Genomic DNA, 56,699 nt, shown 5'->3' with positions numbered 1-56,699 from the left:
TAATTCTAGCTATGCAGGAGGCTGAGATTTAAGGAACTGGGTTTGAAACCAACTTGGTCAGAAAAGACTGTTAAGTTGGTTTTTTTTGGGGGGGGGTCCGGTAGTGGGGACTGAACTCTGGGTCTGGGCGCTGTCCCTCAGCTCTTCAGCTCAAGGTTAGCGCGCTACCACTTGAACCACAGCACCACTTCCGGCTTTTTTCTTTTTGCTTATGTGGTGCTGAGGAATCGAACCCAGGGCCTCATGCATGCTTCAGGATCAGCACACACAAAAAGAATTGGCTACATTATTGCCATTCAGAGGTCAGTGCACTGAGAGAGGTGGAGGTCAGGGTATCATTTAATGCTAGACACTTTCATGTACATTCATCAAGTACTATTTTGGACCCTTAAAAGTAGAGTTAGAGCAATTGAATGACAGGGTGAAGGAGGAACAGGCTAGGAGTCCACAGGATAATGTATACTCTTCCTCCCAAAACATTCATCAGACAATACATGCTGTGTCTTCTGTTTTCCCAGACATGACTGTCTGCATTTCTCCAAGCTGATAATGGAAGAACAAGCTCAGGTAGATGAAACAGATATCTCTTCTTTCTTCTGCTGTTTCTTATTTAAAAATCATGTTACCTTAATTTCTCCATAATGGGATAGAACAATGAAGAAAGAACTTTTTGCCCTTATCATGTCCATGTTTTAGATGAGAGAGAAACCCTCAACCTATACCACATTGTAAATAGGCAAAATGTAGGACATTGTGGAGACAAGAGGCTCCTATTCTTGTTTTTCAAAATCAGCTTTGGCTGTTTTGCTCATGCTGTCCTCCAAGTCCTGGGATCAAGCAGTTTTCCTGCCTCAGTCTCCTAAGGAGCAGGGACTACAGCACAGGTCATCTCTTCTAGAAAGGCTTCTTTGAGAACGGAATATAAGAAACTTTTCCAAGCCTCAGTTTGCATCCTCATCTGTAAATCAATTATCACAATCCTACATCCCCTCTAATCCTTTCCTTTTTACAGGATGAGATGTTCTCCCTCCCAGTTGTGTTCTAAGAGAAACCACGACCTATGCATCTTGTGTTAGTCACAGGCCATTGTGGATGGGATGCATTCTAGGCCCTGGACTTTGTATACCCTGGAGACACGAGGAAGGAAATAGAAGAGTCAGGACTTGTGTCATTTCTGTCCTTTCCTCTACATCCTCACATCTACTGAAGATGCTCTGGACTATGGCAAATTCTAACTGTAGTTTATGAAAAACTAAAGGCAGTCTTCACAGGTCACTGTGTATAAATTGATGGCAGAATCAGAGATCACCCTCAGGTGGATGCCACACTGCTTTGTAACACTTTAAAAATTCAATATGGATGTGTTATGCTTGCTTCTCGGTCTACAAGATATGACTCAATTGTTCAGATTCTTTCTCCTTTAATAAGCATGCCAGGAATCATAACCAGGATGAATAGTGTCAAAGAGAAAAAATAAACAGACATGTTTCATTCTGTGTATCTATTTAAAACAATCCTTCAAATCAAATATGGGCTTATTTACTACCCTAAGAAAAGATTCTCACCAACTATAATGACACATGTCTGTAGTCTCAGCCAGTTTATTGGAAGAGATAGGAAAACTGTTTGACCCAAAATTTGAGATTGGTCTTGGTAATAAAGAGACTAGTGTGCAACATTGAGGAGAGACAGAGAGACAGAGAGAAAGAGAGACAGAGAGACAGAGACAGAGAGAAAATGTGATATGAAGAAAACTTCCATTAGTAAATTTCAAGTATGTTTTGCTATGCTTGCTCACTGAGGCTAATTGGATGTATGAACAGGAAATTGATGTAGATGAATTATCTCCATTCATGTTTTGTGTCCATCCAAAGAACATGCAACCTCTAGCTCTCATAGTCCTTCCTTCACACTTGTATGAATGTACTGATGTAACCTCTCTAGAGAAATGATCAGCACGTATGTGCTCTCAGCCCCTAGGGACCTCACCATGAGTTAGGAGAGACTGTCAGGTAAAAAAGAGAGTGCAACCAATTGAGGATGACTCTCACAGTAGTAGTAAGTTTATGATGTCCTGAAAAAATCATGTCATGATGTTGTAGATATTGTTAGTCCTTTTTTTTGGTATTACCAAATACCTCAAATTGGGTGCTTAAAAAGAAATGATGCTTATTTAGTTTACAGTTATGGAGATTCAAACTCCTAGACTAGAGGAGAGTTTGTTGGTTTGGACAGTGGGGAGGGCATTGTGGTGATGAGTGCCACAGATTGAGAGAAAGAAGCAGAGGGAAAGATCACTGGAGAACAACAAGAACTCACCGACCAGAGAGGGGCTTCTATTGCTATATTCATAACAACTGGCTCTCAGTGGACTAACTGTAGTCCTGTGAGAACTACAGAAAATCCCCTTCAAATGTGAACCCCCTCAATGACCTAATTGCCTTCATGATGCCCTGCCTCTAAAAATTCCATCACCTCTAAATATCATCACACTTGAGACAAACTTTAAGGATCTGAATCCTTAGGAATCTTTCAAAGGAAGGGACACACCACTGGGGACATAATAATAGGAATCTGTAAGGTGAAAGCAGAACTAGAATATCTTTGCTGGTCCTGGGGCTTGAACTCAAGGCCTGGATACTATCCTTGAGCATCTTTTGCTTAGTGGTAGTGATCTACCACTTGAACCACAGCTTCATTTCTGACTTTGAACCACAGTTCTTAGATCTCAGCCTGTTGAGTAACCAGGATTACAGGTGTAAGCCACCAGTGTCTGATCAGAATTAAAAATTTTCAAATTAGAAATTTTCAAAGATAAATTCCATGAGGTCCTGTGAGCTGGACCGAGTGTGATGGGCATGAGGAACTGACTTCTGCCCTTGACCCGAACTCAACATCATGCTTTATTGAAATTTTCACTGATTTCTGTGAGACTTCTTAAGACATTGACACCATCCAAGTCTCTTCTAACCCCAAATGCTCATTACAACAATTGAAATATTATTATTCATTAGCATCTATGTGTGCATGAAGGAACATGGTTTGTGAGTCAAACTCAGTGATAGACCATTTACATACCTAGCATGAAAGATATTCTGGATCAACCTCCAACACTGAACACAGAGGAAAAAAACCACCATAAACTCATAGCACCCTCCGAACTGCTCAGACAATAAAAAATTAAATTATAGATATTTCCTACCCATAATAAGAAATTAAGTAGAATAGGTTACCAATTCAATTAAAAATGGTAGTGCTGGGGAGGGGGAGTTATAGGGAACTCTGGAGCTGGAGGTGAGCTGTGAGACCAGGAAAGGGTTAAGAGGTTGAAACGCTACCCTCTCAGTACTCAGAAAGGACAAAATAGATAAGATAAATGTTTAAGTTACAACTAACTGGACCCAATGGTGTCTGAGTCACAGTTGGTTGGCCCCTATGACACAAGAAACAATAGAATTAGATGAATGTTTGTGTATGGTCACCACTTCTCATTGCTCCCTAGCTATAGGGAGTTAGTTATTACTATGTACACAAATTATGTCTTATATTAATGATTGTAACTGTTGTAATTATCCAAGAATCCACATTTTGGTAGATGGAATTTTGGAGTCTTTATTACATAGTTAGCAGGCTGAATGCAGCCAGTTTTTACAAAAGCCTTCAGTTCCTAAATACACATAACAAGTTTAGGAAACAAGCCAGAGAGAAAAGGAAGAACAAAAACCATACCAACACACCAATTAAGCTCCAATGGAGAGCTGAATTGTGATGCCATGATGACTAAGGATGAGCCAGAAGACAGGACACAGGACAGAATCATAGAGACACATGGCTTGGCATCTGGCACCTATGCTGTTCTGTGCCTAAATAGGGTCAGGCCAGGGAGCCAGGTGACAGGACACTCCCAGTCCCAGGCACTGGACTGACAGGTTCAGTAACCTATCAGCCAAGTGCCCGCCCCTGTCCCCAAGGATCCAGGCATTCACCTGAAAAGGAGAGGGGCACCACCCTCCCCCACACCATGAAGACAAGATGCCAGACCTTAAATGGACATACTCAGGTATCAGCAGAACTTTTCCATCTAGGGAAGATAGGCTTTAACCTTTCATATAGGTTATACTTAGATGCTACTCAGAGGCTGGTGATCCAAGCCATTTAGGGAATTAATTAAGGCAGAATCAGAGCATTCTCTATATACAAAGCTTTCCTAAGTCTATGGCATCTGCATTTCACTAAAGTAGAGCCCTCCCAGCTCGCCTTGAATAAACTCGCTTATGGGAGCTCGAGGTTCAGAAGCCAGTGAGCACTGGATCCCGTAGTTCCCAACTCTTCAATCCTGTCTCCTTTCTCATTTCTTTGGCTCCAGTATCTCTTTGTGCTGTCCCTGGTTGCAGTTAGCAACAGGGGGAAACTACCTAATACTGTGAATATGTGTTTGTATACCTGTGTATCAACTCTTTAAAAGTGAATAAATCAGCCACCTGCTGGTGGTTAATGCCTGTGATTCTAGCTACTCAGGAAGCTGAGATATGAGGATTGTGGTTCTAAGCCACCTGGGCTAGGAATGTCCATGAAATTCTCATCTTCAATTAACCACCAAAATGTCAGAAGTGGAGCTGTAGCTAAAGTAATAGAGCACAGGGATAGTGCCCAGGACTATCACAAAAAAAGTGAATAATTCAAATGCATCAAATCTATTACATTTATATGGTTAAACATATAGTAACATATATGCAAAAATGCATGCCCTTGGACATGCATATTGACACTCATGAATAAATAATACAAATTAAATATTATACACATTTTCTTACAGATTTATTCATAGAAATGGCCCAGCTTCTTCTCCTCTTCATCTCTTACACATTTCCACTCCATTGAAGCCTCTCCCACTCCCTGGCTCTGGCATTATGATCATAGTCTCTAATCATCCATTCTGATGACACCTTCATTGTCCTCTGGTCTGATTCCCCTGTCAACAATGGGAAGACAGGGAATACTATGTGTGTGAGGCGCAGTACACTGAGGGTTCTCTGTAGCTACATACAGGGAAATACTTAATGAGTGTCTCTTCAAATGTAGTTTGGACTGGAATTTTGGTTTTTAAGATATTTCTGTTAAGTAAGAAATATGTCACAATTTCACAAATTCATCATTGAGCTAAGTGGCTTCTCTGTGAAATTGGACAGTAGCATTTCAAAACAAAAGTTTCTTCATTTTGTATGCTGTTCTATTCATAAAGTAAGAGCTATGGTCAAAAATATATTTGTCTAATCTGTATGATTCTAGTTTTTAAAATCACCTCCTTAGTTTAAAACTATCAACATAATAACTATAGTTCTCATTTTCTGATATTCATAGTTTGGTACAAATACCCTGACCATGGCCAATCTCAAGCTAAAGTGTGAGTTCCATGAATAGCATCTGAAGAGAGATAAACACTAGTGTACCCATCCCATAATATTTCTTTTTTTAATTTTTATTGTGAGAATACTGTACAGAGGAGTTAAGTTACATGGGCAAGATAACCAGTACATTTCTTTTTTTTTAATTGTGAAAATACTTTACAGAAGGGTTACAATTACATGGGCAAGATAATGAGTACATTTCTTATCAAGCCCCATAATATTTCTACAAGACAGATACAAACAGAAAAAGAATGTATAATGAAATAATTAGGAAGCAATTCATTCGAGGGATTTTCTAATCATTTTAAGTGCAAGTTATTTTATTGAAAATTCATATAATTGAAAAGTTAATTATAAGTTCTAGTGAATTGTCATGAGTGGACTACAGCACATCTTCACATCCATTTTCTATATAGCCATGTAGCCCTGACTGAGAAGTGAGCAGGTTTATCACAAACAAGACCATATACCATTCCTCATGCTGGTTCCCAATAGTAAAATTAGCATCCAAGCTCTCTAACACTACCTTTCCTTTAAACATCAAGTCCATTGCACAAAATTACAGTGTTTAATTTTTTGATTCAGTCTCTTACCATCTTCTTTGGGTATATTTTTCCAGTGCAGCAATCCTGGTCCACTTAGTATTCTGCTCTTCTCTGAAGGTTGAATCTGTTTCTTTGCAGTGGAGTTCTTTTACTTCATTGTAGAAAATGTTGAGGAAGACTATGATAACTTTTAAGAAAGAGGTAGAGAAACTATAAATGGAGATTAGATAGATAGATAGATAGATAGATGGATAAGCAGGAAGGCAGTCAGACAGATAGATTGAAGGAGGAATCTAAGTAATTTCTTACAGCCATCCTGGTCCTTCTTGCTGGGTATAGGGAATTCTCCACCTAGAGCTGAAAATCTTAGAGGTGAGAGAGGTGATTCATTGAATACAGATGCCCAGCTCAACATGACCTAGGAGGGCTCTGCCCATGCAATTGTAACCCCTCTGTACAGTATGTTCACAAATAAAATAAAATAAAATTAAAAAAATTTTGGCAAGGTGGCACTTGCCTGTCATTCCAACTACACTTAAACACAATTCAGACTTTTGTCACAAAAATAACCAGAACAGAAAGGGCATGGAGGAATGGCTCAAGCTGTATAATGTGTACGTAGCAAGCATGAAGCCCAAAGATAAAGCCCCAGTATTCCTTCAAAAAATAAATACACAAATATTTGTAATTTTCAAAATGGTTTTTGTTAATGATAGCTTCTCAAAAGTACTGGCCTAGCATTACCATTATTGACTTGGTAAAACAGGCTAATGAAGATAGGTTTTTTTCTGTGTAGATGGTATTAAGAAATCTTTAGTAATAACTTATGTATGAGACTAAGGCATTCAACAAATTGCTTCTATGGAAGAGGTCTTCCTTACTGCATTTCTTTTTTTCCCATTAAAAGCCAGATCTTTATTCATCACAAAGCTTTTGAATAGACCTTTCAAATATACAAAACACTGGCCATAACTCTGCTTACAGACTATCATCTTCCATTATCACCGTGCTGTAAGCTAAAATAGTAGCCATTGTGGACTAAGGTGGGGTTCTGATAACATGTCTTGCCTGCTAAGAGTGGACAGTACAGGCAGATGTTACAGTGGCCCTCTGAGATGAGCAGGCAGACCTGAGACAAGTGTGCTCAAATGGTAATACTTGAACCAAGATATAAAATGGATCAGCCAAAGGCCTTACTGCATTTCTAAACTTCCTGGGGCTCTCTACCAATCACAGTTGCTAATGCAGACATCAAAGAATAGAATTATTTCTTGCAGGTCAGATGAAATAGAGAAGAGCCTAGAAACATTTTAAGAATTCACCTGTTCAATAAATCTTTCAGGATGACACAATCCTAGTCTATGTCCTAAATTTGGCCCATGGTGAAACTGAAAAGTATATAGTCCCAGATGAGCTCTGTGGGAAGTTCTGTAGCTGTGCCATACTGCAGGCAGGTAGCATCTAATTGGAAACCTAAATCCCACATATGGCTGTGTGTGAGAAACAGAGTTTTCTATATTTAAAAAATCTGTGATTACATGCAAGGACTCTGGACCTGAGTCTACTATGAGCTCTATTTGCAACAGATGAGACAGAATTCCTCTGGGAAGGTATGGCCTTACAGAATAAAAAGGTAATCTGAAAGATACGTGCTTGAAAATCAGAGACAAGGTATCGTTTACATGAGATGTAAGACTTAGAGGCCACACATATTTTCCTTTTCCTTGGGCTCTATATTTGATGTCTTTTTACCCAGGTCCAACCAAGTCCTTAGCCTTGGGAATGCAAAGATATAATAACAGGGATGAGTAGGAAGCGGGAAAAAAGAAAGCCATGAGTACAGGACAGAGAAGGTTCCCTGGTGCCACAGGCTGGGGTAAGAGGGACTGGATCTGTGCATCCTGGAATAGGAAGAGAAGAGTTTCTAGTCCTGGGCAGTTCCTTCTTCAGGCCTTCAGGTGAAGCTGTCCCTGACCAGAAAGCCTCAACTTTAGACCCTCTGCCTTCAGGCAGGGTCCCTGCACTCTCCCTCTGGTGAGACAAAACATTGCCCTGAATGTGTGACTTAGCAATGTGGTGCTGGTGGCTTGTAGGGAGGACAGACATACTTATTGAGACCTACTGAGCTACTGGGAACAACAAACACCACAACTCCCAGCCCTGTCACATGGGAAATGAATCCAGTCATACCTATGGTGCCTACTTAGTCTATTATACAGCACACTTGGCATCTTAGATGCCTAGAAGCATCTCAGGGCACCTAGCAGTCTCCTGTTCATGGCCTGGTCCACCAGACCTGGAGGGTGCTCCTACATACCCGATCATTGCGACCTAGACACATTGCCAGGCTGCCTTCTCTGCAGCAATGCATCAGGATCTGGCTCTGATCCCCATGTCCAAGTCTTCCAGGAATGCCCTGTTTGCCTCCCACAGCCCATCTGTGCTAATATCAAATCCTAATCTTTGGAACCTCTCTCCTAGAGAAGACCTAGATCTTACAAGTCTGGCCACGAAACAAGCCCCAAATTTCCGCAGCAGTACATTTGGTTCTCAAAGTAAAGGCTGCCTCATTCCCACCCAGGCAGGACCAAATCTCTGCAACCAGGCCTCTTTCCAGGCCCTGATCTCCAGAGCAGTGCATCTGAGTCCCACCATGATATTTGACACTGTATTACACCTGCAGGTCCTGATTAGAGCAACTGGGTTACAATGCCAGGCCATGTTTTCTCATTGGTGCCTCTACATCCCAATGTGATGTCTGTGAATATGTCACTACAACAGGCCCAGGTTTCCAAAACTGGTCCACTGTGCAAGACCCTGTCCTGTGGAGCAGAACATGTGTGTCTCACAATAAAGTCCAGAATTATGCTATCCTGACAGACAGGAATTGCCAAAATTGGGCCACTTTGCAAGAACCTGTTCTCTGCACCAGGGCACCAAGACCCATATCTGATCTCAATAGACCCTTGTCAGCAATACTACCAAAGCATGTCAGGACCCAATATCTAGGTTCTTCCATCTGAGTTGTGCTGGGTCTTGGCAACCTGGACATACTACTAGGCTCCATTTTCTATGCATTTGTGTTTGGTGTTGATCTCTCTGGCCACATCACCTGTGATACCTAAGATTCCTGAAACAGGACCACTCAATGAGACTTCAATCTGCAGAGCAGTGCATCCAAGTATAAGCATGATGTCAAACACTGTATTATATCTGCAGGTTCTGATCTATGCAACTGGGCCACATTACCAGGACATGTTCTCTGCAGCCATACATCTTGTTCCCATCCTGATGTTTATTACCAGGCCATATGTGAAGGCCTAGATCTCCAACTGGGCCACTTTGCTAGGCCCTAATCTGAGGAGCAGTGCATCTTGATCTCATCCAGACCATGCCATATTAGCAGGCCCTGATCTCCCAAACTGAGCCACTTTGTCAAGTCTTGTTCTCTGCATCAGTGCATGAAGTTCCACCTTTGATCTCAGTGGCTACACCACCCAGCCAGGCTCTGACGAGCCACACTACTACACCAGGGCAAGTCATAAATTTTCAGTAGCATGGAAAGTTGGCCAGTCAGCTACTCTACCAGGCTTTGTTCACCACAGCAATGTCTCTGTATTCATCCCTAATTTCCGTGGCCACATAGCCCTTGCAGATCAGGATCTTGGCAGCAGGGCCACTCAATAATGCCACATTCTCCCCAGCAACATAAATAGGGGATGGTACTCATTTTCATGGATATGCCACCCAGGAAAGCACTGCTAACCGCATCCAGGCCAAAACATCGGGTTTCCATCATTTGGCAACATCTCAGGAGTTGGCTTGGATTTCTGTAGGCCAACAACCATTCCACACCAAGGTCTCCCATGCCATTCATCTATAACAGGTGCTATCTCTATGCCTTAATGACTATTACTTGCCTTGTTTTCCACAACAGTGAGTCTACATCTCACCTTCCTTGTTAGCAGTATCTGGCAGAACCTCTACCAGGTCCTTCTCTGGTGAACCTGTACCACCTGACAGATGCTCTACTTTGTAGGCAGGACAATTCACCATGTCCTGCCAAAGGCAGCGAGGCAATCAGAGAAGGTGCTATGCTCCATATCCAGGTAAACCACCAGGCCATGCCACCCCATATGTAGGTCAAACCACAAGAACCTGCTCTTTGCAGTCATGTAAAACTACTAGGTCTGTTTCTCCACAACCCAAATCTAAACCACTATACATTGAAGACTCTCAACCCCCAATATAGCTAAGTTAACCAGTAAGTTTTCCCTTTGGAAGCTAGGGAAGACCATCAGGTCATGCCATGTGAGCTTGCTAGCCATGCGAAAATAACAGACCATCCCCTCCCCAGCCAGGGAAAATTACCAGGCCTTACTCTATACAGTCAGGAAAAAAAAACATCAAGACCATCCTTCACAGCTGGGGTGAAACATCAGGCCCCACTCTATGCAGCCAGCTCAAGAACAAGGCCCTGTGACTTTATCTGTGCAATGGGACTGGGCCCAACTTACACAGAAGGGGAAACTATCATGCCTTCTCATCCACAGCCAATCTAAACAATCAGCACCTATACTCCATAACCAGGTCAAATCAGCAGTCCCCATGCCAGGGCAGATTCTGCCCTCCAAAGCAGTGCCATTTTACCACACAGCTCTCCACAGCTGTTTTATATCACCAGGTCCTGCCATTTGTAGTTCTGTCTCTACCCCAAGCCCCATCCTCAGGCACCATGCCACTCAGAAAATATCAGTCCTCTGCTGCCTCCTTTCTTTCTGCATTTGAGCCATTTGCCCATAGGATTCCTTTTTTCATGGATTTTTCTCACAAGGGCTTGTCTTCTAGAGAAGCTCACTTTTTTGTGTGAAAATACAATATAGAGGGGTTACAATTACATGGGCAAGATAATGAGTACATTTCTTATCAAGCATTGTTGCCTCCTCTTGTTTCCCCTTCCCATCCCTTCCTATCTTCCACCCCCTAGAGAAGCTCATTTTATCCTGAGGTTCTACACCCGGCCACAAACACAATCTTGCCATTCATAAGAGCTCTTCCTCATCCTCCTCTTGATATTAATTCTGTCCCAGAGCAAGTTTCTCAGCCTTTCTTAGTTCTTTTGTCCTCCACCCCCTTCCTCTCCCTATTAGATATTCTCACTATGTCCCTCTTCCCCCTCTCATGGCTTTTGTGGCCTGGATGTAGTCTCCACTCCTAGCCCTGTAAACCTTAGGTGGACTTTGCTTCCTGACCATCATGTCCTAAATACAGCCTCATGAGAGAACAAATATAGAAGCACACCTTGCTCTCTTTCACCACCTGAGCTGAGGCCTCCTCAGGAGTGACTATCCTCTACGAGCCCCAAAAGGAACCCAAACCTAAAACCTATTCCCTGTATTAAATATTCTGCCTGCTACATAGTTACCTGTAGGTTATCAAAAGTTCTCTGTTAGGAAACTCTCCTGAGCCTCTTCATCCTATATCATCTAGCCTTCTCCCACTGTTGATCTTTGATTCCTGTTGCCTTCTCCCTGGAATTATTTTGCTTTGCCCCTGAGTTTAGATTTCTCTTTTCCAGGTTGTTTCTTATGCATGGATTGCTTAACCAATAAAACGTGTATGTTGGTTTTCTTTGTGCTCACATAGAATAGTTTTTTATTGTTGCTAAGTGATTGAGAATTGGGACTGGTAAGTGCTAAGCACAAACTATTAACACTCGGCTACAACCTAACACCTAGAGTACTTCTCATTGGGATGAAAATGGGTAATTTCTTGCCATGCTTACAGGATTAAAAGAAGATAGCAGTAATCAGGCATGATGATAAAGACCTGTAAGAGCACTCAGGAGGCTGAAGCAGCAGAATTGTACATTTGAGAACAGTCTCAGTTATATAGTGGGACACTGTCTTAAAACAAACAAAAAAAACGATAAAATACAAAAGAAGTGGAGTCAGAGAATATTTTGCCAGCCATTAAATGTCTCTGCAATGGATTTCTGTCCAGAAAATTTGTACTTAGGCATACTGTATGCCTTCTTATCATAAGTAATGTGTAACATAGATGAGAGAATTTACAAGATTTAACACAAAGTTGGTGAAGTAAAGGAGAGCAGAATGGAGATATCCAGGATCAGAGAAGAAGCAGGGTATATTCAAGCATGTCTGGGGCTTCTGAGAGGAAGGCCCAGAATCAGGAAAGGAGGAAAAGAAATGGAAGTGGCATGGGAGTAAAGGCTTGTTTCTATAGGCAGAAAATCTGTGTGCTGAATGTAGGAGCTCTAGAAGATGGGGTTATTGATTGACACGGCAATGATCATACATTAACTGGAAACCATTAATACAAAATCCCACTGTAAAACAATATTATGACCTACTCTAGGAGGAGGGATATTAGGCTGTGTGTTGGGACTTGTATTTGGCTTGTATATATGTGATTGGCCAGAACTACATGGTCATAAACCATTCTATGGACATACTTCATTTTAGGTTCCTGAACCAACTGGGGATATACTATACTTCTTTTGCATGCTGTCTTCTCAATTTCCCTTCAACTACAAGCTGGCAGTGTTTCTGCTTGAAGTTTCTAAGAACCAGGTGATACTCTCTGTGGTTTTCTCTGGCATTGGCTGTGTTACACATTAGCCCTGTTACTGGAAAGGTATGCAGATAAATATCTTACTATGTGACCAAAATTTTCACAGCTGAACCTTGATACTTTTTCACTTGTTATAGATTACTCTATCCAGATGCAAAGTATAATGAAAGGGATAAAGAATTTTATTACAGGGCTGGGAAGGTAGCTCAGTGGTAGAGCGCTTGCCTTGCATGCCTGAGGCCCTGGGTTCGATTCCTCAGCACCACATAAGCAAAAAGAAAAAAGCCGGAAGTGGCGCTGTGGCTCAAGTGGTAGAGTGCTAGCCTTGAGCTGAACAGCTGAGGGACAGCGCCCAGGCCCAGAGTTCAGGCCCCATGACCGGACCCAAAAAAAAAAAAAGAATTTTATTACAGCAATCAGTTGTCTTTTACACCACACAGATATAAATAGATGCATACATATAGTATATATATTATATATATATACATATGTATACATACCACATTTTTTGTCTATCCATGTGTTGTTGGACATCTTGGCTTATTCCATCATTTGTCTATTGTGAACAGTGCTGCAATAAATATAGATATGCTGGTGTCTTCATGGTATGTTGATATAATCTCCATTGGGTATATTCTCAATGGTGATATGGTAAGGTCATAAAAAGGTGTATTAAGAAGGTATGTTTTTAGTCTTTATAGTAGTTCTTTACTGATATGCATAATGGAGGCACTAGTTTGTATTCCTATCACCAACAGTTTGTGAGGGTTTCTTCCCTGAACATCTCTCTCCATTCTCACCAGCATTTGTTGGTTTTTGCTTTCTTGCTGGCTGCCTTTCATGTTGGGGTAAGACTGTCCACATTACCAGTACCTGTTCTCTATAGTAGTACATCAAGATCCACTTCTGATCTCAATGGCCACACCACCCAGGCAGACCCTGATCAGCAACTCTGCCACAACATAGAGGGTCCTGAATTCTAGCTTCTTATCATCCTAATAGCACCAGATCTTGGCAAACTCACCACTCTGCCAGGCTTTGTTATCCACAGCAGTGCATCTGTGTCTGGCCCTGATTTCCTGTTCCATATCACCTGTGCAGGCCAAGATTCCTCAGTAGGAACACTCAACAACGTTGTGGTCTACAGCGGTATATATCAGGGTTCCAACTTGATGTCTGCCTTTATTTTACACTGTCACCACAACTGAGGCACATTGCCTGGCCCCATTCTCCACAGTAGTATATCTATGCCTCACTCTGATGTTCTGGGCCAAGACACCCTGTCAGGCCCAGCTCTTCCCAACTGGCCTTAATCTCTGGAGTAGTACATCTATATCCTACCCTGATGTGCAAGGTCATGCCACCCCAGCAGGCCAGGATCTCCAAAACTAGTCCACTTTGTCAAGCTCCATTTTCTACAGCAGGTCTACCTCTTATCTAAATAGCCACTTTACTCAGAGAGGCCTTGATGAGAAACATTGCCACACTAGGTCACATTTTGATCTTCAGGTTCTTGCCAGTCCTGTAGCACCAGATCTTGATAACCTTTCCTTTCAACCAGGACAGGTACTCAACGACAGTGCATCCATGTCTGCCAATTACTTATGTAGCCATATCACTTATACAAGACTATATCCCCACAGCATTCAACAAGGAAGATTTATATGCAGTGGTACATATGAAGATATCTTTGGCCAGGTTACCCTTACACTCCTTGATATTCCCAACTTTGCAATTTTGCCAAACCTCATTCTCTGGAGCAGTGCATCTGGTTCTTTCCTGGCTCTCCTGGGCCATACCACCCTGTCAGGCTAGGATCTCCCAAACTTGGCCCATTGTCTATAGCTTGATAACTGAAGCAGTTTGTCAAGGTTCACCTGTGACCAGAGGTAGAACTTGACCACTGCAAAGTGGTAATTTGGCCACCGAAATTGGCCAGACATGATGCACTGTTGTGGATAACAGAACCTGAAAGAATGACTGAATTGGCATGATCTGAAGCTACTAGGTACCATGAACCTGGAGGCCAGGGCTTGCCATGATGTGGCAGTATTGCTGATCAAGTTCTATCTGGTTGGTGTGACACTGAGATCAGAGGTTCAACTTGATGATACACCGCAGCAGAGAACAGAACCTGACAATGTGGCTTATCTAAACCATTTTAAATGACACGCATTAGGAAAACAAAAAAACAAATGTTGGTAAATTTGTGGGTGTGGGTATGTAGAAGACATAAATCCCTCATACACTCTTGGAATATAACCAATGTGCCCACTATGAAAATCAGTATGGAGATTCCACAAAACACTATAAATACCCTTCCTTATGACCCTGCCATACCACCATTGGGTATGTACTCAAAGGAAATTATATCAACATACCAAGAAAATACCTGACTGTCTGTGTATATTGTAGCAATGTTCACAATAGCCAAATGATAGAATTGGTCAAGATGCCCAACAACACATGAATGGATAAAGGTGCGGCATATATACATATGTATACATATACATCTATACATACACACAAATACATATATATGTATACACACACTTACACACAAATACTTGCATATACATATTCAGATATGTGTATGCATATATACATATACATCTTAATATATTCAAAGTGCTAATATTCTGGGCAGAAATCTATTTCAGAGGCATTAAATTAGTGCATATTATGTTACTTCACTTAAAAAATGTCAGTTACCATGGCCCCCTACAATCTCTTATTCATTTTTGTATTATACCACATTTTTAAAATTTTACTCTTTTCTTAATACATTCTCTTTTTTTGCCCTGATATATGCTGTGATGTCTATATCAGGGTCTGCTTGGGTGGTACAACTAGTGAGATCAGAGGTGTATCTTGATATACTGCTGAACAGGGTCTGATGAGTGACTCAGTTTTGAAGATCTGGGCCTGCAGTGGTGGCAAGGGCTAAGGATTGGTATGTGACCTAGATGAACTTCTCCAGAGAATGGGATAAGACAAACTGGCTCAGATTGGAGTTCCAGGCCTTCCAAGGTACCCTTGCCCAAGATACCAAGGTGGGACCCAGATGCACTGTTGCTTAGAATGGGGCCAGGTAATGTGACTCAGGTGCAGAAATTTTGGCCTTCATGTGTAGTAAAGCAACACACATCATGTTTGGACCCAGATGCACTACTCTACAGAACTGGGCCCCATTGAGTGGCCCTACTGCAGGGATCTTGGCTTGCACAGGTGATATGTCCATAGCAATCAGGTGCCAAACAGTGATGCACTGCTATGGTGAACTTAGTTTTGTACAGCTTGCCATGTTCCAGTGCTTCTAGATTGGCAAGAATCTGGACATGAGAACTTGCTATGGTGAACCAGTGGTTCAGATTATGGCTTGCCTAATGGGATCAATTTTATCAGAAGAGGACATTAATACCGTGTTGTGGGAAACTAGCCAGGAAAAGTATTCCATTTTTGGAGATAAGGGCCAGCCTAGATGGCTTGGACCCCAGCATCAATATGGGACTAAGATGCACTGTCAAAGAGAACAGGGCAAATATTGGTACCCAGTTAGAGAGATCTGATCCTCAGGTGTAGTACAGTGTGGAACATCATATTGAGACACAGATGCACTGCTCCAGAGAACCAGGTCTGGAAAATTTGCCCATCTACAGAGATCCAGGCCCAAGTGAACTGGCTCCAATCATTAGTGTGCTGCCCAGTAAACAGCTGTGGAGAAAGTTTCCTGACAAATGGCCCAACTGCAGTTATCTGGGCCTGAAGATGGAGTGCAAGACTGAACATCAGTTTGAGACTCAGATTAACTGCTCTAAACTAAAGGAGAAAGAGAGAGTGAATGAGAGAGACAGAGAGAGACAGAGAGAGCCAGGAACAGAGATAGATAGAGACAGAGAAGGAGGCAAGACTGTGGGAGAGAAACAGACAGAGAGACATAGAGATAGACGCTGTTTTCCAGCTGAGATATTATTATTCAGCCTCCATATGAGGGTCTTCATTTTCTGCTTCAGGTTGAAGCCTTCAAAGTAAAAGGCATCAACTTCAGTTCATCACTATAGAAATTTTTAAACACAGATATAGGCCAGTGACAAGTTCCTCATGATAAGGTCCAAGTTGCAATTTAGGTCCAGGAAACTCAGAAATAACAACCATGAGATTATAAACTCCTTCTGAAAAAATGCAGAGAGAATGGATACTTGAGGAAATGTTGACAGATAACATTTATAGAAAGGTGACAATGGGATATTAGTCTGGAAACTGATATTGTAAAAGGGTCTCTCGTATCTCTCTTGAAGCAGGGCCATTTCCAAGATCTGTCAAAATACAGTGCCAAGAGGAAGTGGATCTGTGGTTTAAGTGGTGGAGCGTTAGCCTTGAGCACAAAGAGACTCAGGGACAGTGCCCAGGCCCTGAGATGAAGCCCTATGACTGGCAAAACAAAAACAAAAAAGTTCATAAAAATACAGTGCCAAGAGGTCCATAATCAGCACTTAGTTTTATGCTTTACTGTGGTGAAATTATTCACAAGTATTTTAAGCAATGCGTCCTCACCTGTACTGGGCCCTAGGGTTGATGTGTCCTATCTTGTGTAGTGAAAAAATACTGACAGCATAAAAATAGGCATTGATCATTTCACAGCTAAGGAAGAAAATCCTTAAACATTAACCAAATGAGATACATTAAAGGATGATTATGACAGAATTTTTAAAATGGTTCCAAACCTTTACCCAGTTTTCGCCTCCTTCATATATGTCCTTTTGGCTTCTCTCACAAATGGTGGAGCTTATTCTTGAAGAGGTGCTACTCATGTGGCCAATGGATTTGCAAAGTGCTTATACATCTGAGATTGCCCACTGCTGTTTACCTTGACACTTCCCATGGCTCCCATGTGAAGTATCCTGGCCTAGTCTGTTAAAGGAAAAGATATACATGACTGAATTTTCCAAAAGGGCCAAGTAACTTCAGGAAGAATCTTCGGACTAGTCAACCACCTACAAACAATCTATGAGCTTATCTATGAATGAGCACACTGAGACCAACACAGACTCAAAGAACTATGAGCTAAATTCATCAGTATGTATTAAGGTGCTAAGGTTTAGAGTGAATCTATTAACATAGAAATAGTTTATTGATATAATCCCACTGTAGCTACAACCTGCACATCACCTCATTGATCATCCACACCGCAAGTATCATTATGCCAAAATATCATGGTCTCCATACTGTGCACTGGGTGAACAACCTTATCTTGGCTTAATCTATCCCTCCACCATGAATCTCTTTTAGTGATCATCGTAGGATGAATAATGGCTCCTCTACCTGGCACTTGTCCAGAGAATTTGGGCCACATTTCACTTTCAGAATTACTGCTATCTTCCTTGTCCCACACAGTTTATTGAATTTTAGTTAATAGACACACAATAAGGATTGGTGATAGGACCAACTGCAGTTTGCAAAATGACTACAGAGAGAACTCATTTTCCCTAAGCAAAACAAAATATAAAACACCAAAAAACAAAGAAACAAAAAACAAACAAGCCACAGTTTTCTCGCTTCTCTCATTCTGAAAGGTTCCAAGTATGAGAATAATATATAGAAAAGAGGAAAGTACTTCAAAAGTCCTTGAAAAGCATATCTATGGGAGAAAATAACGAACATGAGACACAGAAAGGAAGAAATTTTCTGAAAAAAAATGGAGGATTTGCAGATGGGAGGAAAATAGACTATGTGAGGACAAACAGTATCAAAACATTACATCTGTAAATAGAGATGGCAAACCTGAATTCGCTTGAAAGCTGATGTATAATAGAGGTTGGGCAATTGGGACAAGTTAGAGTAGGTGAGGATGTCTGATTAAAGTATGCTGTGTAAATGTATAGAATACTGTGATGAATACCATGATATGATGAAGTCCCTAGGAACAAGTGATAGACACTTTAACAAAAATAAACTTTAGGAAGTTCAAGATGTTGTGTCTTCAGTATGGGCATTAGTGAAGGAATGGAGGGATGGAGATGGGGAAAGAAGGAGAATAAAGTCAAAATCCTACATGTATATGTGTGAAAATGGAACAGTGTACATTATTGAGATTTGTTTGGGAGCAGTATAGGAGGAGAGCGACAGAAGGGCTGATTCTGATCAAGGTACATCTTATTCATATATGGACAAGTGACAAATGAAATCACTGTACACCTATTTGAACACATTAAAAATAATTTTAGGGGCTGGGAAGGTGGCTCAGTGGTAGAGGGCTTGCCTTGTATGCATGAGGCTCTGGGTTTGATTCCTCAACACCACACAAGCAGAAAAAATAAAGCCGGAAGTGGCTCTGTGGCTCAAGTGGTAGAGCGGTAGCCTTGAGCTGAAGAGCTGAGGGACAGCGTCCAGGCCCAGAGGTCAGGCCCTTGACTGGACCAAAAAAAAACAATAATAATTTTAAACAGGTCAACAGTGTTGGCTGTTTATAGTCCTAGCTACTCAAGAGGTTAAGGTCTGAGCATTATGGTTCATTGCAGCCCCAGCAGCTTAACATGTAATATTTAAGAAATTAAAATTGTCAGTTGTATATGTCCTAAGAATAAATACTCAAAAACATATATTCATATGAATCTTTTATTATATGCTCATATAAAGTATGTTTTATTACAGAATTTGTTATATAATTGTTAAGAAATACACAAATGTACATAGATTGAAAAACCCAAGATCAAAGTTTGGTGTATACTGTCCAGGTCTTCTTTGATTACACTACAAATAGCAACATCAATATTTGATTTAAAATTTCATATTAATTTATTCACATCTTTTCATAATAGATTTTTGTTCTATAGAATTATATATGATATGAAATATATTAAGCCACGGAGATCAGTTAACCAATTCAATATTATTTCCTATTTAGGACCTTCTCCATTTTTCTCTTTAAACATTATTAGACAATCTCTGACTATAACCTTTGCACAGGAGGATTAAGTCAAAGGAAACACACATTTTTTAGGCTTTCCACACACAGAATATATGAAAAAGTAGGATCCAGCAAAGTGATACAATTCACACTGCAACCAGAACAAAAGGAAATAAGATAGGAAAAAATCTAGCTATTTTTCATATGTAAACTTAAACATTACATGTTTATCCAGCTGTTTAATTAATTTCACTTTAGTAAGAACACTGAAAAGGAAAACGAAGCAGGGTGCAGGGCTCTGTGGTGCTGTGAGGTCAGATAAGGAGGAGGAACAGAAGAGGGTACCACCTTTCCCTCCAGGACAGATGGCTGCCCTCACAAACCTTGTGACATTCTGCTAGTTCAAGGCTGGGATGAAATACTTGACAGAGTAGATTTCAAAAAGGAATTCAAAATAAGAAATTCTGTTCCTCACCATATCTGCAGAAAAGAAAAATTCACTAATTTAAAGACCCATTGTAACACACATATATGAATCCCACCCATCAGAACAGAATTGTCACCCTGGAACCATCCTGTAATAAGTATTTTGCTTGGTCACTGAATAATTCACATGAACAGAGAACTACCAACTACCAGAGGAAAGAATGTGAGAAAAGGACTGAAGCAGCCAAAGCCCTATAGAAAACCTAGAAAACAAGCTCCCTGGAAAAACGCATTTCCTCATATCTATTCTTTGCCAGTGCAAGATGGAAGTGTACAGAGAAGAGTGCAGTGCACCTGAGACCTTGCATATAGGCACATGCCCATCTAACACTGCCCAAGTCCTGACATCATGGCCCTTCCCTGGTCTCTCCTCTCTGTTCCCTTCCATGATTATATATATACATATATATGTGTAAATATATTGTACAGAGTGGTTAGAGTTACATGAGTAAAGTAATGAGTACATTTCCTTTTGAACATTGTTACCCCCTCCTTTGTTTTTCCCCTACCATCCCTTCCTTCCCCACCTCCCCACCTCCTCCCTCCCTCCCCGAAATTGTTGAGTTTGTTTTTAACGTAATGTCTTGTACATCTCATTGTTACAATGGGTCAGCCTGTATCCTTACTTCAGTATTTTGTTATTTCCCTTCCCCTCCCCAAATTAGAAAAATGTATATACAAGATGAGGGTACCAGAATTACATACAGTGAAAAAAGGGGTTATACCAATAGGGAAGAACATACAAAAGAAACAAAAGAGAACACATAGTACATTATAAATACATTTAAAAACAATAGTAACAAAGATAAACCATCTTGTGTCTCTGTCTTAAGGTTCATTTTCCTTAGCACCATCTTATATGGTCATATGTGAATAGCTTTTGACCTTTTCTACTCGTCTGGTAAGGAGATCCTAGATGTATACTAGTTATTACAAATAAGGGAAACCATGGGACCTATGTTTCTTTGGGTCTGGCTTACTTCACTTAGTATATTTTTTTCAAGTCTTTCTCTTTGTCTCTCTCTTATAGAAAGGCTGGTAGTTCAGAAAGCCAACAAGATTCTCCTTTTACTCCATGGTGTACTAAAGTACTGAGGTGCAATTTCAGACCATTCTCCTCAGCTTGGCTCACTGATGAGTACAAAATTAGCTGCAGAGCCACCCCACAGAGAGAGGACATCAAAATACTTGGTCAGTTTCCTTCTGGTTGCATGGGCTTTGGAGAAAGAGACTAAAAGCACCTTGAAAAGCTCCTGACAAGATGCTTTGCTCAAGGGTAGTCTGTAGATGACAAGGCCAGGGCATGACCTCATATTAGTGAGCAAGTCAGACTTGAGTTACAAGCTTTATGAATCAGAATCCAAATAGGAGATTTAGGTAGTAAGCTCAGGCCAGATGTGAATAAAAATAAATAAGACCACAAAAGCAGAATCTCAGACCTAAGCAAAATTTTGAATCTGAGTGTGCAGAATCTGACAAATGTAGGGAGCATGGATGGTCTAGCTCTCCTCTTCACAGTGTCTCTGAAGGCAGAGCTAAATCCCCATAGTGAAGTGAGGCAGCTCCCTGACAACCAGGGGTAGTGGCAAGTGCCTCTCAATTACTTATCAAGCACCCCAAGTTTGTGCTCTGTTGCAATGTCTAAGCACTTCTGAATCCAGAAAACTTTGCAAGACTGCTCAAGAAAGATGTGGTACTCAAATCATCTTATTTTGCATTTACAAGTCTCAATGCAATATTTGACTATTGGAAACGTCTCTGATATATACAAAAGAATACAGTGAAGCAAACTTACTGAATGTAGCCTTTGTAGGATTATCTTGCACTCCTCCAAGGAAATGGAGTAGCTGATAGACATTTATGTGCATCTCAGCCTTCTCTTCTGGTTGTCTGTCTTCAGAAGCATTTTCAGGAACTGAGTAATATAAGTGATTTTAAGCAATTCTCTTTATATAACAAGAAGCCCAGAGAGACAACACACATTTATCTAAATAACTAATTGACCTCACTTTTTCCTTTATAACCCTGGTTCCTGGGGTTGTAAATGAGTTTGTAAATGTCATCAGTCATTAAATACATATTTGTTATATTCTAGGTAATTACAATTGTGTGGTGTTTCCAATGGATCTTTCACTTAAAATAGACCTCAAATTCATCTACTGGGACTTGAAAAAGGCCTCAATTTCATCTATAGAACAAAGAAAATTGTACTTGGTAATCCCTATGGCTTTATATGCTAACATATACATAGCTAAGACAAGACTTCTCATACATAACTAGAATGGAAAAAGAAATTGGCCTTTCAACGTCTGGTAAAGAAACAGAATAGCCGGGCACCGGTGGCTCACACCTGTAATCCTAGCTACACAGGAGGCTGAGATCTCAGGATTACGGTTCAAAGCCAGCCCAGGCAGGAAAGTCCATGAGACTCTCATCTCCAATAAACTACTAGTAAACTGGAAGTGACGCTGTGACTCAAGTGGTAGAGCGCTCGCCTTGAACTGAAGAGCACAAGGACAGCGCCCAAGCCCAGAGTTCAAGCTCTACAACCGACAAAAATAAAGAAAGAAAGAAACAGAATAAAGTCTCACTTTCTGTTCATTAAAACTATCAAAATGAGCTGGGCACTGGTGGCTCATGCCTGTATTTCTAGCTTTCAGGAGGCTGCAATCTTTGAACTTCAAAGCCAGCCCAGGCATAAAATCCCCTGTGAGACTCTTTTCTCCAACCACCAGAAACCAGAAGAGGTACTGTGACTCAAAGTAGTAGAGAACCGGCCCTGAACATGAAATCTTAGGGACAGTGCCCTGGCCCTGAATTCAAGACCATGACTGACAAAAACATAATAATTAAATAAAAATAAACCATAAGAAATACTTACCTAAACGAGGATTTCCAAGATCTTGAAAATAAGTGGTAACACTTACTAATTCATTTTCCATCTTCAGGTTCAATTCTCCATTTTGGTTTGCTTCAATAATCTAGAAATTAAGTATTATAAAAGGGTCTTAAAATAAAAAAGAAACACAAAATAGAAAAATATATGGATCAGTCTCCTCAAGCCAATTGAAAAGGTACTCCTGTCAGACCTACAACCCTCAGAAGCCACCAAGATAGAGCTGTGTCAAGAAGAAAGGGAAGATAACACATGGAAACTCGCAACTCAGAAATCTCTCAAATCCAACACAGGCAGAGAGAATGTTCCCAGTGCAAAACTCAGCAGAAAAATGTGAACCACAGGAGTGGAAGGCTTCTTCCTTGGAGACTGTGAGACAGATGAGTGCTCTGTAGGCATGGGCAGAGTGATCAGAGCTCCCTTATACCATGAGGCACTGCTTAGGCACAGAGCCAAGAAAGGGTGCCCAGTGAGCAGGCCAGATACACTTGGAGTTCAGGGAAGGATGGTTACAAAAAGGGAAAAGAAATAATGATTCTTCAAAAGTGCCAGTTAGGTGACTCCAAAAGATTCTGAGTGCCTTTATAATTGGTGTATTCACAGTGTAAAGAAATTATGAAGCTAAAAATTTATCTTGGTCCATTACCAAATCGACAATGAAACCACCTTCTAATAGTTCTTAAAAATGTCAATAATGAGAAGTGGCGCTGTGGCTCAAGCGGTAGAGCGTTAGCCTTGAGCTGAAGAACTGAGGGACAGCGCCAAGGCTCAGAGTTCAAGCCCCACCACCGACAAAAAAAAAAGTCAGTAATGGACTGTGACTGAATCATATCAAAAAGTACTCTGGAAAAAAGTAAACACAATAACAGTACCAACAACACACTCTGAAATCTTTGAACATTCTATACACAAACGTAGAGTATTATTTCTAGAAGACCACCAAACTATCTGTGACAGTTATACATTTAACACAAAGTCAGTTATTTAAAAGTGTACTTTTGTGTTGGAAAATTATATTTCCAGGTTCAGAAATACCTCAGGTGCTCTCTGGATGGAGCAGCTTCAGTGTTTTCCCCTCCCAGTTCCAGTGGGCACAGTACAGTTGGGGAGGAAAGTGAGCCACCATGTCTCCCTCACTTCTCCCCAATAAGTATCCTCTCTTCATCCCTGGATCTTTGGCATCCTCTGGGAGCTATTCAGAGCAGGACCTGGGGCTGAGCCCCACACCTTTGGTATAGCACAAACACCTTCACCTACAGAGAAGCTGCCTCCATGTAAAAACAACCCATGCAAGCTAGACCTCAGTCAATGCTCTTTCCTTTTCTTCATAACATACAAGGTAATTGCTGACATGTTTCATTTTTTCTACAACATTCTTCAGAGTCTTCAAGATGGGCAAGTAAATGCTAACCTATAATATAAAGACAAGAAATCACCAGTATTAAAAAGTATTAATATATTCTAGAAATGACATTGCAAAATCTGTATTCTAAATTTCTGGATTACAATTTTTTGAATAAAGTTCTTTTTAATATATGAAAAGTACTTTTGTAATTTTAATAGCTCACTAATGATCAAGCATAATTTAAAAAATTGTCTTTGTGGTGATCTATGCAATCCCAAACCAAAGGCATCCTTTTGATTTAATATGGGCTACAGCATTTCAGATGTGATGCTCACACACAAATCTAGGAGAAATGAGTCCAAGTACTAACCAGAAAGTCTTCTTCTGAGAAGATTTATAGATAGAACCTTTATTCACACTCAGTTCAAAAATACAGTGAGCAATTATTGCAATTAACCTGGGGATATATTACTAAAACTGCTTTATAAATTGCTGGCTTTTGAGCCAGCCACTGATGTCTCATAATGCTAATCCTAAATATCTAGAAGGCTCAGGTCTGAGAATTTCAGTTCTAAGTCACACAAGGGAAATGGCTATGTAGATGTCTTCTTCTACTGAAAGTCAAATAAATGTTTTATTCGCTGCATAATTTTCATTTCCTCTTAAACAAATTGTGAGCAAAGCCAGAAGACCTTTTAGCATGATATTCATTTCAGTAGCCTTGTTTTCCCTAAGCAAGACATGTAACCCTAAGTTGGTCATCATAATGATATTCCTGACATAGAGTCCAATGAATCCCAAATTGCTTCCTAGGCCTAGCTTATTAAGAAAGGTGTTTCATCTTGTATGGGTCAGGATCATGAAATTTCTATTCTATATAACAGTGTTTAAAGATAATCTACATAAATAACAAAAGACAAATAGTCAATTTTCTTTTCCTAGAGTATCCTTTAAATATAAATATTTTATTATCAGAAACTATTTTCAATAAAATATTCTGCAAGACTACAGATAAAGGATTCATATCTTCTATTCAATGACATTAAACAACAAGACTGCAAGTATCACTTACATCCAAGTTTGGAACTATGGGTTCCTGTAGTTTGTTCCATAAATGTGTTGGAATAACCTCTATGGGGAAGTAATATGTCATTATGCAACTCCTGTTTGACTCACATAACTGCAAAGAAAAGATTTTGCTATTGTCAATATTGTAACAAAACCAAAACCAATGAACTGAGGGCAAAACCATTGAAATACCAAGTCTAATTGTAATGTTCTCAATTTACTTATTCAGAATCTACCCAACACATATTGATGTTTTCCTGTTTCCCTCTGGGACCAAAGGAGCTGAAAAATGTAGTGACTAAGAAAAAAAACTCCTGGACGTCCCAGTGGAATGAAAGAAATAGTAATAAACAGATGAAATTGTATGAGACACTCATTAGAGCCTTGAATAAAACACAGTAGGCTGAGGGAGGAAGTAGCTGCTACTGCATGAGAATAGGGATGAACTATGCAAATACATGACACAGGAACTAGAGATGCAGAGAGTTATGGGAAAATGGGGATTGGCTAAGCGTGGGAATGGCATACAAATCTGTGAGATGGAAAAGCAAATATACTATACTGAAGAAAACCCAGATACCAGGTTTGTGAAATTGATCTTTAGCATGATGGTTTCTAAACTACTGAAAGGATAAACTATGCTTATTTGTTTCTATGATTTGTTTCTAGGCTCACAGACCAACATACATTATACTTTACAGAGCAAAAGATTCTACCACCAGACAGGCGCTAGTGGCTCATGCCTGTAATTCTAGCTACTCAGGAGGCTGAGATCTGAGGATCGTGGTTCAAAGCCAGTCCAAACAGGAAAGTCGTGAGACTCTTATCTCCAATAAACCACTAGAAAACTGGAAGTGGCACTGTGGCTCAAGCAGTAGAGCACTGGCCTTGAGCTGAAGAGCTGAGGGACAGCCCAAGCCCAGAGTTCAAGCCCCATGACCAACCAAAAAAAAAAAAAAAAAGATTCTACCACCTTGCTTCTCCTTAAAAAATTAAATTTTTTTCTAAGAACTTTCTTCATGTAAAGAATTCAGAAAAGGGGCTGGGAAGGTGGCTCAGTGGTAGAGTGCATGCCTTGCATGCATGAGGCCCTGGGTTCGATTCCTCAGCACCACATAAGCAAAAAGAAAAAGCCGGAAGTGGCACTGTGGCTCAAGTGGTAGAGCGCTAGCCTTGAGCTGAAGAGCTGAGGGACAGCGCCCAGGCCCAGAGTTCAGGCCCCATGACCTGACCCAAAAAAATAAAAAGAATTTAGGAAAAATAACGAGGAGTCCTTTTTCACAAATATCTTAAGGCCACATGAAATACTTATGAATTAAATACATTGACTATGTAAGCAACAATTATAAAGGTTACAGAGGCTTTAAAGAGAGGGTTTGGGAATTTGTTAGTTTGGGAACTGAGTGAAAATGGATCTCATAAACACTGAAAAGGTGTTCATTTTGGATTTGGTTCTATTTTAGATTGGGCCATACACAGAAGGCTTTAATCATCATGTTAATAAATATGAACTTCCTCAGGACAGGTATTAATATGTTTCTTCTGTATCCTCAGATTTTGTGGATTAGTATACATTTATGTATTTAACATCCATACACATTTTTACATAAATAGTGAGTTAATATGGATGTTGACTTGGCACTTTTATTATTTAACTATATACAGATTTTAAAAAATTAATTCTAGAATGAGCTTCATTAAAAATTTATATCCACATCTAATAACTCAGAATATACACTTACAAAGATTCTAGATCATCTTACTCTCAAGATACTTTAAGGCAAAGAAATGAAATATTTTCAATGTTTCATTCAAGCATTTAAAAATATTTTTCACTGAGGAGTTCGGAGGAAGATGGTGGAGGAGAAGCTGGAGGCTCAACAAGCTCTTGCATAGAAAGCAGTTTTAGTGTTCCGGTGAACAATCCCAGGCCAAAGAATCACACCAAGTGTGTCATCACAGTACAGAGAGTTTGGCCAGAGAGGGAAAATCCAGTAAAGGAGACATATCTGAGCACTTGCAGGTAGCCATGGCTTGTGGTGGCTGCGGCAGCAGCAGCAACAGCCATAGCCGCCATACCTACAACAGAAATAGTCCAAGAAAAAGATGCCAGACACAGCGGGTGAGCAGATTATACTCAACACCAGCAAGAACTGACAAGGAGCAGATATCTTCATCTAGAAGATCGCAGACCAGAGATGGCCCAGGAACCAAGACTCTGGCATGAGTAGAACCCTGACATCCTCACTCCTTCTCAGGGAGCACAGGAGGGAAGGCTGCCCCTCCCCCACCACCAGAGCTCTCAATATTGGATACTGACTGAACCCAGCCTCATCACAGCATCTCCAAACTAGAGGAAACAGCCATCTCCCTCTTTTGTGATACTCAAAGCAGATCTCCCTCCCACTGAACTAACCTGGAAGAAGGATCACAAAATCCTGGGTAATGCAGAGCATTTTTCTGCCTGCTCAAACAAACTGACTTAAGAAACCAATCAAGCCACAGGAAAACCAAACACCACAAGCAGACCAGACACTCCAAGAGATTGGCTACAGACACAGGGGAGATACAGGATCTTCCCATTCTCTTCACCTCCCCCCCACCAAAAAAAAATCAAAGAACTCTTTTTTGTACCTTTCTAAATTTTTTTTGGGGGGGTCCAGTCATGGGGCCTGAACTCTGGGCCTGGGCGCTGTCCCTCAACTCTTCAGCTCAAGGCTAGCGCTCTACCACTTGAGCCACAGCGCCACTTCTGGCTTTTTTTTTGCTTATGTGGTGCTGAGGAATCGAACCCAGGGCCTCAGGCATGCAAGGCAAGCGCTCTACCACTGAGCCACCTTCCCAGCCCCCTTTCTAAATTTTTTAAAAATTGTTTTCAATTAATCTTTTTTTCCCTCTCAATTTTTATTTTAGCTGTATGTGTGTGTGTGTGTGTGTGTGTGTGTGTGTGTGTGTGTGTGTGTGTGTGCTTTTGTTTTAAGTCTCTTCTGACCTTTTGTTCCTTTTTATAAATTCTTTTTATTTTTTCTCCACATACAGCTCCCCTATGACCCAGCAATCCTACTTTTGGGCATTTACCCAAATGATCACAAACAAGACCATACTAAAGCTACCAGCATAAATATGTTTATTGCAGCATTATTTACCATAGCTAAGATATGGAACCAATCCAGATGTCCCTCAGTAGATGAATGGATCAAGAAAATATGGTATATATACACAATGGAATTCTATGCCTCCATCAGACAAAATGACATTGCCCCATTTGTTAGGAAATGGAAAGACTTGGAAAAAATTATATTAAGTGAAGTAAGCCAGGCCCAAAGAAACATAGGTCCCGTGGTTTCAATTATTTGCAATAACTAGTGTATGTCTGATATAAGCAGAGAGGTCAGATAAGTTGATGTTAGGTGAAATGAACCACAAGATAAGGATTCAAATGTTTTTTCTTTCTTGTGATTGCTTCTAACATATTTATAAGATATTCTTTGTTGCTTTGTATGTCCCTCCCCCATGGTATAACCCCTGCTTTCATTGTATTTTATATTGGTATAATTTGTGGAAGGGAAGGGAAAAAACAAATTGTTTAAATAGAGATACAGGTGGACCAATTGCAACAATGAGATGAACAAGATGTTATGTAGAAAAACGAACTTTACAACTTTGGCTGGGGAGGGAGGGGGGAGGTGAAATGGGAAAGGGTGGGAAGGAGAAACAAAGGAAGAGGCAAGAATGCTTGATAAGAAATGTACTCATTACCTTGCCCATGTAATTGTAACCCCTCCGTATTGTATTTTCACAATAAAAATATATTTTTTCACTGATACTTTAGTAATTTATTTTTTGATGGGAGAGTATATAGTTGTAAATGTTAGCTTAGAAGATATTATAGTTCCACTATTACTTTCAAATAGTTTTAGGAATTATTCATTGCTAGTTAACTTTTACAATACACATAAACATTATTATAAAATCATTGCAAGAACAGCAAGTCTATTATTTTGTTAACATACATGCTAAAATTAGAAAGATATACCAACTTCAGTCTGGGTGTATAGCCTGTTTGAATGTGCATTGTGTGTGTACATGCGGGTGTGTACACGTGCGTGTGTATGTGCATGCATGCCTCTTCAGTTCACACATGGCTAGGGGAGTACCCATCAGCTCTAAGGAGAAATGTGACCTCAACTCATCTGGCATATAAAGAAAAAATTCAACTGAAGACTGATTACATAAAGGCAGATGAGGCAGGAACAAGAAACATCAGAAGTGAGACAGGAATGGTTTTCTACTATTAAAAGAAACAGAGGTGCTAGAAGTTTTACTATTTAGAAAGGGCAGCATCCTAGGTGAATATTTGTGATCATATTTTAAAATAAGAAGAATGAACAACAAACTCTAAGAAAATGTTCATGTAACACATTCTTAATTTAAAAAAATTAGTTTTACATTACAGGATGGAATAGGAGAAACCCTAGGTCTCCTTGGCTCAGGCCAAAATTTTCTGAATAGAGACCCGGAAACACAACAAATCAAAGAAAGGTTGGACAAATGAGATTGCATAAAGTTGCAGAGCTTCTGCATGGCAAAGGACAGAGCTAGCAAGATCAATAGAAAGCCCACAGATTGGGAGAAGATCTTTACTAGCCATACAACGGACAAGGGTCTCATATCTAAAATATACTTGGAACTCAAAAAATTAAATCCCCCAACAACAAATCCTCAAAGAAACAACTGCCCAATAAATAAGTGGGCGAAAGACTTAAAGAGAAACTTCTCTGAAGAAGAAAGAAGGATGGCCAATAGACACATGAAGAAATGCTCAACCTCCCTAGCCATAAAAGAAATGCAAATCAAAACAATATTGAGATACCACCTCACTCCAGTTAGAATGGCAAAAATCAAGAACTCTAACAACAACAGATGCTGGAGGGGATGTGGACAGAAGGGAACCTTACTTCATTGTTGGTGGGAATGTAAACTTGTTCAACCACTTTGGAAAGCAGTATGGAGGTTCCGCAAAAGACTCCACATAGAACTCCCCTATGACCCAGCAATCCTACTTTTGGGCATTTACCCAAATGTTTACAAACAAGATCACACTAAAGCTACCAGCACAACTATGTTTATTGCAGCATTATTTACCATAGCTAAGATCTTGAACCAACCCAGATGCCCCTCAGTAGATGAATGGATCAAGAAAATGTGGTATATATACACAATGGAATTCTATGCCTCCATCAGAAAGAATGACATTGCCCCATTTGTTAGGAAATGGAAAAACTTGGAAAAAATTATATTAAGTGAAGTAAGCCAGGCCCAAAGAAACATAGGCCTCATGGTTTCCCTTATTTGCAATATCTAGTATATGTATGAGTCAAGCGGAAAAGGTCAGATAATGTGATGTTAGGAAAATGAACCCTTAGATATGTAGTTTAATGTTTTTTTCTTTTATGCATGTGTTTCTAAAGCATTTATAAGATTATTTCTTTGTTGCTTTGTATGTCCCTCCCCCACAGTATAACCCCTGCTTTTACTATATTTGATATCAGTATAACTTGTGGAGGAGATGGGGAAAAACAAGTTGTTTAAGGATACAGGTGGACCTGTTGCACCAATGAGAAGTACAAGTTGTCATGTCGAAAACGAGCTTTACAATGTTGGTGGGTGGGGGGGAAGGATTGGGACTGGGAGGGGAGGGGGGAGGCTGGGAAGGGATCTGAAGGATAAACAAAGGAGGAGGCTGCAATGCTTGGTAAGAAATGTCCGCATTATCCTGCCCATGTAATTGTAACCCCTCTGTACAGTATGTTCACAAATAAAATAAAATAAATTTAAAAAATTAGTTTTAAATAATATCATTATAAATCTCAAGCTTTGTAAATCTCAAACTACCTACATTTTTCCCAGACCAAGACCCTTGTAAGAAATTTCAAAAACATTTTTCCTTCTACTCACCAGCTTTATACAGATCTTGAAAATCCCAGAGTATTTATTAATGAACTTGATCTTCAAGATTTCAGTACTATGGGAATTGTTCAAGGCTGGAGTTAGGTTTTCCAATTGTAGTTGTAAATATATCTCATTATATTCTGCAGAGACACCTTTCATTTGAAATTTGCTGAAAAAGTTCTCCTATGGAAAGCAAAGAAGCACATGTGAACGCTCAAGGAAAGTAGGTGGAGCATGAGGATGCTCAGGCTCCTGCTTACCTTCAGAAGCTCACACCACAAGCTTGCCCTTCCACTTTCTTGACTCCCCAAAAGAATGAAGCTCAGTTTATCCGGGCAGATGTGGAGGATGCAGCCTTTGGCGAGTTTAGCTAACATACGGATGACTCCTGTAACAAAGAGTAAAAGAAGTTAATAAATTGCATATTCCCTATTCTAAGGAGCATTTTTTATTTCTTTTTATTTTGTCTTGTATGTAAGTTTATCTGATTTGGGGAGGGGAAGGGAAGCACAGAAACAGTGGGATAAAAGGTGAACTAATTCAGCAGTGATACTCACTACGTACTATCTTGGAAATGCCCTATCAACTTGGAGGGATGGGGGAGGGAGGGAAAAACTGGGAGAAAATGAGGGAAGGGGTGACACTGTTCAAAAAGGAGTGTGCTGGGGCTGGGAAGGTGGCTCAGTGGTAGAGTGCTTGCCTTGCATGCCTGAGGCCCTGGGATCGATTCCTCAGCACCACATAAGCAAAAAGAAAAAAGCTGGAAGTGGTGCTGTGGCTCAAGTGGTACAGTGCTAGCCTTGAGCTGAAGAGCTGAGGGAGAGCTCTCAGGCCCAGAGTTCAGGCCCAGAGTTCAGGCCCCACGACCGGACGACCCCCACAAAAAAGGAGTGTGCTCAATACCTGACATATGTAACTGTAATCCCTCTGTACATCACCTTTACAATAAAATTTTAGGCGGAGCCGGGCGCTGGTGGCTCACACCTGTAATCCTAGCTACTCAGGAGGCTGAGATCTGAGGATCGCGGTTCAAAGCCAGCCCGGGCAGGAAAGACCGTGAGACTCCTATCTCCAATAAGCCACCAGAAAACTGGAAGTGGCGCTGTAGCTCAAGTGGTAGAGTGCTCGCCTTGAGCTGAAGAGCTGAGGGACAGCGCCCAGGCCCAGAGTTCAAGCCCCACGACCGACAAAAAAAAAAATTTTAGGCGGGCATAGGTGGCTTAGCTGAGCACCAGTAATGGTTCATGCCTGTAATCCTAGTTACTCATGAGGCTGAGATCTGAAGATCGTGGTTTGGAGCCAGTCAGGGCAGAAAAGTCCCTTTGAGACTCTTATCTCCAGTTAATCAATCAAAAACCAGAAGTGTCACTGTGGCTCAGAAGCCTTGAGCAAAGAAACTCAGGGTTGGCGCTCAGGCCCTTAGTTCAAGCTCAATAATGGGGAAAAAACAAAAACAAAAACAAAAAACAGACTTGGTGTTCAGCAAGGTGCAGCTTATTATCTCCCTGGAAAATACTTAAATAATTTCCAGGTTATCCAGTGTCTCAATAACCTTTGGAGGCATTTAGCACCTGCTATCCATGCTCATTAAAGAAACTGAGACTCAAGGAAACCTTTAACTGGTAACCATACAGTCCACTTAATGGGCCACTGGATACACAGCAAAACTCTGGAAGAGAGGTTGAACATACAAGTTTCAGCATATGCTAGACTAAGGGAAGAATGGGCTCTACCCATAAAGTGTTGACTACAAAAGATAAAGACTTCTACTGGCATAGTGAGAAAGAAATCACGCAAGAGGAATGGAGTTCCAGAAAATTCCATGGGCATTGTCCTTCATTCCCACAATCTACAACCAGGCTCTAACCATTCATAAGGCTAACCCTGCTCTCCCTCTACCTCCTTCCCACCCTCCTTTGGAACTGAAAGCTATAGGCAGTGGCCTTCCTCCCAGCAGTGCCTGACCAGTCCTCACCTATCCCTAGCACTACCCCTGCCCAGACTCTGCCTCCTTCCGGTCCCCCTGGCTCCAGCAGTTTTCCCTGCTCACTCTTGAAGTGACCCAGAGAATCCTGGTCCACTATCTCAGCCCGGAACCTCATGGCTGCACCCGCCCAAGCTCCACTGTGCTGTGGCTTCGACCCCAGGCAACCAATTGTTGGCCTCTTCGCGTCTCACCGGAAACGTTACCAACCACAAAGGACCACTTCCGCCCAAATGTGTAGTGAGGCTGCGCATGCGCCTTCCCAGCATGCACCACTTCTATTCATTGAGAACAGTTTACGGGTTTTGTTGGGTTTTTGTTTTTGTTTTCACTTCTTGAATATTTAGCAGAATGCGTGTCTTGATTCTGGGAAATCACATTTTGAGAAACATCTCGTAAGTATTTCAACTACGTTCTTAAAGACTTCCAAATACCATCAACAGTTTATAGAGGATTAAACAAAGTAACATTTGAACATGTCTATCCAGAGCAAGAAAACACCTTGCCTGAGTGATTATGTTGGTTGCTAGACAGTGAACCATCTTGTTGAAAATTTTGAAAATTTTTGGAAATGTTAGTAAATTTGGACCATATACTTATTTAAAATGGCATGCATACAGAACCTTGATGTTAAATGATAATTTCTATTCCTTATGAATATTACTAGATATGATATACTTCTTGCTAGCATAAATATTCGGTTCTGAATTTTTTAATTGACAGCTTAATCGAACTATGATATCCAATTTGATTGTCCAAAGACTATATATTTCTATCCAGTTATTGATGGCTCACTCCAGTAATACTACCTACTCAAGAGGGTAAGATCTGAGGATCACACTTCAAAGCCAGCCTTGGCAAAATAGTCAATAAAATCATCTCTCCACCTAACCAGCAAAAAGGTAGAATTGTTGCTGAGGCAACACTACCTTTGAGTGGAGAAAGCTAAGGATTAGTGCTCAAGCCCTGAATTTAAGCCCTAATACCAGAACAAAAGGGCTATTTTCATGTAAATAATGTTTTCTTCCCTTACCTTCTCTTTCCTTCCCTCCCTCCCTCCCTCTCTTCTTCCCTACTTTCCCTTCCTTCCTTCCTTCCTTCCTTCCTTCCTTCCTTCCTTCCTTCCTTCCTTCCTTTCCTTTCCTTTCTTTTCCTTCCTTCTTTCCTCTCTTGTTTCTTCCTCTATCCTCTTTGCTTCTTTTCTTTTCTTCTGTTGTCTTTTCTTTATTTTTTCTGTGTGTATGTTGGACATCAAAGCCTCAGGATGACTGCATGCAAGGCAGGTTCTCTACCATGAAGTTAAATCCACACCGAAGAATTAGTCTCACAGATTTTTGCAAGCAGAAGTCAAGAATCTTATTTTAGCTTGATGTATAGAATGAAGATAAGAGTAAATAATAACAGTGAAGATGGTTGGTGAAATAATGTAGGACTACACAAAGAAGGTAAATCGGTTTCCTTTTTAAAATTTTTGATGACATGTTTAAATCTTGTAATTATCTTTTCTTGATTATATAAATTTGTGTTATTTTTAAGTGATTGTACTAAGGGTCTTCAAATCAACATGTCAGTTTATGAATGTAATGCATCTTGACCAATGTCACCACATTCTTTGTTCTGCCCAGTCTCTCCAAACATTACCTATCAACTCAAGTTTCCTGGATCCATATTCACATATTTGCATCAAATATTATGACTGTATTTAGTTCTGCCTTTCTTTCTCCATTTTTCTGCCACCTCCTCCCTTAACCTCCCCACATCTAGGTCAACATGTTTCAACTTTGCGATATACATTTTGTTTAGATGTAAGTAAATTATTTGAAGAAATTATCCTATTGAAATACTCAACTGTGCTTTAGTAACTATACCTGTGTATATATACATTATGACTGTGAATGCGTTTTCCTAAATTTTTAATTTAGATCTAACATCCACATGAGAGTAAATGTGCACCATTTGTCTTTTTAAGCATGAATTACTTCATTAAAAATAATATTTTTGAGGTCCATTCATATTCTGCAAATGTTACAATATCATTCTTCCTGATGGATGGGTAAAATTCCATTATACATTCATATGCAATATATACATTATATATATATATGGGTATATATAAAACACACACATATATCTGTATCTATATATACTATTTCTTGATTTGTTGCTCTATTGCAAGGCATGTGGAGGTTTTCCATAACCTGACTATGGTGAATACTGCAACAATGAACAAGGGTGTGCAAGTATTGACACTGTATAGTGACTTACATTGTTTTGGATAAATGTCCAAAAGTGGCATCACTGGATCATAGCATAGTTCTATGTTAAGGCTGTTGAGGCATCTCCAAAATGATGTCCATAATGACTGAAATGTTTACATTCCCAAAAGCATTTATTATGGTTCAGTTTCCTGACATTCCTGCAAACGTCTGGTGTTGCTCATGTTCTTGACGATAGTCATTCTTACTAAAGTGAGATGGAATCTCAGTGTTTTTTGATTTACATTTCCTTCATTGCCTGAGATAATTAGCATTTTTTCATGTGTTGATTTCCCATTTTTACTTCTTCTTATCAGAACTTTCTATTTAGTTCTGGGTTATTGAGACCTTGAGAGCTTAGTTTTCTGAGCTCCTTGGATATTCTAGATATTAGGCCCTAGTCAAAGAACTGGCAAAGATCTTATCCAATTGCGTTAGGTGCCTTTTTAATAACTCAGTCTCCCACTGTGCCAAAGCTTTTTTCCTTAATGTAATTTCATTTAAAAATTCTCTATCCTAATTTCGGAGCCCCTGAAATTCTATTTAGAATGTTCCTTCCCACTCCTTCCTGTAGTAGTTTTGAGGTTTGGGGTCTTGCATTTAAGTTCTTTTTTCCATTTTGAATTGATATTAGTAGCTAGAGTACCATAGGGGTGTCTAGTAATGGTGATAAATGTGCTTGAGGTTTGGGGGGGAGTGTTCTGGAGCTTGAACTCAAGGCCTGAGGCTGTCTCTGAGCTTTTTTTGTGCTTAAGGCTAGCAATCTATCATGTGAGCTGTAACTCCACTTCTGGATTGGTATCTTTTTGTAGATAAGAGCCTCAGATTTTCCTGATGAGTCTTGCTTTGAACCTTGATCCTCTGATCACATCCTCCTGAGTATCTAGGATCATAGGCATTAATTTCATTGAAATTTTATATAATTGAATAGATAATTATGACCTGTAGGGAGCTGTCATGAGTGGCTTATAGCACATCTTTAGTCTTCATCTTCTTTCTCCATATATCCATGTGATCCTGACGCAGAAGTCAACCTATCTACCATAAACAGAAACACAGTTGCTATAGCCCTTTTTAGCTCATTGCTTGGATTAAAATAAACATCCTGGTTCCCTAACATTATCTTTCATTTAAACCTCAAGTCTTTTGCCATAAAAGTACATTTCCGGACTGAGACAATCACCATCAACTTTGGGTATGTTTGACCAGTGCAGCAATCTTAGTCTACTAACAATTCTGCTCTTCTCTCCAGTATGAAACTATTTCTTTGTAGGAGGAGAGCTTTTATTTCATGGGAGTAACTGTTTAGTAAGCTTTTGGAAATGTTCAATTCATAAAAGAGGTAAGAAATGGTTGAATGGCTGTATGTATATATGTGTTTATATAGTTATCTATTTTTCAGTATTTAAAAACCAACCAAATTTTAAGACACACGAAAGATAAGAGCAGACAGGTAAAGGAAATAATATACTAAATTAGCGAAATATTCTGAAAAAAGAAAGGACAAAGCTGGACACAGGTGGCTTATGCCTGAAATCTTAGCTATACAGGAGGCTGAAATCTGAGCATCATGATTCAAAGCCAGCCCATGAAAGAAAGAACATGCTCTTATTAAAAAAATAAGTTTTTATTGTGAAAATACTGTACAGAGAGGTTATAGTTACATGAGCAAGGTAATGAGTACATTTCTTATCAAGCATTGTTGCCTCCTCCTTTGTTTTTCCCCTACTTTCCCTTCCTTCCCACTTCAACTGCAATCCCCCTACCCCCTTTCCCCCCCCACCTAAATTGTCTCCCATCCAAGCACTAACCAGGCCCGACCCTGCTTAGCTTCCGAGGTCAGACGAGATCGGGCACGTTCAGGGTGGTATGGCCGTAGACGCCCCCCCCCCCCACCTAAATTGTAAAGTTTGTTTTTCAACATAGTGTCCTGTACATCTCATTGTTACAATGGGTCAACCTGTATCCCTATTTAAACATTTTGTTTTTCCCTTCCTCTCCACAAATTATACCAATATCAAATACAGTGAAAACAGGGGTTATACCATGGGAGAGGGACATAGAAGCAGCAAAAAATCACATGATACCTTATAAGTGCATAAGAAACACTAGCAAGAAAGAAAAAAACCACTTGTGTCCCTATCTTGGGTTTCATTTTGCTTAACATCATCTTATCTGACCTTTTCTGCTTGTCCCAGACATATATTGGTTATTGAAAATAAGGGAAACCATGAAACCTATGTTTCTGTGGGCCTGGCTTACTTCACTTAATATAATTTTTTCCAAGTCTTCCCATTTCCTAACAAATAGGGAGATGTCGTTCTTTCTGATGGAGACATAGAATTCCATTGAATATACACACACACACATACACACATATCACATTTTCTTGATCCATTTATCTACTGAGGGGAATCTACTTGGTTCCATATCTTAGCTATGGTAAATAATGCTGCAATAAACATAGTGGTGCTGGTAGCTTTAGTATGGTCTTGTTTGTGATCATTTGGGTAAATGCCCCAAAGTAGGATTGCTGGGTCATAGGGGAGCTCGATGTGGAGTCTTTTGAGGAACCTCCATACTGCTTTCCAAAGTGGTTGAACAAGTTTATATTCCCACCAACAATGCAGTAGGGTTCACTTTTGGCCGCATCCCCTCCAGCATCTGTTGTTATTAGAGTTCTTGATTAAAGCCATTCTAACTGAGATGAGGTGGTATCTCAATGTTGTTTTGATTTGCATTTCTTTTTTGGCTAGGGAAGCTGAGCATTTCTTCATGTGTCTATTGGCCATCCTTCTTTCCTTTTCAGAGAAGTTTCTCTTTAAGTGTTTAGCCCACTTATTTATTGGGCAGTTGTTTCTTTGAGGATTTGTTGTTGGGGGACTTAATTTTTTGAGTTCCAAGTATATTTTAGATATGAGACCCTTGTCTGTTGTATGGCTAGTGAAGATCTTCTCCCAGTCCGTGGGCTTTCTATTGATCTTGCTAGTTATGTCCTTTACCATGCAGAAGCTATGGAGTTTCATGCAATCCCATTTGTCCAACCTTTCTTTGATTTGTTATGTTTCTGAGTCTCTATTAAGAAAATTTCGGCTTGTGCCAAGGCGAGTTAGGGTTTCTCCTATTGCATCCTGTAATATTTTCAGGGTGTCTGCTTTGAGTTCGAGGTCTTTGATCCATTTGGAGTTGATTCTGGTGCATGGTGATACATAAGGATCTAAGTTTAGTTTTCTTTTTTCTTTTTTTATTTTTTGGTCGGTCGTGAGGCTTGAACTCTGGGCTTGGGTGCTGTCCCTGCGCTCTTCAGCTCAAGGTGAGTGCTCTACTGCTTGAGCCACAGTACCACTTCTGGTTTTCTGGTAGTTAATTGGAGATAAGAGTGTCAAGGACTTTCCTTCCCAGGCTGGCTTTGAACCACAGTCCTCAGCTCTCAGCCTCCTGAGTAGCTAGGATTACAGTCATGAGCCACTGGTGCCTGGCTGTAAGTTTAGTTTTCTATAGGTGATTAACCAATATTGCCAGCACCATTTACTGAAGAGGCTGTCTTTCTTCCATTGTATTTTTTAGCTCCCTTATTGAAGATTAGTTGGTATAGGTCATTTCTGAGTTTTCAATTCTATTCCATTGGTCCTGAAGTCTCTTCTTGTGTTAGTACCAAGCTATTTTGATTACTATGAGTTTGAAAATTTGGTATTGATATTCCTCCAGCTCTGTTCTTTCTGTTAAGGATTTTTTGCTATTCGGGGTCTTTTATTCAAGAACATGACTCTTATCTACAACTAACCATGAAAAAATGGTGGAAGTATAACTTTATTCCAAATAGTGGAGTTCTAAATTTGAGCAAAAACTCAGAAACAGCTCTTAGTTCCTGAGTTAAATAAAGCCCCAGTGTCTGCATACAGAGAGAGAGAGAGAGAGAGAGAGAGAGAAAGAGAGAGACAGAGACAGAGAGAGGAGAGAGAGAGAAGAGAGAGGACAAAAGACTGAATAGAGAAACAAAAGTGAAGGGGAAGATAGCAATAACATGGGGCATTTATAAAACCAAGATATTGAAGATTGTAATATATGTAAGTGGTTTTTCAAAGTTAATATTAAGTTAAAAAAACTTAAAGAGATTTAAAGTGATTTAAATATAAGGTTTAGATAAGCCAAAAATAGAAGATGGAAAAGTTATATCACAAACAATCCAAATAAATGAATGCTGGAAGCCAGAGTTATTGTACACAATATTGTTAGCTTATTAGAAGCTAATGCCAGGAGGGTCATGTGTTTAAGGCTAGTTGGGCTGCATCATGTGTTAAAACCCAACAAATACCCACTTGGGCTACTTAGACCATGTCTAAAAGAAGAATCTAGAAACCCCAAGCACACAACTATAATTGTAGCTGTTCAAGAGGCAGAGAACTGATTATGCCAGTTCCAAACAAGCCTAGGAACACAAAATCTACATGAATGCTATCTCCAATTAATCATAAAAAGGGTAGAACTTGGGTTGTGGCTCCAGTGGTAGAACACAACTGTGAGTAAAAAAGCTAAGGTAGGGCATGAGGCCCAGGGGTTCAAACACCAGTACCAATACTAACTCATCATCATTATCACTATCATCATCACCATCACCATCCATATAATGAGTAATACTAAAATGATAAAATGCAATCACCTGTGTGGATGGAAACTTTAATAAGAGTACATGAAGAACCTAAGAGTAAAATTGTGAAGCAATAACTGGTAGAAAATCAGGACTGATAAACCCAACTGTACATGGTGGTACCAGATAGTAATTCCAGCACTCAGAAGGGTGAAACAGACAGATTGTGAGTTCTAGGCTACCCTACTGAGTTCTAAGACAGTCCAGGCTATACAGCAAGTCCTTGTATTTAAATAACACAGAAAAAATTAAAATATTAACTGTAGTAATTATGTCTTCAACATCAGAAATGATCTCTCAATAATCTCATAATCTTAAGTGGGTATCAATTCAGCAAGGTTAAAAGAGACCAAACAGCAATACCACCAAGTGATTTGGTTAGTATTTACACACAATCCCACCTAATAACTGCACAGGAAGCAATCCATTTAGGTGAACGCAGCATCAATGAAGAAAGACAGACCGTAATTTGGGCCATAAAGATAAATCATTTAAGGAATAGAAATAACTCATTATATGTTTTCAATCATAATATAATTAAAGCAGAAAGAGTCATGTGTCAGTGGTCATGCCTATAATCCTACCTACTCAAGAGACTGAGATCTGAGAATCATGGTTAGAATGAAAAAAACTCCGTGAGATTCTTCAATGCAGCCAACAGCCAAAAAGCTAGAAGTGGAGATATAGCTTAAGTGGTAGAACACCAGCCATTACCAGAAAAAGCTAAGGAACAGTTCCTAGGCCTGAGTTCAGGCCTTAGTATCAGCACAACAAAGACAATAAAGAAATGAAAATGGGGGCTGTGAAGGTGGCTCAGTGGTAGATTGCTTGCCTTGAATGCATGAGGCCCTGGGTTCGATTCCTCAGCATGACATAAACAGAAAAAGACAGAAGTGCCCTGTGGCTCAAGTGGTAGGGCACTAGCCTTGAGCTGAATTGCTGAGGGATAGTGCCCAGGCCCAGAGGTCAAGCCCAATGACCGGCAAAAAAAGAAAAGAAAAGGAAAGAAACAGAAAGATACATAGAAATATCTCCAAACATTTTCAAATAAAATTTTGCATTTATCAAAAACCCATGAGTCAAAATAAAAGATTCAGGACAAATTGAATAATAACTGCAAATGAATAAAAAGGAAAATGTAATATATTAAAAGATGTATGAGTCAGACACTGGTGGCTCATGCCTTTAATCTTAGCTACTCAGGAGGCTAAGATCTGAGGATTGAGGTTCAAAGCCAGCCCAGGAAGGAAAGTCCATGACACTCTTATCTCCAATTAACCACCAGAAAACCAGAAGTGGTGCTGTGGCTCAAGTGGTAGAGCACTCACCTTGAACTGAAGAGCTCAGGGACAGCACCCAGGCTGAGAGTTCAAGCCCCACAACTCATGCTTTTGAGAGGGTCAAGACACCAGGCCAGCCAGAGCAAAGTTCGAGAGATTCTATCTCCAAAGAAAAAGTTGGTCATAGTGGCACTTGCCTGTCATCCCAACTAGACTTAAACCATAAATAAGAGGAATGCTTGTCTCAGACATATACTAGTTATTGCAAATAAGTGAAACCATGGGACCTGTGTTTCTTTGGGCCTGGCTTACATCTCTTAATATAATTTTTTCCAAGTCTTTCCATTTCCTAACAAATGGGGCAATTCTTTCTGATGGAGGCATCGAATTCCATTGTGTATATATACCACATTTTCTTGATCCATTCACCTACTGAGGGGCATTTAGGTTGGTTCCATATCTTAGCTATGGTAAATAATGCTGCAATAAACATAGTGGTGCTGGTAGCTTTAGTATGGTCTTGTTTGTGATCATTTGGGTAAATGCCCAAAAGTGGGATTGCTGGGTCATAGGGGAGTTCGATGTGGAGTCTTTTGAGGAACCTCCATACTGCTTTCAAAAGTGGTTGAACAAGTTTACACTCCCACCAACAATGCAGTAGGGTTTCCTTTTGGCCACATCCCCTCCAGCATCTGTTGTTATTAGAGTTCTTGATTATAGCCATTCTAACTGGGGTAAGGTGGTATCTCAATGTTGTTTTGATTTGCATTTCTTTTATGGCTAGGGAGATTGAGCATTTCTGCATGTGTCTATTGGCCACCCTTCTTTCCTCTTCAAAGAAGTTTCTCTTTAAGTGTTTAGCCCACTTATTTATTGGGCAGTTGTTTCTTTGAGGATTTGTTGTTGGAGGATTTAATTTTTGAGTTCCAGGTATATTTTAGATATGAGACCCTTGTCCATTATATGGCTAGTGAAGATCTTCTCCCAGTCCATGGGCTTTCTATTGATCTTGCTAGTTATGTTTTTGCCATGCAGAAGCTCTGCAATTTCATGCAATCCCATTTGTCCAACCTTTCTTTGATTTGTTGTGTTTCTGAATCTCTTTTCAGAAAATTTCAGCCTGTGCCAAGGAGACCTAGGGTTTCTCCTATTCCATCCTGTAATGTTTTCAGAGTGTCTGTTTTGACTCCGAGATCTTTGATCCATTTGGAGTTGATTCTGGTGCAGGGTGATATATAAGGATCTAGCTTTAGTTTTCTACAAGTGATTAACCAATTTTGCCAGCACCATTTACTGAAGAGGCTATCTTTCTTCCATTCTATTTTTTTAGCTCCCTTATCAAAGATTAGATGGCTATAGGTCTGTGGGTTCATTTCTGGGTTTTCAATTCTATTCCATTGGTCCTGAGGTCTGTTCTTGTGCCAGTACCAAGCTGTTTTGATTACTATGGCTTTGTAGTAGAGTTTGAAATTTGGTATTGATATTCCTCCAGCACTGTTCTTTCTGTTAAGGAACGTTTTTGCTATTCGGGGTCTTTTATTATTCCATATGAATTTTTGGATTGTCTTTTCTATTTCCTTGAAGAATGAGGTTAGAATATGTCTGAGACAAGCAGAAATGGTTAGATAAGTTGATATTAAGCGAAATGAACCCCAAGTTAAGGACTCAAATGTTTTTTCTTTCTTGATATTGTGTCTAACATATTTTTAAGATATTTCTTTGTTGCATTGAATGCCCCCCCCACGGTATAACCCGTTTTCACTGTATTTGATGTTGGTATAATTTGTAGAGGGGAAGGAAAAAAATAAATTGTTTAAATAGGGATACAGTCAGACCCATTGCAACAATGACATGTACAAGATGTTATGTGGAAAATGAACTATACATCTTTGGCATGGGGGGGAGTAGGGTGGGGGGGGTGAGTTGGGGGGAGGAACAAAGGAGGAGGCAACAATGCTTGATAAGAAATGTATTCATTACCTTGCCCATGTAATTGTAACCCCTCTGTTCAGTATTTTCACAATAAAAAAAAGAGGAATGCAATCCAGTTCTGCCCAGTCAAAAGCAAGACCATATCGAAAAAAATAACAAAAAGAGGCATGGAGAAATGGCTCAAATTCTAGAATGTGTTCCTGTCAAGCATGAAGCTCTACATTCAAAATCCTGTACTCTCTCCAAAAAATAAAAGACACAAATTCTCTCAATTTTCAAAATGATACTTTTTTTTGTCAGTCACTGGGCTTGAACTCAGGTCCTGTGCACTGTCCCTGTACTCTTTTTGCTCAAGGCTACTGCTTTAACATTTTGAGCCATATCACCACTTCTGGTTTTCTGGTGGTTAATTGGAGATAAGAGTCTCATGGACTTTCCTGCCTGGGCAGGCTTTGAACTGTGATCCTCAGATGTCAGCCTCCTGAGTAGATAGGATTACAGATGTGAACTACCAGCACCAGAGTTGACATTTACTTTTTAATTCAAAGTTTCTTTCCCATAGTACTTACTTAGCCAGCATTACCATTATTGGTTGGCTTGACAATAAATGCTAATGAGGATAGATTTTCCATGTAGATGATCTTACCAAATTCTGAGCACCAGTTTGGTATGAGAACAAGTCATTCACAAAGAATGCCTTTCTTCCACAAAGAAATTATTACTAATTTTCTAAACAATCTTGGGCTCTTTGGCAATTATAATTGCTAAAGCACACAGCCATGGGTACAATCCCTACATATAGAACAGATCAAATTGAACAGGGCCTGGAAATATTTTAGGGAGGCATTTGTCCAATAAGTACCTCAGGTTGAAATGATGCTGGCCTATGTCTTACTTCTTCCCCATGGTGGAAGGAATGTGTAGTTCCAGAGGAGCATTGTGAGGAGCTCTGGAGCTATGCCATGCTCCAGGATGGTAATAGCTAATCAGAAACCTAAAGCACACATTTTATCTGTGCATGAAAATAGAGTTTTCCACATTTTATGATCCCACAGTTTCACAAAGGGCCCTATACCTGAATCTCCTTTGAGCTACATCTGGCAGGAAATGAGACAGATTGACTTCTGGGAGGGTATGGCCCTGTAAGGAAAGGAGGCACTCTGTAAGGTAGGGGACTTGGAAGACCCAAACATGGCAGCTTTTACCAGGGTCAAGATTTCATACTCTACCAAATAGTGAGCCTCTCCCCCAACTCCTCAATCCATGCCTTAGGAGCTCTCCATGGGTTTTTTCTTATTCTTGGGCTCCAAGGCAAAACTCTTTCCTACCCAGCCCAACCAAGTCTTTTAACCTCAAGACTGCAAAGATTGCAACATGATTGTAAGAAACAGGTGGGTAGGGGCAGGTGCAAAGAGAGCCAGGGAACAGGACAGAGAAGGTGCTTGGTTCCATGCAGTGGGGTAGCCCGGATTGGGTCTGTGCATTCTGGTGTGGGGGGAGATCGTGTATAGCCTTATACTTCAGTCCTGCATATAGACCTTACCAGGCTCAGTATGCCTCAACCTTACTCCCTCTAACTGTAGGCAGGGTGGCTGCCTTACCTTTTCAGTGGCATAAACATTATTTGTTCCTGTGTTACCAAGTAACAAAATGCTGAAGGTCAGTAGGGAGAATAGACAGACCAGTGGACCTAGTGGTCCAGTGAGAACAATTTAGCAATTCCAGCCATATCCAGTAGGAAGAGATCCCATCTGCACCCATACTGCTCATTCAGTCCAGGGCACTGTATACTCAACATTGTGTATGTTCAGGAGCATGTAAGGACAACTAGCTATCTCCTATTCGTGTATGCTTTAGTTTAGAACACTTTACAGTGTCCACCAGGCTCTTTTATCCATATCCCAGACTCATTCATGCTGACAACTGACTAGAATCTGGGAAACTTCTGCCTGGGTCAGGTCTGACTCTGACCTCCTTGAGGATCTTCATTCAGTCCCAGCACTAAGTGATGAATGAGGCCCCACAGGCCAGGATATGCTCTCCTCAGTTCCTATTCCTTCATTCCCCACAGGCCATAGAACCACACTGACCCTGCTTTCTCACATCTGGATTTTCCCTCAGCTAATTCTCACAGATGCCATACTATACCCCAAACCTGACTCGTGAACCACAACCATCTGCCCCTCCACCATACCCTTAGGTCTTTGTCTTCTTCCAGAGTAGAAAACCCTTGTTCTCACATGGCAGAAGGTCCTTGGTGGGCCATTCCAGTGTAAAGACTTCGAGGATTCCATTTCCTAATGTCTTTCTTCTGATATGGTTATATTGGAACCAAAATTTTAACAGAAATTTTGGAGGGAAGACAGACCTCCAAACTTTAGGAACTTGGTGGTAGAATAAAGGACAAAAACTACATAATTGTGGCTGGGAGGGTTTCTCAGTGGTAGAGCGCTTGCCTTGCCTGTATGAGGCCCTGGGTTCAATTCCTTAGCACCACGTAAGCAGAAAAAGCAGGAAGTGGAGGTATGACTCAAGTGGTAGAGCACTAGCCTTGAGCTGAAGTGCTGAGGGGCAGAGTCCAGGCCCAGAGTTCAAGCCCCATGACTGACAAAAAAATCACATAATTACTTCAGTTGTCTCAGATAAAATATTTGAAATAACACAAAACATTTTCATAATTAAAAAAGACTAAAAATCTAGGAAAGAATAGAATGTTCTTATCCTGATCATGAATATCTACGAAAAACATGTAGCTAAAATCCTACTGAAGAGTGAAAGAATACTTCTCCCTAAAGTTCTTAACGAAACCAGGATTTCTATCCTTAATCCTTTGACTCATAACTAAACAGGATGATCTAGCTATAACCTCGTGAGAAAAAAGATATCTAGACCAAAAAACAAGAAGCATAACTATCTCTATTGACAGGTAACAAACTCTTATAGGAAGAAAGTACCAAAGTTCTGTAAAAGTTACTACTAAGTATTCTAAAAGAAAGAAGGACAAAGCCAGGCACCACTGGCTTACAAGTATAATATTAGCTACACAGGAGCCTGAAATCTGAGGATCATGGTTCAAAGCAATTCCAGGTAGGAAAGTGCATGGGACTCTTATCTCCAATTAACAAGCAAAAAGCTGAAAGTGGAGCTGTGCCTCAAATGATAGAGCACAGCCCTGAGCAAAAATCTCAGGAACAGTGACCAGGGTCTGATTTCATGCACCAAAAAATTACTGTTCAAGCTAGCATCCAAGGTCGAGGTTACAGAATACAAGATAATTACAAAGATACAAAGATACCTTTGTATGCCAGCAATAATAAAACCCAAGTAAAATTTTAAAATATTTCATATCAAATAGCATCAAAATAGTGAAATAATAGTAAGTTTAAGAAATAAGTATGCATCTGTTCCATTGGAAACAAAAAATTATTTAAAATGTTGAAAGAAATCAAAGACCTAAAAAGACAGGAAAAGATGTACTTTGTTATTCTATATTTTTAAGATAGCCATATTTATGAAATGGATCCACAGAGTAAAAAGTATATGAAAATTCCAGTAGGCGTTTGCTATTCTTACTTTTTTTTTTAAGTTGGTCATGGGGCCTGGGCTTCTTCAGCTCAAGGTTAGTGCTCTACCACTTGAGCCACGGCACAATTTCCGGCTATTTCTGTTTATGTGGTGCTGAGGAATCGAACCCAGGGCCTCGTTCATGCAATGCAAGCAATCTACCACTGAGCCATCTTCCCAGCCCCTGCTATTCTTACTTTGATATCCTCTGCAACAGTGTTTTTTGTCCAGGTCACAGCGCTGGGATGGATGAGATAAGCTGGAACAAAGTGAGGTGCCAGAGCTGCACTAGCCACTGCACCTGGTGTGCTATTTTACTTCTGCAGAAAATAAAACTGATTCTCAGATTCATGAGGAATTTTAAGCAAGTCATTAATAAGTCATTCCTGTGGCAGAGAGCAATGTTAGTAAGCTCGGGCTTCTCAGTTTCAAAATGTACTACACAATGCAGTCAAGATAACATACCACTATTGTATATAAAGACATCTAAGTTAGTGGTGTAAAGGAGAAAATTCAGAAAAAAACATTCAGGGTTTATTTTTGACAGAGAACAAAAGACAGTTCAATATAGGAAAAATATTCCTTTCAACAAATGGTGCTTGAATAATGGATAAAGTTGGAAGCATAACTAAATTCTGAGTAAATATTAACACACTGTGGCTCATAGGTTTAAATATAAAAGCACAAGCTATAAAACTCTTAGAGGAGAATACAGAAAGTAGTCCTTATAACATTCATCTATATAATCATTTCTTAAGCGTGACATTAAAGTACAAGGGATCAAGGAAAAGCCAGATAAATTGTTCTTGCTAACTGCACTCATTAATGATCCATTCAGAAAGTGAAGGAATGCAGACAAGGAGACAGTACTTGCAAACTGTATCTTTGCAGCAACTTCTAGGTGGGATTTTGTAAAGAACTAATAGAACCCAATCATAAAAAGACAATAACACAATGTAAAATATGAGTAAAATGTGTGACTAGGAAGTTCTATTAGGATGACACACAGCACACAGGAAAAAATGCTCAAAATCATCAGATTGGAAATGCAAATCCAACCCTTAGGAACTTATGGTTTTATCTCCACTAGATCAGCTACATAATCAAAAAGGCAGACAATGAGAAGTGTTGGTGAGGCTGTAGAGAAACTGGAGTCCTCATACATTGGTAGTGGGAATACCAATGCTGCATTCACTTAGAACAACCGTTTGGTAGTTCCATGAAATGCTAATGCTCATATGACCAAGTGATTCCACTCCCAATGCCCTGCCCAAGAGAAATGAAAACACATGCCCACACAAAAATGGGCACAGGTTGTTCACAGCAGCATGATCTATTCAAGACCCAAAGTAGATAAAATCCACATTTTCATCAATTGATGAATGACAAAACAACATATGGTATATCCATACAAGAATTATTCAGCAATACATACAGAATCAGACATCAACTCAAAGACATTTTGTGCTAAATGATAAATATTTACTAAGGATCATATTTTTCACCATCCCATTGATATGTAATTTGTAGATCAGACAAATCTGTAGACATGAAGTAGAACAGTGATTGTTAGGGGGTGGAAGAGGAAGCTTGGGGTGGAATACAAGATTGACTGCTGTGGCTGCCTGGTAAACAGAGGTCCCCATCCTCCTCCATGCAGCTCTCATGTTAGGGACACATCAAGTCTTCATGTGACTGGTGCTTCAAGAAGATGCTTAAGGAGTTTAGACCTTCTCACTTTAAGGACACATCCTGCTCTGATCCCGCTGATAGGGCTGCTCCCTTGCTTCATATGTGCATCCAAGAAATGGAGAAGTTTGGGATGTACATCCATTATAAGAAAAGTTTCGGGGCTGGGAAGGTGGCTCAGTGGTAGAGCGCTTGCCTTGCAAGGCTGAGGCCCTGGGTTCGATTCCTCAGCACTACATAAGCAAAAAGAAAAAAGCCGGAAGTGGCACTGTGGCTCAAGTGGTAGAGTGCTAGCCTTGAGCTGAAGAGCTGAGGGACAGCGCCCAGGCCCAGAGTTCTAAGCCCCACGACCGGACCCAAAAAAAAAAAAAAAGTTTCCTTAAGAGAGACAGTGAATGCAATTTCAGTATAATAAAGGGCAAAAAACCCAAATCTATTCAGTAGACTTAGAGAAAGCTTGAAATGATAAATAATATTTATGGATTTCATTGTTTCACTAGGTAGGCCATGAAAGCCTCCTATGATCCTTCAGAAAACCTCTACTGTGTTTGACTCATTGATTAACTTCTAGAAAGCTCAAACTCAGAGGGTAAAAATCAAGGTCAACAACACAGGTAAAACATGATTAAAAAGGTCCACATATACCCGAGCAAGCATGACCACATCATTGCAAAATTATAGTGGGGATCTCTCTGCTTTAGTACAGGGTATGGTCAGAGACATTTCCTATCTAATAATTCAATTCAAAATGAAAATATTATGGCACAGTCCTTGGGAACTGAAATCAAGGATCATTGGATACACTGTGTGTGGTATCAAGAGTAAACATCAAACCTCCTTGCAGCTGAGGACATAATAACTAGTCATCAATAGGGCTAATAATGGCAAACATTGTCCCTGATCCCTGTACTGAGGGCTTCTGTCCACCAGCCTAATAACTTATACTAAAGAAAGGATTACTCCCTTAGAGTCTGCAATCTCTCCTTGCCCTGGATCTCCCAGCAGTCACCAAGCAGGCTGCCCAATTGCATTGCATGGTGTACAGTATCTGTTATACCTTGACTTCCCACTGGTCAGTCTTAATAATTCAGGCACCTGGAGCAGAAAGAGGAGGTGAGGGACACCCTATGGGAGAAGCAGAGGTAATTGAAACTAGGCCATGAAAAAGAGTCAGTGATTGGTCATTCCTGATGACAAAGACAGTCATCTGAAGAGAAATACAGGCTGAGACAGAAAGTCAGGGACAACCATTGTCCACTTGTCCATCGCAAGAAGAAGTAGCTGGGAACCAGCGGATCATGTCCGTAATTTTAGTTACTCCAGTGGCTGAGATCTGAGGATTATAGTTTGGAGCCAGCCTTGGCAGGAAAGCCTATGGGACTGTTAAGTCCAATTAACCACTAAAAAGCCAGAAGTGGAACTCTGGCTCGAGGTAGAGTACTAGCCTTGAGGACAAAATGTCTGTGCACTGAGTTCAAGTTCAAGCCCCAGTACTGGTACAAACACACACACACACACACACACACACACACACACACACACACACACACACACACACACACACACTAAATAAATAGTTCCAGGATTCCTATGAGTAAATAGTTCCTTCTGCCCTGCATACCACCTGACCTCAACAGGGTATACTAGTCCCTGTACACTCATCCACCTTCCCCTTTAATCCTCACAAGACCCTCTGTGTAATTCAGGAATTGTGTAATTTGAAAAGAAGATAGGCAACTGTTCAACATTTTTACCTAATTATGAACATGTACATGATTTCATGAGAAACTAACAGAAATATGAGTATTTCCTGTGTTGCTCACTAGGAGGAAGCAGTAGTAAAGGGAGTGTTTCAGCAAGAGATGGGGGGGGGGAGGGAAGAGCCAGTGCCCAGGATCAAGAGTTTGTGTTAGTGAGATGTGATTATTTTTTGCTGGGAAAATATGAATATGACCAATACTTAGGGTTCTTCCACACCAAACTCAATTGGTCAATGACATACATACACAGACCCTTATAAGAAGTTCATCTCTCCACTGCTTGATGGCTATAGCTTTGTCAGAGCTGGTGCTATGCTGTGATACCTGTAAGAGAGGGAGTGGCTACATGGAAGGGATGATCACTGCTCTCTGAGGGGCAGAATGATTGACAAGAGTCCTGGGAAGAGGAGCTACCCTAGCAGCAAGCTAAAGTATCTCAGGTATATGTCTTCCTCCATTAAAACTCCCTCAGGCTGGGTGCTGGCGGCATACACCTGTAATCCTAGCTAGTCAGGAGGCTGAGATCTGAGGATCGTGGTTCAAAGCCAGCCTGGCAGGAAAGTCCATGAGTCACTTATGTCCAATTAACCACCTGAAAACCAGAAGTGGTGCTGTGGTTCAAGTGGTAGAACACTTTCCTTGAGCTAAAGAGCTCATGGATAGTGCCAGGCCTAGAGTTCAAGTCCATGACTGGCAAAACAAACAAAAACAAAAACCTCTCTCAGGGGTTTGCTTAAGAGAAATCCCATCTCCTAGCCTTATTGACTCTATCAAAGCAATACTGAAGGTGGGCTGGTCATGCCAAACTAGAAATGGCACAGATTTCCCCAGTAACATAAGAATGCTTGCAGACCTTATTGTGTGTTTTTGTAGTAGGCACTGCATTTACCTTTGCACTTTTAAGAATCTAATTTAAATATAAAGATGATTAAGGCATTCCTAAGCCTTTTTTGTAACATTCAAATGAGACCTCTGAAGATTGTTATAAGGGAAAAGCTTTCCATGAACAAGCCCAAATTCAGCATTGTCCTTAAATAAGGAAAAACGACAGACAAATATTTTATAGGCTGGATGATCTAAATACTTTTGAAAGCAAATCACTCCTGATCACTGCAGAAACACTGATTATAATCTACTTTGTAACAGTCCTCTCCTGTGCTCTGAATATCAAGATTAGTACAAACTGTCCTCCCTCAAGAATACAGCATTTCAGGAGGGAAGGGATAGTAGGGGAAAATCAAAGGAGGAGGCAACAATGCTTGATAGGAAATGTACTCATTACCTTACTCATGTAACTGTAACCCCTCGGTACAGTATTTTTACAATAAAAAATGAATTTAAAAAAGAATATGGCACTTCATGAGGAGTCCAAGGTGTTGGAAGATTTACAGTGTACAATGGCAGACCAGAGCAACCGTGGGGCTTCCTGACAGGCAGTGGGGTAAAGGTTTGGGATGAACAGCAATAATGACCAAGTGCTTCCCAGCACTTGGTAGAGAGAAGATACAGAGCATGAAATGATGGATAAACAACAGCTGTAAGAAGAGAACAGTAAGGATCTGTAAGGAGGGCTGGTGGTCAGAGACGGGCCTAGAAGATTGGGAAAGTCAGGTGGACTGTGGATTTTAAAAGTGTCAGGGACATTGTTGAATATAGTGAGGTTTTCTTGTGGGGGGAAGAGAATAGGAGTAAAGGGAGAATACAGGATAGCATCAGATAAAAAACAGCATAAGCCACAAAATTTTCCACTTTTGTGGAAGGTGGCTCTAGTAGATTTCCATGAAATAAACAGAAAAATAAAAGTGACTATAAACTTGTTGGAATGCTGCTTGGAATGAAAATGACTGTGATAGAGAGACGTTTTTCTATGGCTCACTAAATAGTAGAGACATGTATGGTCATTCATATTAATTTCAGGAAAAAATGTAAGTACACATAAAATATGTAGCATTCTAGGGCTGGGGCTATAGCTCTGCATCACTGGCTTAGCATGTACAAGCCCCAAGGTTAAATCAGCAGCAACAAAGGCACATTAAAAACAAAGAAAAAATGTATGATATTCTGTCCAAAATATAAGGGAAAAACCACTGGTAGTGTTTAACATATTTATAATGTACTACTATTAAAATCATGAAGGATTAAGTACAAATAGAAAAGATTTTTCCAATGAATAAGGGTTGAAACACACTAGAACAGGTATCTTCCAGCCACTCGAAAGCAGCTTGGTCTCAAGACGAGTCCAGATCCCACAAGGATGAACTCAGGGAGGAACTGAGCACTACCAGGAAGCATGGGAGTATAACATCTTCATTCACAACAAGGCTGCCTCCTAGGACAAGCAACCCATGCAAGCTAGACCTCAGTTAATATTCTTTCCTAAAGAAGTGATAACTTACAAGGCAATCACCAGTTGTTTTCATTATTTTCACAAATTACTTCATAATTTCCAAGGTTGGAAAATATATGCTAACCTATAATAGCAATCAGAGAAATCACTAGTATTAAAAATATGAATATACTCTAGAAGTGATAGTGCATGTGAAGTTCTAGTTTACAATTTTCAGAATAAAGGATTTTTTTGGCTGGTTTGGTTAATTGAGTTTTTGTTGTTGTTGATATTGTTCTGGTTTTGTGCCTGTGTGCAGTCCTTGAACACTTTTGCTCAAGGCTTATACTCTTCTAGTGGAGGCATACCTCTACTTTCAGCCTTTGGTGGTTGATTACTCCAGCTAGCCATTCTCAGATCTCAGCCTCCTAAGTAGCTAGGATAATAGGCCTATTATCAGACTAAATTATATTTTAGCATATGAACAGCATTGTCATCACTAACTTACAAATGTTCAAACATACTTAAGCAAATGCTACAGGGCACAAGCCCTCATTTCAAGTTTCAGGACCAGCAAACAAAAACGAAATAAATGCTAGGAAACAATTTCTCCAAGGACATTATTTTGGTTAAGGTGGGCCTACATAATTTCAGGTGACATAGTATACACAGGGCCAGGGGACATAAATCCTAGTAATCTTCAGAAAGACTTCCTCTACAGAAGGTTAACATATAGGACTCAGGGTCATTTTTCACACTTAATGCAAAAATACACCAAGTGGTTGCAACTAACTTGGGGATGTGTTAAAAAAAACTTTCATAAAACGCTAGCTTTTGAGCTAACCACTGGTGGTGCATACTGCTAATCATATATGTATATACATATATATGACATACACATATATATGTATATATGTATACACACACATATATGGCTGAAATCTGAGGATCCTGGGTCTAAGGCAGCCCAGGTAAATCCAATACACTTGTCTCCAATTAATGAGCAAAAGGCTGGAAGTGGAGGTGTGGGTGAAATTGTAAGGACCCAGCCTTAAGCAAAGTAAAAGCCCCAATATCAGCACAAGAAAAAGCAATGGCTGCTTATGAATCAGTATGTCTTCTACTGAAAGTCAAATAAACATTTTATTCACTGTATACTTTACAATTCTTCTTAAATAAATTGTGAATAAGAAGCAGTGAACCCTTTAGCATCATCTTTATTTCCAATAACCTGGGTTCTGCTATGGTGGGCATTTAACCCAAACTGTCATCACAATGACTTGCTATATACATCCTGACATTTTGTCCTATGAATCCTAAATTGGTGCCTAGGCCCAAAAATCCTAATAAAATACCAGCTCACTGAGAAAGGTAATCCATCTTGTATACGTGTAGATGTGTTTAAAGATGATTCACGTAAAAAAAACAAAAGACAAAAGACAAATATTCAGATTGCTTCTTCTAGAATAACCTTAAAAGACAAATATTACTTTCTTTTCAGTAACTACTCAGCTTTTCAATGAAGTATTCTGCTAAGCTACAACTATACAAGTCATATCTTCCTGTCTGTTGTATTTGATTATAGGACTGTAGGCATCACTTATATTTGAGTCTGGAACTGTCAGTCCTTGTATTTCATTCCAGAAGTTTGTAGGGATAAACTTTATGGGAAAGTACTCTGTCACTATGAGATTCTTGCCACATACGTACAGCTGACAAAAAAAAAGGTTTAAAATATTTTCTTTTTTATTGTAAAGGTGATGAACAGAGGGGTTACAGTTACATAAGTCAGGTAATGAGTACATTTCTCCCATCCAAGTACTAACCAGGCCCGACCCTGCTTAGCTTCCGAGATCAGACGAGATCAGGCGTGTTCAGGGTGGTATGGCCATAGACTAATGAGTACATTTCTTTCAGTGTCACTCCCTCATTTGCTACCAGTTTTTCCCTGACAGACCTCGCTCCCCACCCAGTTGTATAGTTCATTTCCAACATAGTGTCTGGTGTCACTGCTAAATTGAATCACCCTTTGTCCCACTGTTTTTGTGTGTCCCCTTTTCCTCCCCACACCAGATTAACATATATACCAGACAAAGGGTACAGAAATTTAAAAAATACAGGAACACAAGGGAGTATTTCATATACTAAATATTGTAATATATCTAAAACAAAGAAATGAGGGTAAAAAATTTAACATACCAAACTGAAGTGGAATGTTCTCAATTCATTCACTCAAAATTGACTCATGTCCTGCATGTTCTGCTCTGAGAAAAAGGTCCTGAATATTTCAGTGCAACATAGGAATTTGTAAGAATACAAAACTGTATGAGACACTCACTGGCTCCTACTGGAGAAAATCAGAGCAGGAACCAGGCTACACTGTGAGGGCAAGGGAAAACTCAATTAGGAACTGACGCAGAAACTACAGATGCAGTTAAGTCATGAGAAGGTGGGATGAGAGAACAACCTTTGAAGCAGAGAGGAGAACGGTGTACAAATCTGTATGATGGAAAAAGCAAATATACTAAGCTGATGACCCCACAGACCAGGTTTATGTACTAGAAAGGACAAACTAGAAGGAAAATATGTTATTAAAGAATGACTGGATAGTTAAAGGCAGATGAGGCTGGAGGAAGAAACTTCAGAACTGAAAGCAAAAATTGTTTTCTACTACCAAAAGAAACTGTGATGCCAGGAGTTTTACTGTTTGAATATTGTATGGTCATATGATTTTAAAATGACATGAATCAGGAACCAAATATAATGAAGAAAATGTATTACCATATCTTTACTTTTAAACAAATTCATCAGTATAAATCTCAGGCTTACAACTACATATATTTCTTCCAGAGAAAGACCTTTTTAGGAAATTTCAGAAACCTCCTTTCTTCTACTCACCAGCTTTCAACAGACCTTGAAGCTCCCAGAGTGTTTATTAGCTTGACTTTCATAGCTTTGGCACTGTGGACAGTTTTCCATGCTAGAGATACCTTTTCCAAACTTAATTGTAAATACATCTCATTATTTTCTACAGAGAAGCCTTCCCTTTCAAATGTGCTGAAAAAGTTCTCCTATATGAAGTAAACAGGCATTTGTGAAGTCTCAAGAGGCAATGTGTAGAGTGCTTGTGGTTCCTATTCACCTTCTCTCACACCACAAGCTCACTGCTCAAATTTCTGGGTTTCCAAAAAGAATGAAACTGAGTTTATCCGGGCAGATGTGGAAGATGCAGATTTGGTGAGGTCTGCTAACATGTTAGTGACTCCTATAACAATGAGTAAAAGAAGAAATTATTTTCTCCCCCCTTCCCTATTGTACAGGTACTGATACCTGGGCAGAACTTCAAGTTCAGCAAGTTGCAATTAAGGATTGATTATGTTAACTACTTTCTTCTCGTTGCCGTCATTCCATTGTAGAGGCAAACTTTGGAGGCTCCCAGCTGCTGCTATCACTCACTAAAAAGAAAATTAGGTGCACTGAATAACCATTACATTGAAACTATACAATTCATGACCTTACAGATTACTGCATAATGTCATGGCACAACACTGAAAGATAGGTTCGTCACACTGACTGCAAAGGGGTGTCTAAGAGAGGTAAAGATGTCTGCTGGTGTGGTGAGAGCATAAATCATGTAATGGGAATCAAGTCCCAGAAACTTCAATAGGCAATGCCCTTCATCTCTGTAATGCGGGACCAGATCTCACCCACCCCGAAGTTGCCCCACCCACCCACGGCCCCTCTTCATATCCTCCCCAGGAATTGAGTTCCAGAAACTTCAATAGGCAGCAGCCTTTATCCCCACATTGTGGGAGCATATCTCACCCAACCCCAGCGCTGTCCCTTCATGCCTGTAATTCCAATTTCTTTTTTTTTATTGTGAAAACACTGTACAGAGGGGTTACAATTACATGGGCAGGATAATGCGGACATTTCTTACCAAGCATTGCAGCCTCCTCCTTTGTTTATCCTTCACAACCAATCCTTCTCCCCCCCCCACCAACATTGTAAAGCTCGTTTTCGACATGACAACTTGTACTTCTCATTGTTGCAACAGGTC

The 56,699-nt window shown here is 40.1% G+C and overlaps 1 protein-coding gene across 1 annotated transcript; it reads right to left on the bottom strand.

Annotated features, from left to right (window-relative positions):
- Positions 1–19,851: 19,851 nt before the first annotated feature.
- Positions 19,852–33,303, bottom strand: LOC106000469 (checkpoint protein HUS1-like). Its single transcript, XM_013035742.1, has 8 exons — positions 33,252–33,303; positions 31,462–31,589; positions 31,208–31,384; positions 25,254–25,361; positions 24,173–24,247; positions 22,822–22,921; positions 21,736–21,855; positions 19,852–19,934 (listed from the first exon to the last, which is right to left on the bottom strand). The coding sequence occupies exons 1-8, from the start codon at positions 33,301–33,303 to the stop codon at positions 19,852–19,854; spliced, it is 843 nt and encodes a 280-aa protein (XP_012891196.1).
- Between the last annotated feature and the right edge of the window lie 23,396 nt (positions 33,304–56,699).

This window comes from Dipodomys ordii, unplaced genomic scaffold (genome assembly GCF_000151885.1).
Source record: "Dipodomys ordii isolate 6190 unplaced genomic scaffold, Dord_2.0 Scaffold219, whole genome shotgun sequence".
Classification (NCBI taxonomy): Eukaryota; Metazoa; Chordata; class Mammalia; order Rodentia; family Heteromyidae; genus Dipodomys; species Dipodomys ordii.
Note: the sequence above shows the minus strand (reverse complement) of the source record. Positions and strands in the feature narration are given on the sequence as shown.

What these genes read in the sequence shown, in the direction of transcription:
- LOC106000469 (XM_013035742.1), bottom strand. Translation starts at nt 33,303, where the DNA reads ATGAGGTTCCGGGCTGAGATAGTGGACCAGGATTCTCTGGGTCACTTC. An exon ending in TCTTGGAAATCCTCGTTTAG is followed by an intron (nt 21,856 to 22,821) that starts GTAAGTATTTCT and finishes TATATTACTCAG; the next exon opens with TTCCTGAAAATGCTTCTGAA. An exon ending in TCCTACAAAGGCTACATTCA is followed by an intron (nt 19,935 to 21,735) that starts GTAAGTTTGCTT and finishes TCTTTTCTGCAG; the next exon opens with ATATGGTGAGGAACAGAATT.